The sequence below is a fragment of the Nymphaea colorata genome, chromosome 10, assembly GCF_008831285.2.
Source record: "Nymphaea colorata isolate Beijing-Zhang1983 chromosome 10, ASM883128v2, whole genome shotgun sequence".
NCBI lineage: Eukaryota > Viridiplantae > Streptophyta > Magnoliopsida > Nymphaeales > Nymphaeaceae > Nymphaea > Nymphaea colorata.
In genome coordinates this window covers 2240185-2312273 of record NC_045147.1, presented here as the reverse complement: position 1 = coordinate 2312273, position 72089 = coordinate 2240185, and the positions used below count along the sequence as shown (strand labels likewise).

The window sequence follows — 72089 nt, the reverse complement described above, 5'->3', positions numbered from 1 at the left end:
ACTGCGTTTTGATTTAGTTATATCCCGAATATCCATCCATAAAAGAGAACATGACATGACCTGCTGTACTGTCTACCAACAAATCAATGTTTGGAAGTGGATAATCATCTTTTGGCGTGGCTTTGTTAAAATCTCGAAAGTCGATGCATAATCTGACTTTACCATTTTTCTTGGGTATCACCACTATATTAGCCAACTACTTTAAGTGATCGATGACACAAATGAATTCTGCCTTAGTAGGTCTTCCAAACCTTCTTTTACAGACCCTTCTAGTCGATGATCAAGCTTGCGCAGTTTTTGTTTAACTGGCTTGCAACAGGGATTTAAGGGCAAACCATGTTCAACCAACTGGGGGTCAAAGCCTGGCATATCTTCGTAAGTCTAAGAAAAAGCTTCTTGGTTACTTATAAGAAAGTCCACCAATTTTTTTTTCTCGTCTACTGACAAATTGGTATTAATTTGAAGAATTTTCACTGTTTTCAATATTAATCTCTTCAATTGGATCATTGAGGCGAGAGATGTTTCTGTCTTTGAATCTAACTGAATTCCGGTAATTTCGATTTGAGTATTATCATAAGTTCAACTTCACCGACTGTTTGTTTGACAAATGCTTTTTAAGGGCACTTCCGAGGAAAAAGAAGAAACCGAGACATGTTGAATTCCGACATCCTGAAAAGAAAAGGATAAAGGGAAATTTGAACAAAATTAAAATTGATAACAAAAGCTTACTTGCATTGCATATCAAAAGTTCTTAGTTCATAGAGGGGGTCCTCTCATGAGACAAGACAAAAAAAAGTTTGAAGATTACAAAATTCATGGAAGGATTAAAAACAAAGGTGAATACTATCAGCCAACACGATTTTCTTCAAATTTCTTCATAATATCCTAGTCCTCTGGTATTCATCTGAAAATGGATGCTAATCGATTGTAAGATGTCATCTTTGTTCTTCCCGAGGCTAGTGAATGAACGATAGCCACCTTTTAGAAGCAACTAAAAATCCCTTGAGGTTTTTCATGAAATGAACATACCAGAGTTGTTTTTGATAACTCAGATGACCACTTGAAACAGTATAAGCATTCTCAGATGATTTGCCTATCTCCATGTTTTGCATCAATTCTTTCAAAAGTCTGTCATTCGCTGTTCTTATGCTAAATACATCTACCGAATCAATTGGCATGGGGAGCATTGGTTGCACCAACCTTTCGACTGGATCCTCAGAACGTACGGTGATGACTAATGGACTAAAATTCCTTTTGAGACATTGATGAAGAGTGGATGGGATCCCTTGTACTTGGTGGATCCAAGGTCATCCTAAAAGTAAGTTATATAATGGTGGTACATCCACCACATAAAATATAATGCAATGACTGGTGTTTTCGATGATCACATTCATGTCGATGTCGAGGGTACCCTTGTTGTTCATTCTTCGGCCATCATATCCGTAGATCTTAATATCATCAGAGCAATATTTGTCTTCACGAAATCCCAAAGCTTTGGGCGTGAGATCAGGACAAATATTTAAGTCACTTCCTCCATCGATCAATACATGTGGCACAATCATCCCATTGACCTGGACGACGATGTAAAGAGCCTCTTCATGGTAATATCCCCATTTTGAGAGGTCCCTTTCTGAAAAGGTAATTGACTGGTTTTTAGAGGGTCGAATCCAATCTCCCTCAACCATACACTCTTTCAAGGGGAGGACTTAACCCATGTAGCATGGATTTTCGTCTGATTATTCATCATTGCCACTTCATAGGATAAAGGTCTTTGGAATTATTGGAAGTTTTTTGGATGAACTTTCTGTCTTTCCGTTCACCATAGCAATAAAATTCAGAGGTTTCTTTCCAAGATTTGTCATCATAACCTTGTGTGAACAGCCTCCATCACAGGGTCGGATGCATTCCTATGGATGATATGGGAGTGGAGTGCCTATGGTGATCGTGGCTAGTACTGCTTTCTCATGGTCAAGGAATGAATTCCTTAATACCTCGGGGATGCTATCATAATCAATCTTGAGATCTTTATTGATGAAATCTTGGATAATGCCTTTGAGGACAAAACAATCATCAGTGTCATGACCAGGGGCACGATAAAGCTTGTACAATTTTTCTTTATTTCCTCCCATCATTTTCGAAGGCTTTGATACTTTTGGCAAGATGATAGCTCCTTTTACAAGGAGGTATTCAAAGTTCTTCGTACAGGACTGACTGAGAGGAGTGAATTTTCATTCATAACTCCAGCCTGGGTGTTTGTTTTTTCTTTCATCATTGCCTTTGGGAAACTGCGTGTTCTTCTTGTGACTGACTTCTTTATCATGCTCCTCATAACTATTGCCATTGTCCTTTCGAATGTCAGCATTAACTATGAAGTGTGGAGACAACTGTGTTCTCCCTCCTTTCTTTCCATCTTCTTTGTACTTAGGAGCAATGATTCCATCAAAATCGCCTTCCTCAATTACTTCATCTATTGAATTTGCTTGTTCAATCAACTCGACAAAGGTCTTAATTGGGGCGTTGTGGATAAGTCTTTTCAAGGGCTGCGCAAGATTTTTCCTGATGAGCGACAAAACTTGCATTTCAGAAATGAGCTCCTTCATCTTGTTACATTGAATTCTCTATTTTTGGATGAATTCTTCAGCCTTTTCTCATTGTTTCTGATGTAGGTTGTAAATGGTACTGAGGGTTGGAGCCATGGAAGGATTTTGCTCAAATCTTTCGACAAACATATTAATCAATTTGTCAAATTCCTTTAATTCAACCGGGTTGACATTTTCTTTGTATCATTGTGCGGCGATGCCTTTAAGACTTTTTGGAAAATAGCGAAACAAAGCTTTGTTATTTGTTTGGATTTTGTAGCAATTTTTGAAGAAGGTTGAAAGATGAACATGTGGGTAGGTGGTTCCATCATATCTGACAAACTCCTTGGGTAAACCTTTCACATCCTCGTCCCCTTCAATACTGAGGTAATAATCCTCGCATGAGTATGAGTGTTTTTTTTCCCCTTAAGTTTAAGATTGTTCATCCTTTTCTCCATTTCATAAAACCTGCGCTTAGTTGGACTTTCATCATAACTTGATTCGATTAATTCTGGTTTTGTTTTTTTTTAGCCCTTGATTTCCTTTACTTTCTCTGCAGAACTCTCACTGTCTGAGCTACTGCTGGGGATGTACTTCTTTGTCTTTTTGCCATTCTTGGTAGGCTTTTCTTTTTCTTTTAGATTTTTCTTCTGAACTTTCAGTGGTGATAGGGCTAGGCGAGCTGCTTTCTAGCATAATTTCTTTTTCGCTCTTGCTTCTCTTTGTTGTCTTTTTCTTCTTGAGAGGAAGTAGTTCAAGCTTTTCCTCCTTACTATTGTTGAATCTAAACTCAAATGATCTTCATCCCGATCTGTAAGGTCAGATTTGTTGTTTTTCTTCTTTCTCTTTTGCTTGGCAGCTTTTCCATTCTCTAGTTCTGGAGTAATCATCAGGGCTTTTTGTTCTTCTTGCTCCCTCATGAATCGCTCCATGAAGAATCAAAACATATGATAGCCTTATGGCTCAATTGCTCGAAAACTAAGTGTTTCAGGCCGAAGCTCAAAAGATGAAGTCTCGTTTTGAGCCTGTTTAGCTTGCGATCTGATTTCCACCATCTTATTGGCTTTCAAGTATTCACCTTGTGAGATAGGAAAATGAAGAGTTATTGGAAGGGAATGAGGACAAAATGAAGGTCCATATTGCATTAAGAGTTTTTTTTTTAAAAGGTGACATCCAAGGAAAAACACTAACAAAGATGACAAAGACTGAAGATGACATATCGAGTACAAAGTTGACAACATAAACTTTTAAGGAAGGATGGATGGTGGTCGGTTGGCATCCCACCACTCGGCATATTCATTCTTTACCACTGGGCCTATAAACCAAGTGTATGATATTTGTACCTTCCATTCTTGTCGAGCTACTGCAAACAATGCCACCCATTGAGAAGAGCTGAGGTCGAATTCAGGAATAACTCCAATTGGTGCATGCACAAAAACCATCTTCTGCCTATGAGAGAATTGTCTCGTGCTTCTATCAGCACAGTAATCAACTATGAAGTAGGGGCCCAAGAGTGTGGTACGCCCATGATGATGGTGAGTGTATCGAGACAGATTTTGATGACGATCATAATAGTCCCAAATGATATATTCTTCATTCAACTTTTCGATGAAGCGACAATATTGCTCCAAGACTGTCAATTCACCATCAGTGTTTTTGAATAGACTAGCTTAGGGTCCCGTGTGCTTGATGAACCACAATTGGGCAAAGCATATGTGAATCATTCTATGAAGTCAGTATCTCTAATGGTGAAGCGGGTGAGTCCTCAATAGAGAAAGGCCAAGACTGTCATTGCTATTGACTAGTGTCGGGTCCCACTATGCCCCTATATTCGAAAAAGTTGGGCAATACGCACATCTAGGATGTCACTTTCATCAGTAAAAAGGGTCACTCCTACTGTGCAAAGCATCATATAATGTTTGATTCTTCTTATGACTTTTCGAGATGAAGTGAAAGGTTCAACATAGGCTCCAAATTCTTCATACAAGTTTTTCAGGTTGATAATTTGGCTCTCGTGGTTTTCTACTAAGGGCCAAGTTTTTTGTCCAGTAAAGTAAGCTATAAGATCATTTTGACTTTAGTTGGGTTCACGAGGAATTGTTTCTCTAATGGTTCATTTGGGTCATAGATTGGGGTGAAAAGGTTTAGTATTTCAGCAAATTCATCTAATAACAGTATCATTTCTCCCCATAAAAACAAAAAAAAGGTGGTCCTTGGGTTCCATCACTCGGCAATTGCATGCACCAAATTTCCATCTACTGTTTACATTCCTCCGGCTTGCCACTGTCTCTAGACCACATTCTTCAAAGTACCAAGGAAACATTCGAGAGAACGTGAGATGCCAAGACCGATACCATTCGGAAGCCAAAGGTTTAGACTCAAGAGAGATGTAGATGGACCGTTCGGAACCTTCCCTAAAGAGGATGTGATCATAAGGGAATGTGATATCATGTTAGAAAGAATACATCTTGAATGATGACTCTCTAAAGGATAAAGATCGAATTATTGACAAAAAGATTGACTTGGTTGAAAAAGACAATATGAAGTAGATGTATATAATGAGGTCATAAATCATCACACAAGGTTTTATGCACATCTATATGTCATTTGAAATAATTTTGGAGAAAAAAAAATATAGGGACCTAATTGAGATAATTTTTTGTCATGATAATCCAATGTCAAGTTATGCTTATTTACTTTAGCCGAATGATTTAATACTAGCATATATTCTTCTTTAGACAACTAAGGGTAGGGTTTATCAACTTCTTTTTGATCACTCGTCGATATACCACAAATTATCACTCATGGTACTAACAAAGGGACTTTCTCGTCCAAGGTATGGTCTAGTTGTAAGGCTTAGTCTTGTGCTACCACCTAAGACCAAGCCCGATAATATGATGAATGAGACAAATAGGTATTGGAAAATTTTGAAATATGAGAAATCATGCAAAATCAGTTGTCTCTAATGTAACATTGCCTAAGATGATGATTAAAATAAATAAAAGAGCAAACATTGTTTTCAAACAACTTTAAATTAAGGGGAGTTGTATTTGATACTATGTCTAAGTGAACATGATTTATCCTCTTCAATTAGACTCACCAAGCAATGCAATGAAATGCTGATGGGCTGAAGGCCAAAGTAGGGAACATGCTTTATCATCGGCAATACATGAGATGTTCAAATTAAAGGAAATGCATCAATTATAATCATAACCAAGCAAAGACGAGTCCCATCACGGTCGCCATCTGTTCGCATCTCCAAAATTTTTGGTATTTGGAGTGCTCCAAAAAAATGAGATTTTTATTTGAAAAAGAGAGAGAAAGAGACTCGCTCATCGGTACGAGGATCAACCGTTCCTAGCGCCTTTACCGGGGATAATCAATCCAAGAGTTATGTTTATTATTAATGCATTTTATTTTAGCTTAAACATCTTTTCCACTCTATATGCGGTGTAGTGTTTGAGAAAATATTGAAGATTTTATGTTTCAAGATTTTGAGAAAGTTTTGAAGAATCTTTTGAGAGTGTAAAACATTTTGATTTTGAGAAATTCCCTATAAATATTTGGAAAACTTTGGAGATCGCTTTTTGAAGTCACTTTAATATTCTCTTAAGACTTTAAATAGGTTTGAGATTTCATCATAATTCAGTTACCATCTAGTTAGAATTGCATCTCATCTTGCTTAAGTTCTTTGGGGTGGTGCTTGTGATCATAAGTGATGTTAAGTGAGTAGAATGCATGAATGCATTGATCCTATATGATTAGAAAAGAATAAAACATTCATACCACAACATTCATCTAAAACAGTCATACCACAACATACATCTAATGTTTTTATTTTTATAGTTATCATAAATATTTTTATAAAAAAAGAAAAGTTTTTGAAATTGGATTGAGGTTGTATACCATGAATCCAATATTGGGTTATTACTTGAGTTTTGGTCTTCACGAGGTTGGTAAATAAAAGATCATGAGAAAAATGTTTAAAAGAATGGAAAAGATAAAATACTCTCATGAAAAGAGAGAGAGAGAGAGAGAGAGAGAGACTTCAAAGATCAAAAGATTTTATTTGAAAGATGAGGAGATACGTATCTTTATTTGTATTTTATATGTACATACATACATTAATATATGAATATGTGTACATAATATGTACACGTATGTATGTGAAAACTTTGAAAAATGAAGTCTTAACTTAAATAGGGAGGAAAGAGAAGTTCTTGAAAGAGAAAAAGATAGAGATAGATGCACATATACATTTACATATTATTACACATACACATATATGAAAGTTTATGAAAGAGGGTATTGATTAGAAGAGAAAGAGAAATTTTAGAGGAAAAGAATATATACAAAGTTTGTTGGAGAAGACATTTAACTTGAAGAGATAAATAAAAGATTATAGAGTTAGAAAATAGAACACATGTATATATGCATTCAAATAGATACGAAAATTTGTAAAAATAAAATGCGGAAGCATAAAGAGAGGTGAATAAAGGGAATCACCATGCATACATGTTTGTATATTACATGTATATACATATGTGTCTTCATGAGATTAGAAATCAAGAAATAAAAAATAAGCGACTTCAAGTTTGATGTAGACCGGATGTGAGCAGCTAAGTTTTCAAGGCCACATTAGAGAGGGTCCTTTCGAAAATGTTTTGGAAAGCATGATTTCAAATATTTTTTTTTATATATGAACATAAGACATAATCATTTTATTTGTTACAATGAAATATGTTTCTTTCACCATTGGATATGGAAGAAAACCAAACCACACGATAAGGCGTTCATTAGGATTCATAATTGGGTGATTAAAAGAAAACTAACGTGAAATGACATGAAAATGCATATTAACATATACACATTCGTGAAGGTTTCCTGGGGTTGGACAAACCTCAACTTAAAAAATTTACATAATAATAAAGAGTCCCAAACCACACTTTCATTTTCATCGTGCATTCACAGATATGAATATAAAAATCAAGCAACCATGCATGAACAATATCCAAAATAAAGCAACATTCAAGTAATAGAGAGAACTTGTTAAATCATAGAATGCAATATTATCTCATCTTCTCATGCTCCCGGTGCACTCAAGAATTGCTTATTGACTTTAAAATAGAGTTTTGAGAGCTATCTTATATGGCCATGAGGAGATGAAGAAGAGAGGAAACAACAATACTATATTCTAGAAAAGGGAGCATGATTTAATTATAAAATAAAATATCACTTCACCTTCCTATGCTCCCAATGTACTCAAGAACAACTTCTTAACTCTAAAATAGAGATTGTAAAACTATCTTATATGACCATGGGGAGATGAAGAAGAGAAGAAATAAGAGAATAACCACAAGTCTATATTCAAGAAAAGAAAAAAAATCATTCAATCATGAAATGAAAAATCATATCATCTTCTCATGTTTTCGGTGCATTCGACCATAGCTTCTCAACTCTAAAGTAGGGATTTGAAAGCTATATCATATGGCCATAGGAAGATCAAGAAGATAGAAACTAAGGAAACCAAAACAAGGCTACGTTTAAGAAAAGCAAGAATGATTCAATAAAAAAATGAAATATTACTTCACCTTCTCATGCTCCCGATGCACTCAAGAATAACTTATAGTTAAAATAGAGATTTTAAAATAATCTTATATGGCCATGAGGAGATGAATAAGGGAAGAAAGAAATGAGAGAGATGATGATTACATACTTCTAGTGAGAATGACTGTTGGAAAAATGAACAACCTTGCTTGGATGATCCTAGATCCCCTTGAGTGAAGCCCCAAGATGATGAAGATGATGCCACCAAGAGACTTGCAACTTGATAAAGCTTACTCCCAAGGTTGAAGAAGGAGAAGAAGTGAGAAAGAAAGACAAAAAAGGAAATGAAGAAAGAGAGCTAAAAACTATAAGTTCTCAAGTGAGAATTCACTAGAGTTTCTCCAAGGGTTGGCTCATGCCCAATATGAAGGACCGTGGGGGTATTTATAGAGAGTTTTGGAGCCAAAAATCAAATTTTAATTTTTTTTGAATTTCACAATATTTTCATGCGAATTTCAAATAATTTAAAATTATTTTCAAAATCTTTTCTAAAAAATAGGTTTTGACTAAGTGAGATTGGCCCTTAGCCTGCAAATACCTCTTTGGGGTGTGGGAAGGGCTAATGCCCACCCCAAAATGTCAAAACCACCTTCCAGGGGCAGCTTTTTTCACAAAATGGAGGAGGGAGGGTTCTAGGCGTTGTTGCACGCCTGGCACAACAACGCCAGACACTGCAGAGGCGCAACAACACCAGGGTGCGCTGCCGTGCGCAACGATCGCATAACGCGATCGCTCAAAAGCGATTGCGTTATGCATTCTCTCAGTGTGATCACTTTTAGCGATCGCGTTACCGCGATCGTCACTCGATCGCGCGATGCAAGGTCGCACGATACTCAATTTTTTAGAATAATACATAAAACCCTCCTTTTTTTGTTTTATTTAAAAAGTATACAAAATTGGTTTTTTGTTATAAAAGAGTGGTCGACTTTGTTTTAAGCTTCAAAAACATATTTTGGGGCAAGCAGGAAGCATAAAACAAGGGAGAGGTCTGTGCATGCACGCGTCTATTATAGCACCAGACTTTGTTGTTTTAAACTTGATTTTGGATTTTGAATTTCAAATGCTCGATTTGGATCTAAATTTGGATCTAAGTGTTGGAATTTGGATTTGAATCTTGTGTCTAAATTTAGGTTTTGTGCTTTGGTAAAATAACGTAGACTTTTGGAAAAATTTGGGGTGATTACAGTCATTTTGTTCTGTGACAAATTTATGGGGAGTATATTTATGCTTCTCTAGGGATACTTTTTAATTCGTAAGTTCTTTTGAGATGTCATTCCGTTTTGAGTAGTTGTTGATAGTAAAAGCAAACTTGAAGAGCAGCATTGGACCTCATTTTACAAAGAAATTTTAATAGTATGCATCAAGGCATAAACAAACTCACATAGAGTGGTGGTTCAAATTGATTCCACAAAGAATGGGATAAACAAAACAATTAACCTGAATTTGCTCAAATCAGAAGCTTAATTAACAATATTTAATATAATCTAGATTACCAATTTTACACAGGAGAATAAGAAGTCTAACCTAAATAATTCACAAAAAATGATTACAACGACAAAAACTAAAAATGAACTCAAACAAACTAGTTCATTGACACTTCAGTTGCTTTCACAAGAATATCATGTTCAGTTAGAATGCAATAAATTAGTTCTCCATCTTGAAGAAAGCAATTAGCACATCAACTAAGAAAGGGAAGAAAACACATATAAAGCTTGAGATCTATAACTAAACTACCTAAACTAAAACTCTAACTAACTAAAGGAGAAACAAGTTAATGTCTAAGCTAACCTAAAAAAGGAATTGGTGAACATTGATCAATAGGACATAGACAAAATAAAAAGATAATCTAAACAACAAGAAAAATCAAGAGATTCAAACTTAATTAGAAATTGGGGAATAAGAATTAACTTATAAAACTAAGAAAAACAAAAACAACGGTTCAAAACCCAAGATAAACTGAGTAAATATAAAACTACAAACAACGTAATTACTAAACTAAGGATTTTAACTTATATATAATCAAATTGACAAAATAAACTGCATAGAATATTTAAGATAAACTGACAGAACATGACATGCAATCTAAAAAAAAACAATGACTATGTACTACCAAGAACAATAATAGATGGCAATATTGAATTTCATTCTAAATAAGGGTGAATTGGCATAAGACAAATTGATTGGCCTGAAGTCAACTAGCTGCAGGGGCACTAGCATCCATCTGTTGATTGGCGTTCAGTGTCTACCTTTTTTTTCATCCATGGTGCTACTCAAAAGGCACCTTTTGTCCATCGGTAAATCAACCAACCTCTTTTGGTGCTAGTTGCGAGATCCAATATTTTCTTATTCATTTCTTAAAACTGGAGAACTTTTTTTTTTCAGATAAATGAATATGATGAGAAGGTTTTGTTATCAATTTCTTCAAAATTAAGTGTTATGAATAGCTACAAGGTAGGGAAACTAGTTGGTTTTAGAGTAGGTAATACTGAACACCTTGTGGATTTAGTTTGTCCTGAATCATATAGTGCTCAAGATGTTAATAAAGCTAGGTCTAAAGTTACAACATTTATCAATGTAAGAGATACACATGGCGAAACTACATACATATCTTAAACTAGTTGTGCTGATGATATTGTGAGGATCATTTATTAAGGCCGTTTGATACAAAACGATTTTATTCTGCATCGGGGGAAGTTGTCGTTTTTGTAGGCTTTTCATTTTCAATTCAAATGCATGGAAAATTCCCCTACGGAATCCGATGGATCAAGGTAGCTTTACCCTAGAAAAAAGTTGGACCTTGGGGTTCTGACTTTTTACCATTAATTTTTTTTTGCCCATTAGGGCTTTTCTCTTTCTGCTCATATTTTTTGTTTCATTCTCATAGAAGAGCGGGGGTGTGGCAGGTGTGCTTCTTCACAGGTAAGATGCCATTTCTCTCTATTGCCATCTCTCTCTTGCGCCATCTCTATTATGTCTCTCTCCCTCTCCCTCTGTATGTTGGCCGCATGCGCTATCTCTATTTTGTTTCTCTCCCTCTCCATCTGTATGTTGACCACACGCCATGGAGCATCCACCATCTATTCTATCGATTTTTCGTGCTTTATACCTCTGTAACTTCTCCTCGCATAATCATCTATTTCTTTGTCTGCAGGTACATCCAAGAAGGTTGTTGTTTGTCAGACCGGAGGATCGTAATATTGACCGGCACGCAATAAACCATCCGTGGCTGACCTTTCTTTGTGGGCCCTTTATCTTGGTCATCACATGAAATGTTCTTGCATGGCGGTTAGGATTCGTGGATTGCCGCTACATCAAAGGTGAAACGCTAGTGCACGGTAAAACCCTAACTAACTATCAGTTGTTTGTTGTCAATGTTGATGCCATTTGCTTCTATCGATGTTGTTTCTGTCTGTGTTCTCAAGTATTAATGGAAGCCATTGTTGGTTTTCATTATGCTAGGTTGAAGTTATTTCTTTCGGTGAAACCAGTGCACTATATTCTGTTTTTGTTTGGTATTTTATGCGTCCATGTGTCTGTAGCAAATGATATGTTAAAGACAAAGCAAGGGACTGGATGTGTTCTGTGATTTTGACAAAGAATGGTATGATTTTAGAATGAAAGAACCTGGGCCTAAGTGGAAAGTTGTGGGTAAAATACCTCATTTCTTTTACAGTTGCATTTGTGAAACTGGAAAGAGCAATTTTTTCCTTATGCTAAGAAGAACAAACCTCAAAGAGTAGTTTTATTTACTTAGACAACAAAGGGGTTGCTTAATCATTAATGTGCTTTCAATTTGCTATTTTGGTTTTTTGCCTGTTTGTACCAACACTTCTATTGACATATAAAATATGATAGGGGATGTATTGTTTGTAATGCTTCTTTTATGTATGCAAAGAAATTTTCATTCTCTAGTGATTATGGATGCAAATGAGTTGGACTAGAGTCAGAGTTTGCTTTGTGAAGCTTGACTTAATTGGCACATAATGGGCTTGTTGTGTTTCAATCAGTTGGCACAACCATTATTATAAATTAAGAAAAATGGTCTCTCAAGCCAAATCTGGGTGGTTCAAGCAACAAGACTGGTTCCAAAGTTCTATCAGGTGAAATGTGAATCTTGAAGCATGATGTGGTATCTTAGATACCCCATGGATATCATGATGGGATTCCTTGAGTTATCTCAACAGTGAAGCCTTTTATATTTATGCTTTCATTGGATGAGTTGGTCATAAAACTGGATTTCTTGGTATTCGAAATAATGTTCTCTCTCCAAATAGAGAAATTTATAGAAAACTAATTGATACTTGATGTCCTTAGGAAACAGCCACCTAATATTTAAGATTCTCTATGTGAGCTATTTCAGCAAGAGAGGGAGCTCTATGAATATTCATCCTCGAATGGAAAAATCATACATGCCAAAAGTGGAGAGCTTCTTAACACAAAAATTGGTCAGCCTCGTGCGAAAGGCAGCTTTGCCATGAACACCAATAAGAAGCTCTATGCAGGCATGGATCTTTGCATTTTTTTATTTATCTTGAAATTTAGCTGAGAAAATATGCTAGTATTGTAGTTCTTCTTGGCAAGCACTTGACTGTAAAACGTTGCAATTAGCCTTGTAATACTCAAGATGCTATTCATGTATCTTCCAGGAGTTCATGACAACTATTGCTGGCACCGCTGGTTGAAAATTTCTGTGGTAATCTTTTACTACTTCACTTTAGTTGATTATCCAAAGAAGCCTATTCACGTATAAGGAAGCAATTGTTCTTTTGGTTGGTACTGTCACATTGTACATCAAACTTAATCATCAATTGTTCATGAACAGAGAGTGCTATGTTATCAATCAGAGGCTTTTCTATTAATTGAGAAGAATTACCTTACGTTTCTTACATTTCTGAAGTGGCATTGCTGTTGTAAAGGCAAATGTCTTGTTGGTTTAAAAACCGTTGAAAAAACACAATGGTAACAAAAATTATTTGTTGTGTTCTTTTCCTGTGCACCAAACGAAGATAATTTTTCCTTCTATATATTTTTCCTGAAATTTTTTCCATGGTAAATTTACCGCTCAAAAATTTACCCTGCCATCAAACGGTGCCTAATGGAAAACATCAAGTGCTGATATCCTCCTTTAACCGTTATATAAGGTCTAAGTGAATAAAACATGTTAATCCATAACTTGATAGTTGTCATTCAAATTCTTTAAAATATTAAATAAGGAAGAATGATTCTCCTATCACACTCTTGGTCTATTTTCATTTTGCTACTACATTTCTTGTAGTGTTATCTTGTTGCTTTATGTCAGCTTGTCTTTGTACAACTTTCTTCAAGTATTTTGTATCCCTACATAAAAGCATCGAACATTTTTAACTTCATTTCTTTGAAGTTGAATCACAATAATTTTTTATCATGGTGCATTCAGTCCTTGCATTTTTAAAAGGGTAAAACATGCAAGTTCTCTTACTAGAAAAGGTAACACGCCCAATCATACTATTGAAGATGTCAACAAACAATAAGTCCAGTCTTGTGTATATTCGATAGAAGAAGTCGGACTATTCTCTAAAGTGAGATCATAACCATATTATCTTGATTTATTCTTTGTCTAGTTCTTAGCATCAAATCAACTAAAGAAATTTGACATGTGGTTGTTAAGTCCTTTTCTCAAGACTCTCATAACGAGAGTTTTGCCTTATCTGGCAATTGTCTACAATCAGGAAGGGAGCTTATCATCTTAGTGAGTATACAAGTCATTCACCTCCTCTTCTACAACACCATGAGAATCACGATTCACGCCATTTTAATGGGAGTCTCAACATCAAGTTGCATGTTATAGAAAATGTGGATATTTCAACAAAAAGAAAATCGTGTTCGATAGCAAAGGCATGGGTTCAATCAAGGAAAGAACTCTTCAAACTCCAATATCAATAATCCCAAGGAGATGCAAGAAGGTAATTAAGAAAGTCGTAGTCCAAGAAAAGCAAGTTCTATTTGAATGATTTGCCAAATATGTGGTAAATGGAACCACTCAACATTAAATTGTTGCCATAGATTCAATCATACATATCAAGTTGATGACGTTCCAACTCCTCTTGTTGCAATTTCAATAATAGGTTATTAAGCTTCTAAATGCTTTGCAAATATGAGGGCTCTATATCATGGTCTTGGATCTGGATCTGATATTTGAATCCAGTCTGGATTTGTTCTCGGTTTTGGATATGGAGCTACAATTTGGATCCTAAGGCTCAGTTTTATATATAAAGATAGGATTTGGATCAGGATATGGATCTGGGGATCAGTTTTGGATATAAAGTTGGGATTGGAATCCAGATCTAGATCTAAGACTCGATCTTGGATAAAGAGTTGGTATTTGTATCCGGATCCATATCTGAAGCTCATTTTGAATCTGGATCTGAGGCTCTAGGCAGGTCGAGATTGGTACTGTGCACTATGTTTCCAAAATTTGGCTCTGATTTTGGGTCCAGGGACCAGATTCAGAACTCTATGTGGATTTTGGGCCAGATGATAGTTCTGTATTTTAGGCTAAAATGGGTTTCAGGTCTAATGGACGTCCTGTGTTTGGGTCTAAAATCCAAAGTTGTATCCAAAAGAGTCTCAAGTCAGACTCATGATCAAATGGAAGGGGAAAATAGATCGAAATTAGAGGAAATGGAAGTATTTAAGGCCAAAAAACCTCTGAAATTTATCATAAATTCACAATAAAATGTTTGATATGAACAGACTTCGAAAAAATTGGAGTGATTAAGTGCATCTTTTGTAGACGATTTATGACAAATATCATCATCGGAAAAAGAAGGAACGTGATATGCTTTTTCTAATTGAAAACTTGACAGTATTTTTCTTTCCCATCAAAATATTGATGAACTTATTAATATGAAAAAAAAGGCGTTAAATTGCAGATGCCCAACCATGTGTGTCATTTCTTTTATCAAACTATTTTTAGTTTGTAGAATAGCATAAAGATTTTCTTTCTACTTGCTACTGCCACTGCATGAACAGTTTTCTTGTCTTAGTATGGCAATCAAACAAAATACATTAAAAAATATATGGCAAATCAAATGTAAGTTCATTAATTGAAGGTATGGTTTTCTTATTTTGAGATACACTAAGACATGTTTCAACGAATATTAGAAGGAAGTGAAGATAATTATGATTCACAATTGGGAGATAAGTGCAATTTCGGCTACAAATCAAGCGGAGCACCAGTTTTAGATCTGGATCCAAATCCCAACTCTAGATCCAAAACCAATTCCTAGCTCCAGATCTGAATTCATATCTCTGCTTTAGATCCAAAAAATGAGACCCACATCTGAGCCCGGATCCAAATCCAAATCAGGCACAAACCAGACTTTAGATCTGAATCCAAATTTCAGATCCAAACAACCAAAATCGAGTTCAAATTCAATGTCTAGCGTTGCATCTCCATTCAGGACCCTGGGCATGCACACGAATTTCATTCCACTATTCAGTCCAAACCCATAATCTGAATCGTTGGGGTAGATCTAGACCTCTTCTCGCCCAAGAAAATCCAATGTGGAGCCAAGCCTAAAAACACCAAAAGCCCGGAGCCAGACTCATTTTTGTAAAAGGACCAGACTCATCTTGTGAGAGGACCATTTTGCTATATAATAATAATAATAACAATAATAATAATAACAATAATAATAATAATAATAATAATAATAATAATAATAATAATTTTGGATTGTGACCCGAGTGAGGCCCACCTGAGGGGCCAAAGCGGGGCATTTAGCCCTATATAATTAAGTCTGTCACGTGTTGGTTTCCATCAAACTTAAAATTTCTTACGTGTATTCCTGAAATTCCAGTAACATAAAGCCCTTTGTATCTGAAAAAGTTTCATTCATTTAATTGATGGCAATCCGATCGTTTGCTCACCAATTCCATAACCAATTAATTAGCATCACGTACGAAATCAGCAGCCTGCATGGCTCATTCTATTCAGTTGTCGAGTTCTACAGCACTTAAAACTTACCGACAGACGCACGTTTGCATGCATGCATGTCTCCATACACGACACAAAAACTCCTGCAGCCATTCCCTTGTCAATAACTGAAGAATCGGCAATGAACTAAAATTGAGACAAATCGTCCATGCAGGGAAGAAGCATACGTAAGCTAGGGCTATAGGGCTGAGTTGAACTCAAGCTCGACCACTGTGACGTGACAGTGACCACTGTAAGGCTCGAACCTAAGTTCTTAGAAGAGCCAAGCACCTTCCCGCCTAGTACGTTACTACCCCTCAGGGTAAGATAACCTAGGTTAAACAAGTTTAATTGAGTTTAGAGGTCAACTTCATTTAAGCTTGTTTATAAGCTTGAGCTTGACTCATGTAACAAACAAGTCGAGCTTGAATTAAGTTTAACCGAGCGAATTCAAATAAAGTTTGAGTTGGTTTGACTTGTTGCATAGCCCTAGTGTGAGGCCCGTGTACTACCTCTCCTCAACTGAGCGCAGGGGCAACAAAAACAATAAATTAATTGACCATACTCCCTTCTGATCCTGAGGACAGACACAAACATTGAATAGGGATACGACGATCCCCCAGAATGAATGGCATTTATTGTAGAATGACAGGGAACAGAATTGGACTATCTGTTCCATGTGATGCAGTGGTTCATGGTCCTTGGCATACTCATGACTTGGACTCAGATTGACAGATGAATGGATCACTAGGTCAGTGACTTGACTCGTCGACTTGGTTGTGTATTCAAATAACCATAATGTATTTTTACTGCAGTTGAATCAAGCGATTCTGGCGAATCAGGGGCAAGTCAGCCTGACCTTCCAGATTGGTTGGTGACCCGAGCGGGTTTTCCAACTATGGTCCATGTAGAAACGCCAAGGCATGATGTTCCAGTCCTAACGTTCCAGATATAAGGAATCAAACAACATCAACGATCAGTACGTCTGTGAGAGTGAATGTACGCAGTACTCATCTTTCATATCAAATTTTTCGAGTGTAGTTGTAGCATCTAGGGGTACTCAACCTAGGCTTCCCAGCCTCAGCTTATTTAACTCTTCTAAAGTAAAGAAAAATTAAAGAGAAAGAAGATTTGTTTGAATCATTTTCAGAGACTAACTGACGAGAACTGATCTATTTGAACTTTTATCTGCAAATTAAAGATCAGAATACGTGCTTTTCTTTTGGGAGAGCGGAATCTATCATTGCTTTGTTAGATCTTTCACGAGTTTCATTGATAGAGCTGTCAATAATGATGAAAAGAACACATTGAGCTCGCTTTTAAATGTCATATCATCCACCAAAGGATTCTGTATGAAGCATACAAGTAGGTTCTAGAGGTTTGGCATATATAGTACGCAGGAGGAGGTTGCATGCAGCTGCCCTGTGATCAGAAATGAAAGAGTAATTACCACCTGTTTGTATGCAAGTGATTAATTATCGGTATACTGATGAGAATGCACTTTAGATGAATGGCTCTTGTCATGAGATCGAGTTGTATGCAACAGATATGCACCTAAAAAGAAGGTAATTAGTGCATTTTTTGGGATATATATATATATATATATATATATATATATATATATATATATATATATATATATATATATATATATATATATATTACCTTTTCACTACTTTTCTGTGTCATTTTGGAGATATTGCATACCTCCATGCATGCATAATTTTTGTGTGGACAAGGATGTGCATATAGCCCTAGCTTTGTTTTGTGACTCATATGAGCACCAAAAAAAGGTAAAAACGGGTGTCAGCCTGATTCTCAGCACTTACCACGTGAACGGTTTTGCAAAGATTTGGTCCACATTGAAGTCATTCTCTTTTGTGTCGGTTCACTCTAAGGTCTACTGCCTATTATCATATTTAGGTTTTTTATGCTCACAAACATAAGAGAGAGAGAGAGAGAGAGAGAGAGAGAGAGAGAAGATAATTATATATAAGAAAAACATATGCTTGAGGGGGATACCCTGTAGAGGTCGAAACCCCTCTTCTTTTCCCCTTGCACCTGGTGTCTAGAACTGCTTCAGGATCTTTGAGGGAGGGCAGTTTATCCGTCAATTAGAATGTCACACATTCATGGTTTGCAATTTAAAGGAATATGACTCACGGAAATTGAACTGATAATGGGACTTTCACTAGCCCACCAATTTGATCAGCTATACTTATGCCCCTTGAACTAATTATTGTGCCTAGTAAGGTGGGTATTTTGTAACACACTCAGTTCAAGTATCTGGATTAGTTAATCATCTAGATACTTGATCTTACATTATTCACCGATATGTATGTGTGTGCATGTCTATGCATATATTTGTCGCCATTATTATCTATAAGCACTATGTGTGTGCATGTCTATGCATATATTTGTCGCCATTATTATCTATAAGCACCTTTTTGTGATGTCAAAAACTGTGGGCGTTGGCCCTATACTAATGGGTACCTATAAGGGCTAAAATAAGATCACGTGGAGACCTAATTACTACCTCAATAAGGGCTACATCATACTTTATATGATCTAAAATGGGGAGAGAGGAACAAAGCGTCAAAAGGGTTTGCCATGATCTACTTTGGCAGTACCCATAGTCCAATGTAGATGTTGCCAAATAACAATGGGAAGAAGCACCATTAAGAAGAAAACACAAAACCCTAAAATTTATTATCAACTTGTCATGCTCAATAAAAGCAAGAAGGAGTCTAATTTAAAAATGGTTCCTCTTCCTCAAGCAATGGTGCAAATCAATCATGTTCTCATTTCTTACTTTTAACCAAAGTTTCAATGAATGAAATAAGGATCGGGAAGATATTGGGAAGAAAAAGTTAGAAAAATTTGGGAAGAAGAAGTTAAAACAATGAGGAGTCCGGCAAACCATGAAGCTTTTTCTTTTTTCCGGTGGAGAGACTCATTTAGTTTGTGTTCAGACAAGGCATCTAGCTCTGTTTTTTATGAAACTTTTTCCTGCTGTGACACCCTATCTCATTAACAAATATGAGCGAGTCTCTAAGGGGTGTTTGATGGTTTGGACTTTTGATTCAAAAATGAAAGCTCTGGAATCATAATTACCCCTCAAACTGGAATGAAATCAAAATTCCAGGTTTCAGTTTCCTAATTCCAGAAACAAAATACTCAATTTGTTTAATAATATTAATTTCTTAAAAAATGAGCATTTTGATTCTAAAATCCCATGATTCTAGATATATCAAACACCCCTAATGGATCTACCACAATTAAGTTCCACACGCGGCTCTAGCACCAAGTAAGCAGTCTCCTCCAGTACTCTAGATTAAGCACTTGGAGTAGTTATAGAAGAGGAGGCACGTTTGGCTACTTGGGTGCTGGACCTGAGTACTGAACACAGCTCAAGGTGAAATCAGGTGAGGATATATAACAGCTTTATAATGCATTTTGACATGAAAACTTTAACTCATCTCATCAAAATGATTAAGAACAATAACAAAAAATATGTTACACCTGATCTAGCTATAAGAATAAAGATGACAAATATGCAGCTTTATGAGCAGGACACATGTGGGCATGCAGCTTGTCCCCAACCATCATAGACAGGCAAACATACTGCAGGAATAAAGCGAGCATGTCTTATAACTTGTTAGTGATGCCTAGCAGCTAAGGAGCACAGAACCTTTGCATCTCTCTCACTCTCTCTCTCTCTTTCTCTCTCTCTCTCCCTCTCTCTCTCTGTCTCTCTCACACACACACACACACACATATGCATGGGGGTCTAGTAGTTGGACAGACCTAGCTAGGGTATCCTTCTAACTGTCCTAAGACTCCCCATGTCTCATCTTTTCAACTGTTTTTTTTTTCCTTTAAGAACTCCTTTCTTTTCATAAATGCATCCATACAAAAGAGAAAAGTTGCAATAATGCTTTCTTGCAATTTTTAACACAAAGGTGCAATGGTTGTCTGCCTAACTAAGAACATAATTTTCGGTCTGATGAATATATGATATAATCCCCAACTCCCTTTCTATATCATATGTTTTTTGTCTGTTTTGGAACTTGTCCGACTACAAGAAATCAATTCTTTAGCAATGCAGGAATAACATGTGTTGCTATTTATTAGGACTTTAATAACTAAATGCAATTTGTATCAATATAGATGCCCTGAACGTCACTTCATAAAGCCATAGCCATGCATCCGAGATGCCCTGAACTTCTGCTGTTTGATAAAGCCATGCCAATCAAGGAAAAGAATGTTACCCACCCTTAGTGACTACAATACACTCACTAGGCTCTTGATCAATTTCCTTCGCCTATATGGGTACCGAAACTATTGGGATCTAGACCTAATGCCATCCCTAGAGATTGCCCAGCCTCGAATCAAGGCTCAAACTAGATGCATGAAAGAGTCTGTGCTGGTCAAAATCATTGTAATAAATAGCTGATGGCTAGACCAAGCTGTATTCCAATAAAGAACCACATGACCATCGGCAATTCTGAATGTTATTGAACCTGCATTTTATTGGTTTAAAAGAAGTTTACTTTTTTTTTTCTATATGACAAGTTTTCCTGTTGCACAAGTGATGTATATGATGGTATTTAATGGAAAATAACTTTTAAATTATGTAATTGCTACTTGAGGCACCTTACAATCAGTGACTATTGATTTGGTATCAATCAAGTGTGCTGTCTTGTTAGTGCTTTACTTTAACAATGTCTCTAGGTAGACTTTTGAGGTTAGTAGCAGAGATGCCAATTAGACTTACCAACTAGATGCTAGCTAATATATGCAATCACTTCATCGAAATTGTGCAGCATAATTGACCACTGTCATGACATTACAAGTGCTTATTATCAAAATTAAGAATGATAAAAAGAAGAAGAAAATCAATTTATAGCGGTTAGGTGATAAATCACCTATATCCACTTTGTCACCCTCAGACGTTTTTTTCAATGTATTAGGGTGGTTTCACAATTTTATTCATTAAGTGTTATACAATGAGTAGGGCCAATACATGTTGCATCTTGAGGACACTTGTAACCATGTGATGTCACATCTAAAGAGTAGCACTTAGTAGTTCTTGTTTTACAACTGTCACCTTGAAGACATGTCTTGTTTCCCACATTACTATCTTTTATGCATTAATATGAGGCTGGACAATGCATTCTACTTTTTCTCTAATATTGTTAATATCCTCTTCACGAATCTGATATGATGCAAGAATGGGCACGAAGTGAACATCCAATTCAACATGTTTGCTGCACTTTTAAGATATAGGATGAGTTGAAATGTAGGGGGCACTAACATTGTCACACTAGATTCTTGGAATATATGAAATTTTGAGATCCAATTTACAATAAGTATTGGATCTAATTAAGTAATGCAGCTATGTTTGCAGGAGTTATATATTCATCTTTGGAGCTATGTTGAACAACTATATTTTATTTTATTTTTCAAGAGAGAAGATAAGGTCCAAGAAAGATAACGTAGCTGCCATTTGGTTTCCCATCATCTAGATACCCTACCCAGTCTTTATTAGTAAAAATGTTTAAACAGTGAAATATGAGGAAAGTTTAACAAGAAGACCGAACCATACATTTCCTTTACTGTAGTGCAAAATTCTTTTGACTGCTGCGAAGTGTTTCTGACTAATGTGCCACATAAATTGACATAATTTTTTTTGACAAAATATAATAGGTTATATTGTGTGAGCTTTAGATGTTGGAGTGCAGCACACGACATATCCTATAGGTTAGCCATATGGCTCCATCATACCTTGACCTAGCACTTTTGAAGTAGACAATGACATAAAAATAGATTTAGCACCTACCCTATTAGTGTTTTGTAGCTAGACAAATGCATTATTTGTCAATTTTTTTTTTTCAATTATAAGACTTTTGAATGGGAGTATGCAGCATAAATATATTTCAGAGTGTTCAAACATCATAAGAAGACATCAAGCTTACTATTTGGGCATGAATAGGTTTTGACAATTTTAGGTGAGTAGGAGGAGTATTCGATCCTACCATCTAGAAGAGAGCTGCTGCTCCCACTCAACCGCTCGTCACCATAGGGTACATGGTCTTCTTTTGATGCCTCGGGATGCCACTCCTGTAACACTTCAACTTGTGTATCAGTGCCCCCCTCCCCCTTATGCAGCACATAGAGTTGATGTCCTACAAGATTCAAAACATGAATTGGCCGCTTATTAGCCCCTGCCTCGACCATTGCAGTAACCTCCTCATGAACAACAAGTTTTGATAATGAGGTTGTAATCTAACTGAGAAGAAGTTGATCCAGCCTTATCTAGTTTACATCATCACGATTCACTATCTCAACTCCATTTTCTTTAATAATTTCAAATGGGCGTGGTTTAGACTGATCAATAAAAGCCATATAAGTTATATCAAATTGGTAACTATATAAATTGAGTCCCCATGACAAAAAATTATCTGAATTGAGTTTGACTGAAAGAAAATACCAAGAAGGAATTAAAGGAAACAAGACAAAATTATCTCATTTTCATTATATGTGTTTGTCTTGGAAGATGATGATGTTTCAGGAGAAGATGCCATATAGAACAGGCATTAGAAGACAGCTCTAAAACACACCGCAAGAGATCTAATGAAATCTCACTAGCAAGATCAAAATCCACAAATAATTCCATGAGGACATGGTTCTGATAGCATATCAGAATTAAGAATGATAATATGAAGAAAACAAAAATCTATTTGTATTGGTGACACATGATGAACTGCCATTCAAGTTCATCAAATCATGCAATTAATTTGAATAGTCCTCATAATTACTTGGTTTATATATCAATAAGAACTACAGATGTATAATATTGGTCATGCTACAGTAGCCTTAATTTGTTGTGAAGATTGTAAGTAAAGGTTGCATGTTAACCAGAGTCATCTAGCCATCTAACCAAGACCGTTCATGTGAAGGAGATGGATGGTTGAGAGGAAAACAAAGAGAAAAAAGTGTGAACTAATATTAGATGATGAAAATATCAATCACCTATTTGTAGCTAGAGGTTGTTGAAATACGCTAGCTGCTTCTAATTGATGGATAATTTTTTTATGTTTCATCGCTAAAACAACCAAAAACTTGTATTGCATTAAGACCCATTAATTAACTTGATAAAATTACATAGATCATAGGCACACGATCGAAACCTCGTTTGCAATGAAGAATATATGTATGAAAATTACATCTAAAGGGATTGATCAACAAATTAAGAGAAACTTCCAGAGAGTGGGAGGCGTACTACCATAATAACTTCTCATTAACCTTTGTGCATATTTAATTATTGAGATTTGGTTGGGACATTTTAGACTCATTTTACAGCTCTTTTTTAGGTCTAAATAAGGCAATTTTTTTATCCGTCAAGTTAGATAATTTGTCAACATTTTCAGCTTGTTAATGTTTTGATCTAGAAAATAAAAAGATTTTGATTTCGTAGATTTCTGTTTTCAAATCTTGACCAGGACATCGATATGAATGCACAAAAAAACTATTTGCAATGTAACAGCATTTTAATAATAACAAAAGTATGGCATGTTTCATTGGTTAACGAGATTCCATCAATTCTTCATGTTAAACCTGTTGGAATTTTAAATAACTTAATATGGCGACACAAAAAAATAAGATTGAGAAGATGGACAAATAAATATTTCTCAAACACAAGTGCACTTGAAGTATTACTTAATTAAGGAGAAGCAATGGAGATGCTTGGCTACGAAGACAAAGGGGACTTTATATAGAGAAAAACAAAAGTACAAAACCCCTATAACTGGGCGGTAGTGCATTTTCAAATTGGAACCTTACACCCCTTGGTAAATTCAAAAGAGTCATAAAACTGCAACCTGTCACCAAAGTAGATGACTCTTGAAACCACCTTCTCATTTATAGGCCCTTCATTTTCACAACTAGATTTTGGGTATCAAATTCAAAATTAATTACAAATTAATATACAAAGCCATTGTGCTCTCATAGAGATACAATATTCCTATGAGTTAGTCACAAGCTGCACTTTGCATAACAATCAAATGGATAACTTTCTATATCATAAAAAAGAAGGTACCAATATGCAAGTTGAAGCATAACAGAGCATTATGGTAAGACACCAAAAACAAGCCTGATATCTTAGGGAGATATGAGAATGAAATGCTATTCCTATTCACCCAACTGGTTCAGGCCAACAGGTTCAATATCAACAAAAGGTGGTTAATTTTCCAACTCATATCCAATAATCCCTCAAGAAACAACTGATCCATTGAACAATTTTTAATCATAATGATACATTGGTTCAAGCGCCAGTGAGGTGCTTAATTGGTGGCACAATATTGGTTATATGGGATTAGAGGTTACAAAGCCACCTTTGGGAGGCAGTATGAATGAAGGCACAGTTGACAAACTCGCGACTTAGACTCGGATCGGTAGATGATCGGCTCACTGGTTCAATTAGCTGACTTGTTGGCTCGGCCAATCATTCAAATAACCATAATGTATTTTTCTGCGCAGCTGAATCAAACGAGTTAGAGTGACTCAGGAGCGAGTGGAGTTGAGTTGGGGTGAGTCGAGGGCGAGTCAGATCAAACCTTAACTCGCAGGAGGATTTGTTGGTGATTCGAGATGACTTGGAGGATTTCCGAGTCCGCCCGGCGAATTTGCTGACTATGGATGAAAGGCACCACAGTGAACGCTATTAACAAATAATACTCAGCAAATGGACGGACGGTGCTTATGGAGAGCAAAGTAAACTTCTCCTTTTATAATGTCATCATTCAAGAGTGGACATTCTGTACGAAGTCTATGAAGCCATCGAAGGGAGGTGCCCTTTGAGAGTGACACTTGTCGAGAGTCTCACGACTCTCAACCATATTATCATGGGTTACAGAAGAACAAGCCCTTTAGATCTGATCTAGCTAGCTGTCGTCCAACATTCTATTGCAGTAGGAGGTTTCATTCTTTTCTTAGATATTTAGAGGTTCAAGCCATCGGATTGACGTAACAATCCAACATTGTTTCTCATGTTCTTTTCCTAATAGATTTATATTCCCCCATTTGACAACCTATTGATCATTGGGGGGCGCCGTTGCATATGCAATAATCGAGGCAGAACCGGAAATTTTTTGGCTATCTAAATGGCTTTAGTTAAATCTTTTAAAATTTTTAAGAGGCACCTGTATGTAGTATGTAAATGAGAAAAACTGCCACGAATTTTCTATATGAAAATAAAATTGAAAAAAATTATGATTTCATGTAGGCAATTGCCCACACCTGCCTCCACCATTGGCATTAATTTGTTTTCACATTGCTATACCAACAATTTCAGCACAGAGTACTGAAATACTAGCAAATCCAAAACTAGCACTATATTTCTGATCTTATGAAGAGTTCTTCTGCTTAGGAAGTATTGATCATGCAGCGTTGAATCGGTTCTCTTTCTCCACTGATATTCGAATGCATTTGATGCACACAAATTACTCAAATAATTCATCAATCAAAGAGGGAACATATTCACATGTTTGGTTGGCATTTTGCCAATGTTAGCTGCTTTATGTACATATTTCCTTGAGTCTCAACCTTGAGTACTCAAGGTTAATGCAAATGGGTGGCATCTGCATTAAGGGTTTGTCAATGCTTTCAGCTGTACAAGATCTGAATTTGACCTGATGACAAGTGCGTGTAACTGTTGCGAATATGACCAGCTTGTAACCTCTCTACGATAGGTATTCAAGAAGGCAAAGAAGAAAAAAGAAGATAAGGGAAAGAGACGCTTTAACTACCCTTCTCATTCTTGTCTTGTGGGATCGACACTCATTTGTTGTGAAAGGTGCATATTTGCCCCTATTTGGATGAAAAGAACAAAAAAGCATAACTTGAAACGATTCCAGTACATAAAGTTTGTGTCATTATTGAAATTTCATATAACGCTTCCTTTTTTCTTCCCCAAATGGGTTCATTATCATGCCTAGAGCTTTGTGCAGTCAATAGCTAACTAAAAAAGCATGCATATAAAACAAGCGGCCTGCCTGCCGGATGGCTAAATATTTGAAATATGTTGCTAAAAGCATCATGAAACTTTACTAAAACATCAAATCATTGCTACATCATAAACCTTTGCTGGATCATATTCCATGGCTAAAGATTTTATGGATGGATTTTTATAATTTAACTTTCTGACAGCATTCAACAACTTGCTGATTTCAATTCATATATATATATATATATATATATATATATATATATATATATATATATATATATATATATATATATATATATATATATATATATATCATAGGTTTATAGAATTTTATAATTTAACCATCTAACAACATCCAACACCTAGCTGATTTTAATTTGTATACATGTATATAAAGCCAGCCACCTTTGAGACCGAATGATTATTTTTTATTTTGTATCACTAAAATCTATCCCAACAATTGTATTGTATCACTAAAAACCATGGCCAAACAACTAACCATCACAAATGCACCTTTTATAAAGGTTTTAAGCAATACAAAAAAAAAAAAAAAGTAACAATCCAGTCATAAAGGTAGCTTACTGATTTTAATAAATTTTATTTATATATAAACCGTTTCATAGATTTGTACGGCCTTTATGATAGGGATTAGTCAGGTGCAATCTTCTGGTGTCTCAATCTATAACACAGATTCTCTTCATAGTCAAGTTTTTGCCTCCTTGGTCCCCCAATCGCGCTTCTGAATGCAATGCGATCGGACATTGTCAGTGACTTTGGGGTCGCACAACACGGTCTTCCATGACAAGAACTTAATGTCTTTCCCTCTAGAAAGCCAACATGATGAAGACATACATTTATTATGCATGAACGGCAAAGGTCCAACTTGTAAAGGCTGGTAGACCCTACAAACCAATTAGACCGACCAAAATACAAATCAGTCCTCAATCAATCATGTGTAACCGCATAACTACCGCTTGGCTCAAAATATGCTCAATTTGTATAAGTTTGATAATATACATGTTACATCTCAAAGTTAGAATGGTTGAAGCTTGAAGACTTTGAAAGTTTGTATCATACTATTAGATGCCTTAGTTCCTAAGCTTTTTTGGTCAATTCTAATCAGCCTTGGTTTGCGTTGTTGCGTCATGAAGCCAGTACGAACATGAATTGTTCAAATTTTATTGATTTAGAAATTGCAAATGAGCTTACAAATTTAAGTTTTTTTCTAGTGTTGGGACAAATTTAAATTTATGCTGCCAAGGTAGAAGCTGACAACTCGGTCCACTTGAAATCTCATTATTAGTTTGGTTGAGATTGGGAGGACAAGGGTGGCCTACCCAACTCACAGCCTGCTGGCTGGTGTGGGCACATGGAGAGGACCACTATTTTCTGAACCAGAGAAAAGAAGATGAATACTGAGGAAGAAAGATATGTCACCCTTGATTCTCTAGCTATAAATTCTGTAATAGTCCAAGGTTTGGATTGGACAAGTCGATGGACTTGAACCCATTTAATCGAGCTTAAGAACTGGTGGATCTTCTGTATTGACATCAAATTGGTTTCAGTTTTATACTCTGGCCCACTCACATATTATAGGTCAGGCAAGCAGGTACTATTTCTCTAGACGTTAAACAGTGGGTCTTCGATACTCCAGTTGACGGATATACGGTATCTCGCCCAGGTCCAAGGACAGAAAGAATAGGGGAGGCTTTTGAGCCTTTTTTTTGTAATGGATTATTAACCTCCTGCTCACCTAAAAGAGTCGCGAAATGGTGGGAAATACATGCAACAGATTATGTAGGATTCTACATCTCTCAGCAATGAAGTACTCTAGACTTATTTTATGGGGACTAAGTCCAACCCTTATACGCCCGGCCGCTGATGGAAAGAATCGTATTTAGTGCATTGTAGATTGTGATCTAGACAGGAATTGGAAAAGGTATTAAAACGGCCTGCATCTTGCAAAGGGGGCTTGGAAGACGCCAGCCTCGACTACTCCGTTTCCCTAAACGGGGAAACTATGTCCGGTGCACACAAGATTAATTACCTTAGCCCACATGTAGATTTTGCACCAAACGCTATCCGTATGCCAAATACATATAGGCAAGTATTTTCGTTATATGTATGTGAGTTCGTGCGTGCGTGTGCTAGGCCAGGGATAAAAATCATGCTCTTTAATTTTTTGCTAAAAATTTATTTTAAATAACAAATAACATCCTAGTATGTTTATAAAACCTATTTTGATATAACACATGCTTTGAATCAAGTTGTTTTTATGCAAAATGTTGATGCTACGAGAGGCATCCATTTGCTTATTCTAAAAACACTATTAAAACACAAAAAATGATCAACTTAATATACATTTTGCATCAACCTATCCTTAATATCATATTCGTAATGTTAGATTTCAAAAAACAAAAACAAAAACACTTTAAATATCATATTTAATGGGTTTGTTTTTTGTCCTGACCTATTTGTCAGGTTTCTACCAATTACTCTCTCTCTATCTCTCTCTATGGACTATGGACTAAATGAAGAAAATGGATCCCATTATGAGACTGTTCTTCAGGTCTCTTTTTCTTCTTAGAGTAATCCACTATTGAGATGGGGAGGACAGTTGTGGAAAGAGAGAGAGAGAGAGAGAGAGAAATTGTCAAAGGACATTTAAAAAAAGAATCAGAAAGCTAAAATAGGTGAGAGGCAAAGAGAGGAAAGGGTAAACCAGACCCAAAAGTGGAGCTGGATGAACACACAAACATTAATATATAAACTGGTAGGGATTTATGTATATGTAAGTTTTCAGTCTAATCAATTTAAAACAGTAATTGGTTGAGCTTTTTGGTTTGAAAACAATCAGCTCTTGTCCAGTACACATATTTCCAATAGTGGGTTTTGCTTCAGCATCTGTAATGTGATCGAAATTTGCCAGCGGCGGAGCCACATTGTGGCTGGAGTGGGCAATTGCCCACACCAGACCAATAAGCTTACATTATTTACGTATAAAAACCTCATTAGTTTTTCATTTTTTACATGTGAATGCCCCCTTCAAGTTTGAAATTTATACTTAAAGAGCCCCTTAACAAGAAATTTCTAGCTTCGCCACTGACATTTGCTAGTTCAAATTCAACTGAACACTTAACCCTACAACCGAATATGACTTAACTCGGGGCCAATGTAGCTATACGCATTTAACTTCAAATCCTTTGCACACCTATGTATCCCTTGAAGACGAAAAAAAAAGGAAAAGGAAAAGTTTTGATGATTGTTTAAACCGGCAAGTACTTTGAATTTCCTCATCCCAACTTCGAACAATCTAGAGCGCATGAAAAAGTGTGCTGCTTTTGCAGAGTTCACAACTGAGCCACACATGCATTCACAAAAAGTGAGGATGTATGGCTGGTGCTCATCAATGTCTAATCCTCCTCTAAAGCCATGGCACCTCTCATGCATCTTTCTATTGACCCTCTCTTTCTTTCTTTCTCTCTCTCTTTCTCTCTCTCTCTCTCTCTCTCTCTCTCTATATATATATATATATATATATATAAGTGAATGGTGAATGATAACTCTACTTATCTAGAGCCACCCAACAATCTAAGCCATAACTGTCTATATATATATATATATATAAGTGAATGGTGAATGATAACTCTACTTATCTAGAGCCACCCAACAATCTAAGCCATAACTGTCTATTTAAAGTATATGGGTGAATGAGAGAGAAACAAGAAAAAAAAATATCTAAACTATTAGTAAATAACAAAAATACCCGTTACTTTTTTATCCTTATTTTTCTCTTAACCTTCTAGTATGTTGGACCGAATGGCTCTAGGCTGGTTGACTTTAAAAACTCAGAGTCATCATTCAATTTTCCCACACACACACACACATATATATATATATGAAATTTGGTAATTTAATACCAGACCATTTAGGTAAGGAACAAAAACCTGACCTAACAAAAAATAATTATTAAATTAATCTTTTGGTAATCTAACTTTATAGATATGATTGTAAGAGTAATTTGGTGAGAAACATATACTAAATACGTCTTTTTTTTATACTTTAACAATGCTTTATGAATAATCGAAAAATGAACTGCTCTTATAACATTAAAGTTTTGATAGTAGAATGATCTTATTTTTTTACAAAAATAACTTGAACTAAAACATGATTTACATTAAATTAGCATTTATAAACACATTAAGAACTTCACATTTTGTTTGAAAACACTTTTAACACAAACTATATATATATATTATCCATGAGCATATTTGCATGAGGACAAAAATGAAGGAATGGGGATAGGCCCTATCCTAGGTATCCATGAGATAAAATATGGCTAGTTCCGAGAAGGCTGCTCTATACTCTTTATGTGATGCGAGGGAACAAAGAGTCAAAGGGGTTGCCCCCTTGGGGTTGCGGTTACCAACTTTTCACAGCGGACTGTCCCACAGTCCCATTCATATACTGCCAACAACAAGAGGATGAATCACATTTAACAATCACCAAACCCTAGAAAGTCTGTTGTCAACTTGTCCTGCCCCACTAAAAGCAAGTACTGCATCCATTTTGGTAAAAGAAAAAAAAATTTGTTTCCCCTTCCTCAAGCAATGTGATAAAGTGAAACCAATAACTCTCATTTCTACCATTAATCAAAGCGCAATGAGTGAATTAAGGAGGAAATCTCAGAGGGAAGGGGGGACTTTATTGGTAAGTGTGGAGCTTCATGACCTTTCTCCCAAGGTCTCTTGTTTGTAACTTATAATCAAAATCTCCCAAGAAAAAGAGAGAAGAACAGAAACTCATATGGGGAGCGCTCAAGAATTCTTCCTTATTTGATTTTTCTAAGAATGAAAGAATTGTACACCTTTAGAGAAGCATGCAGAATTGCAACACATGGCTTTGCCTCACAATCATTGTACAAGAAGCAACATGGAACAGGCATAAAGGCACCATATCTAACTGAGGAGAAGGTGGCCTAAGGCCTAAGATACACAGATCTCAGCACCTCTCCTTTCTCTCTCTCTCTCTCTCTTTCTCTTTCTTTGATGGATAGTGCAACCAGTTTGGTTGGGTTGCGTGCAGTAATCATGTTTTCAATTGGAGTATTGGAGAGTGCTGACTTGATGCTATGAAGGATTGTTGATCTTTCAAAGATGTCCCAGCAGGACCACGGGATAGGGGAATCGCCTTAATTAAGGGTTTTAGGTTCTCAGCAAGCGACAAAGTCTCTCAACCCATGGCAGATTCTAATTGTGAATTTTAACGGTGCACCTACCCAAATGAAATATATATATATATATACACCAATAGTTTTATGGAAAGCACTCAAGAATTCTTCATTATTTGATTTCTTGAGGTGAAAGTCTTGTACACCTTTCCAGAAGCATACAGAATTGTAACACATGGCTTTGTCTTACAGTCATTGTACAAGAAGCAAGATAAACTAGGAATGAAGGCACCATATCTAACTGGGCAGAGGGTGTCCTAGCGCCTAAGAAACATAGATCTCAGCATCTTCTCTCTCTCTCTCTCTTACCATCTTACCAAATGATGGGTAGTGCAACCGATAGACTTGAATGGCATGTCATAACCACGTTCTTGTTGGAGTACTAAAGGGAGCTACCCTGATAGTATTAAGGAGTGTTGATCTTGAAATTAAAGGTGTCATTGGGGAGGCTAAGTCAACCAGTTTTTGTCCCCTACCTCTTCCCCACTCTCCTCAGTGGTGTCCACTCTTTGATAGCAGATGCCAGCCAGGACCAGGGATAGAGGCATAGCCTTAATTAAAGGTTTTAGGCTCTCGGCAAGTGACAAAATCTCTCGACCCATGGCCGTTTCCCTCAACTAAAGATATATTTTTTTTTCGCTTTCAACTGTGAATTGTAACGGTGCACCCACCCAAAAATGAATATACCAATAGTTTCAAAGTTTAATCTGAGACAAGCCGGCAACTCTTGTCTGCCCATCTAACAGCAAGCTTGTGTTGAATTCCATCTGCTTTGCAAATCAAAAAGCTGCTGCGGTCCATGCTTGGCTTACGAGCAAAGTGATCCACCGTCTGGTCGATCTATAGTAATGGACATCAACGTGAAAACAGGTTGATTGGTCCATGCGCAGAAATCTGGTTGGATTTCACTTGTAATCTCTGTCTTCTTCCATACTTTTTTCATGCACACCTGAACATATGCATGGGATCGATCAGGAGGTGTTCTGGGTCCAACACAGCTAAATAGATTGGTGGCCCGTCGCGATCGGGTCTGGTGCACAGCAGAGAATGACAAAACCCTTATACCAGATGTGCTTCACTTATGTCTCCATTAGACACGAATAAGGATAAAATCCAGCCAATTGTATCCAACTTATAGACATAATCAACTTACATATGTCTAAGAAGAATAATAATTCAAAAAGTCCAGTTCATGTAAATTTCAGTCAACTTCGAAACTTCTCAGCCTAATGAACCCTTAATTGGTTGAATGAACTCATCTCTCACAATTCAATTTGATTGGGCAGGTGCCCATCCATGGAATCTACTCTCTCTGATATATATGTATGTGAATTGGGATAGTCATAGAGAAAACTTTGTGCTTCCATTGGTCTTTAGCTGCCTTGAGGGCATAGCATCGTTAGTTGGACTAGTGGCCCGATGAGAATTTATTCATCAGTTCAATTCATATGGACGCTATTCCTTTAAACTGTAAATAGTAGATGCATGACACTCTAGTTGATGGATTGGTGTACCCACTCTCCACCCAAGTCCTGAAATAACCCTGAACCCTAATGGTAGGTTGAAGAGGGGAAAGGGCTTCGGCCTCTTTGGGTCTCTTATCTGGCATCAAATTCCTTGGCATTTACTATTATGTGAAGGGATTCCACATGGGGTGGACCAAGTGGAGTCATTAACCAGTAGCCCCAGAGTGTTGAAACACACAATCAGGTTCCCTTGTCTCTAAACTGCTCTGCTTAGTCACTGTCAATGCTGGTAAAATGGGCAGCATCCCAGTCCTCATGTTCTGCCCAAATAAAAGGAAGTGCAGAAATATTGAGAAAGAATACCAATTAGAAAGCAGGGTGAGTAAAGGAGTCTAGAAATATAAAGAGAAGTCTAGAAGGGTGAAGATGGGTAATCCTGTGGGCAAAGGGTTAGACATTATTGAATGGAGCAGCACCAGGAGAGGCCATAGTAGCGACCGTAGTGGCGATCATAACTTGAACAACTGTACATTATAAAGGTGACTGTTGGGCAGAGTATGAAGTTGCATTCTTACTAGAAATAAATATACCAGGCAGCCTCTTTAATATGATAATATATAGGGCTTATAACTCAATGTGCATTAATTAAACCTAAACTAGTGCTGCCATGATGTTGCACCAAGGGGCATAGCTCAAACAGGTGGCCCTGGCGCGCATATGCGGCATATCTTTAGTTTGACTCATGCAAGGCTATGTTCCTATGGGTCATACATGCAATTTGAAGCATGTGGAAATCTCATTGTTTGACACCGACACGACTTTAAACACTAAGGGCAAGGAAAAGGAGGAGGGCTTTGGCTCTCACTTGAGCAGTGGAATGAATCCATCTGCTCACCTGAGTGCTGCCATGATGTTGTCTGCCAAATTAGGCTATTTCAAATTAAAATTTTTACATTGAAAAAAAGAAAACTATTATTATTATGAAGAGCCAAAATCATGCAGTAAGGAGAAATGTTGAGGCACCAACGGGGATGTACGTTTTCACATGTTCTGTTTGGTTGTTTCCCAAGGCAAAAGACCAATGTACAAGTCATGCAGCTTTGGTCGGTCCGGAAAAGAAGCTGGTGCTGTGTCAACGTTCACGTTGAATCTCGAAGGGTAGATCTATGTTCAGGGATGGAGCTAGAAATTTTTGCCCATGAAATACTAAACATATGGTTAACAAATTTTTAATTGACTCTCGAACAGTGATCTAGGTCTCATAGATCTGCCCATGTAACTGGACTTAGGTCCACTCATGTTTCAACACTGAATTAAGTTTTCAAAACGCGGACTCCGTAGGGCATATTGTAGACCGGGAGGACACCGTATGCCCATGGAGACTCGGACACATGTCCCACGGAGACCCCACGTATCTCCACCTCTGCATGTGGTTCTCAGTACGTGTACTTAGAGCCTCTACAGCAGTTCCCAAGCGTCCTTTATGGAAATCTAACATAGACGGTATCTGCTTGTTTAGAGACCTAAGTAGATAAACAGGCTGTAATCTTCTGTTGCATATATCAAACAGAGTTATATGGATTTTACCTCTTAAGAAGAATATACTTTATAAATATAAACATTAATAACCAATTCAACATGATTGTATTTCTTGGTGAATGGACATGATTAAAAACCTCCAGCAGCAACCTCGAATTGGAAATAAATGCATCATCTGCTATTCATGTTCTAACCAAGTGGAGTTAGTTTAGGAATTAGATTTCAAGTACCCTCTATTTTCTTTCTCACTCCCTCACCTTTTTGTTTTTCTTTTCTAAAAGTTATCGATCTTAAATGGAAGTGGGCCTGAAAACAATAATCTGAGCATTAATAGTTTTATAATAAAGCAATGGCTAATTATGTTGTTTTTGCACTGATTCATATTGTTTTTAACAATAATCTTTTTATTTTTAGTCATCTGTCGACATCTAATACATTGTATGATAGAATTCTTATATATATATATATATATATATATATCCACCCATCCATCTATCCAAGCGTCTCATACATGCAGCTTGATGTGTGTGTATGTGTATGTATATAAATAATTGTCTAGGATGTCAACTTGAAGGAGATTAGATGGTTGCTTCCTTTCGGAGGTATGTCCATTTCTTGAAAATACAGCTTTGTATTTATTTCTTGAATATATATATATATAGAGAGAGAGAGAGATAGAGAGAGAGAGAGAGAGAGAGGAAAGCTGGTGTGTGTGTGTGCGGGTGCATGTGTGTGAGAGAGAGAGGGAGAGATAGAGAGAGAAAGAGCATTGACAACTGTAGCATGGAGTGCAAACATATGGAATCCTTTTGATATTTATTTTGGCATCACCACAACTGCCATGAAAATATAGTAAAAAACAAGGATGCCTTCCAATTAGTATTGAACAATGTGAATGGGAACTGTTAAAAGATGTTGTGGTGCTTGTCGACTAGTCCAACAGTAACCATGTGAAGATGTTCACACTTTGTTTCTAACAACCAAATTAGCCAGCAAAATGATGCCCCCCAAATTTGTGATCAATTTTCTTGGTGAGTACATGAACTTGGGCGCGCTAAGCATACGACAAGTGTCGTGGATGACATGTACACCGGCTAGGTGGCAACATGTCACCATCTCCACAGCTTCCCTTGCCCCCTTAAACCAGCCGGACCCGCATTTCGCATCTAAGCGTCGGCGGCCCAGTACATACATGTGTGTGCACCATCACAACCCATATGCACCAAAGCGATTTTCGGGCATTTTTACTATTTTAAAAATAAAATAAATATTTTGAAGAATCTACTTTTTTCACATCACATGTTTTCGTCCTTATAAGAAGGTTTATCATTGGTAGATCAAGGGTATTCTGGTCATTTTACACATACATGTATATTTCGTACAATCAGAGATGCAAACAGTTCATATTCTAATAAAATGAATACCTTACATTAATTTTTATTGAACCTAATAAGTTGAAACGAGCGAAAATCTCGAAACCATAGCTTTAATAATTTGTCTTTCTGCAGAATTCGATCCAACTTTCAGTGTAGGGTGCCCTTAGGGCTGTTTGGAAGTTGAAACTCCATGTGAGTGTCTTACGAATCTTCTTCAAAAATTAAGGCAAATTTATGAAACACTAAAACTAAGTGTTCAAGAATCTACCCCAAATTTTGGGATAGGTTCATAAAACACCCACAAAGTGTTCCATTTGCCAAATGAAGTTCTTAGGGGTCGTTCTCATAAACCAACTTCAATTATTAGACTAGATTTATGGAACATTAGTTCTAGTGTTTTATGAATATATACTAATCTCACAAAACAATCAGAGTATCCTTACTACCAAATGACTCCTTAAGTGTCAAATTAATGTGTGTTTGGCTTATATAACACTTGCTTAAGTTCAAGAGGCGCGGATATCCGTGAATGCAAAATTGTAAGGATCCAGACATTTTTCAAAAGGTAGTTTGTAAAGTTTTTTGTTTTTTTATGAAGATGATCCCGCCCCTTAAGAACTAACTACCCAATGGGCCTACTCCGAAGTCGCCGTGTTTGATGGCTTTTCTTATGGATTCTCTCCCCCCATGAAGTCTCCAAACAAAGCCAAGGAAATAAGGCCAGAGGAAAGGATTTCTTAGAATCTTTTACAATCAAATTTGCGGCCAACGGGCCAGCGGTCTACATGTTGTGTACAAACTAGAGATCCACACACAGGGCTTGTGTTGGTGTGCTCACCTGGATAGGGCCCAGCCAGCAAAAATTTAAACTAGGGTGGGTGCCGTGGCCGGACAGGATTAGGTCCACAAGAGCATGGTCTGAAACTCCGGACTGTAATTGTATGATCAGCTTAAGTTGGGGGTCAAGATAGGTCTTGCCGGTGGGCTCGTTGCCGGTGCCGAGCCTTTTGTGGGTCAGGGTGGGCAAGTGTTTTTCACCTTTGACTCAACCACCTTTGGGTATGTCTGTCATGAGACCAGCCACCCCCATAGCGTTAACCATGATGTGAACTTGACCTAGCCAATCGAGCTTATTGAGATCAGATTCTAGACTCGGTCAGGGCCCCGCTCCAAGTCAACTCAACAACCCATGAGTTGACTGGGCTAGGTCCACAATCCATGCATGCCGCCATGGGCTGGCCCCCATCTTTTTTCTTTTTCCCTCGTCATGAATCTCATCACTAAACAGTAGTCAAAATGGCATTTTAGCCTTCACCCATATGTAACTCTGTCTCTCTTCTTTTCTTTAGATGGCCAAAGCGTGCTCCCGTTCTCCTTGTTTCTGAGGTCCATGGTTGCGTTCGGTATTTAGGATAGAGTTAGTGCACCTTCAGCTTGGTATTCCCTCTCTCTCTTGCTCTTACGAAGATCATATACAGGCACATGCACAAACATATTAATTTTTTACTCCTGTTATAATTATTATGTGGAAAATACTTTTACCGGCTTAAAATATATTTAAGGTAGTGTTTGACAATCTCAGATCTCATAACAAAGCATGTATTAAAAGGTATGCATTGTAAGACCCTCAGTTGCTTTAAACTGAGGATCTTAAATCCACGTTACATGTAAGACCCTCAGTTGCTTTAAACTGAGGATCTTAAATCCACGTTACATGTAAAAAACAGTAGATTTAAAGTCAATGGAAAGGTGGTTCGACCTTAAATCCACGGATCAAAAATCTTAAGTACATATAAAAGCCCGTAGATTTAAGGTCAGATAGGAGGGTGTCCGACTTTAAATCCATGGATCAAAGAACCTGATGATTTGGAAGCACTGCAGGTCTTAAAGATCAACACACCCTTAAGGATCTCAAACTGCACCAAAACAATGACTAAGTGAAAAAAAAAAAGAAAAACTTTTATGGCTAGAGAACTACCAAGCTACTTCAAAAAACAAATCATGCAAGTACATGTGAGGTAGAACGCTGTCCATCCAGCTTGTACCAATGGTGGAGCTACTTGTTGGCTGCGGTGGGCCACTGCCCACACCAGCCCATCAAAATTTCCATTATAATGTGTTAACATCACATTGCTATGACTCTAAAACTATATGCAATGCCTACACCAAATTTTGTGTCACCAACCCAAGTGTCCCATGGATGAAAAATCCTCGCTCAGCCATGGCTTGTACTACTCACTTTATTGGCTTTGAATTGGATTCGGCATCATGGGGTCATTTGGCAATAGTGATGGGATGCTACTGTTCTATCTTTCTATCTCAAGATTCATTATACACTTTTGAATTGTTCAATAAATCTACACAATTTTATGAAACAATAACATCTTGTTACTATTGCCAAACTTCTTCTTCTATAAGAAGAATAAGTAACCAGATCAAAGTGAACGCCAAATAAATAATAATCTACATGATCGACCTCTTTGTTTGAACGAGTAAAAAAGTTCTAAAATAAATAATAACATTTAGGAGAAATAAATAGTTTAAATTTGGACGATGTCTTTTATTTGAGAGAGATCCAACTTGAACAAGCCCGAAAAAAAAATCTTACAAAATGATGGACAACTTTTGGCAAAGTAAAAAAAAAAAAAAAAACTGGGAACCTTTAGACTCAAAATATTCATTTACGCGCTAGGTCGTTGACATATATATACTTTTCTCTCAAAAGCCAAATGTGAAATATTGAAAGATATGTTTAATTTTGTTTGTTCCTCAAAATTTCTGCACGTTGTTGCGGATCTTCCTTCGATAAAAAGTCTATGATTGCAGCATTACCATGCACTGTGCATACGTTGCAAGATTTGATGCCTTGGAGAAGAGCCAATCGAAAGGTTCTTGTCAAAGAGTTGTCCATATCGAATACTTGTACATTCATAATGGCAGCTGATTTATATGGTAACGGATACATACATTTCTTGGGGACGGATCTAATAAAGATAATGCTTACATATTGAAGAAACACTTCCATAGCATAATGGAATTGCAAATACTGATCAATTTCTTTAGCACATTGATAAACCGAGCTCTTTAACTATAAAATGCCGAATTTATATGTATATTTTTAAATCAAACTTTGATTGTAAAGAAGCGGATATCAATCAATAGAGTTTTATAAATATTTTTCATTTGTAGAAAGAACCTAGTCCCCTGCTTGTTTGCATCCAATAATTGGTATGCTGATATGACTCCACTTGTCTACCAAAAAAAACCTTTGGAGGAACACTGGGCAAAAGGCAATTCACCTTCAGCAAATCCTCTTTGCACATGCACCTATATATTTTTTAATTTAATTAAAAAAAAAATCATGCATTTTGGCAATCAAAACAACAATAAAAGCTTGGGAAATTATGAGAGACATTATTTTGCGTATACTTCTTTCTTTCCATCCCTTTCAATGCCCATCCTGCTTTTCTCTCTCTTTCATAATTTCTTGTAAACGTTACTAAGAAAACAGAAAAGAATGAGGTAAAAAAAAGGGACCTCACCGACACTTTGGAGAAAATAGTAAAAATGCATTAATTTAACAATATTTTTTAAATGGTGTAGATGCGACACTCTATATTTACGCCAAACAAATCTAAAAGCAACGAGGGAGAACGGAAAAAAAGATTAGTCAAGCGGATTTGATATGTACTTCTACAGCAGAACAAGGGATGGGTTAAAGAAATTAAACTTGTAGGCGAGTAATTTTGTGGAATATATAGGAAGCTAAATGTAATATGAGAAAATCTAAACAGCTTCTTGGCAAAATAAGTGAATATGGTTCTGGAAGAGGTTTAACCGATCCGATCCAATTTGGTACAGCACATACTGGAAATGACCCGTACTTGGGAGGTAACATCCTTTTCAATGTTGTCACTTGCCAGATACATATAAACATCTAAACGTCTACGTTGCAACTCAAATTCTGATCTTACTGGATTTGGATTTGAAGGCTCTACCTGCCGGTTCAAACAATTTATTCAATTGGGCCTAAAGTTAGGGATACCAATACATCTGATTTGGATCAAATATCTCAAAAGAAATGATATTAATATAGACATCCGATTGAATGAGGATTCACATTTTAGTTCGGATTTAGTTTTACATAAATATTTTATTCCCAATGCCGTTACATTTTGACAGTCAACTCGATTCAACTTGAAATTTGGAGTTGGATTCAGATATTACTTTCTCTTTATTCGTATTTGAATCCCAACTCAACTCTGGATTCGAACAAGCTGATATGATTAAAAGCATTCCCGGTTTGAATCCGGTCCTTCAACATTTTCTTCTCCAACGTCAAGCCTGAACTATAATATTTGATTATGGAAGTCAGTGGATTTGGATTCTGTCCAGTTCTAGGTTTAAACGGGTCTCCAGTTAGTTGGTGTAGTTAAGATTACTGAACCGGATTAGTGGACCTAAATTTGGACTAGGTTTTTTGAACAAAATCCCGTTTGGATCTAATCCCAATGAACCTCAATCTCACCCAACCACACAGATGGTATACTGCTCTGGCACTGGATCCAAATCTCATTAGTCACTATCTGATTAGCTAGACTTAGAACATAGAAGAAATGGTGTTGTGCTCTTAATCTCCTTAGTTCTGTAATGGGTCATTATGAATTTGCCCCAACAAATGGAGCAGGTTCATCAGAAAATAGTTCTAGTGTCTTATGAACTTACTTCAATTTTTCAGCCCTTGCTCATTATGTTGCAAAGTCTACTTCTAACGCGGACGAAGCAAAGACAAAAGTCAGGCTTAATGTAGACCTGACTTAGCACTCATATATGTGCGTGTGTGTGCGTGCACGCTTAAATTAACAAGCACCAAACTCTTAACTACTAGGCCTATCAAGAATCATCTTTGTCGTTGATTTTTCTAAAGTAGATGGTTCAAAAAAAAAAAACAATGAGAAAAAATTATCTTTTTGTTAAAAAATTTGTCGCTAACTAAAATATCGATGGCTAGATGTCGTTAGGTGGCTAAAAATGGATTATCTGTTTGCTAAAAAATTTTGCATACTTTCACCAATGTTATTGGTGATTTCAATGGCAGTATTTAATTTTAAGCCATCTCATACATCCAACATCCAGTATATTTGAATCCACACACACACATACATACATGCAAAAGAGAAAAAAACAAATAATGAAAACTTAAAAAAATGATATACCAAAAAATGAACAAGATGTGACAAATAACACCCTTAGGTGGTGTTTGAGAGGATAGACCACACCTGCAATGAGACAGTGAAATCTCTCCATATCTTCCTTTCCTTAGGTTCAAGGTTTGTGTTTGCATTGTATCCTCCTTTCCTTAGGTTCAAGGTTTAGGGTTGCATTAGGAGCACTTTGTTTTTTTATGTCGTGCTTCACCTCATATATGGCCCAAGAACATAGCCCCATGAAAATCAAATAACCTAAGTGGGTTGAGTTGCACATTTGATTATGATACTCTAAGTTGATGGGTACAGAGGCGAAGCTAAGATTTTTTTTTACGAGTGGGCCAAATGGGGCTGCGTTTTGTAGGTTGGATTTGGGTAGAGCCAAACTAAACTACAATTCAAAAAATACATGAAAACAAAAAAAAAACAATTTTTATATTGTATTTTTTTTTTCATTTGGTTGGGGTGGGGCCATGGCTTAGGCAGGCTCCCCTCCTTCCGCCCGCGGATATATCGTATTCCACTCAAATCATGATGCAGTTTAGGATCTCGAAGGCAAGGCAGTAGGAATTAGAGGACTTTGGAACCTCTTTTTTAGGCGATGAGTTGTTAACCTCATGCTCATGCTCACCTCTAACATTCATTCAATGAGTTGGATACACTTGGATCTGGATTTGGCTTAGGTGGCGTACCGACAGCAACCGCGTCCATAATGAGGTCAGGACCACCAAATCCCGGTCCGAACCATGTTGCAAAGTGGATCGAGCTGCTCTGAATTTCATAAAGTTAATTAAATATATTTTGATTCCTCATGTCTAAAACGACTTCATCGGTTCATGTTGTTTTTTCGTGTTAATCGTCCGGAACCGCTTCGGACAGTTAATAACCGTCCATCTCGTCGGAGACGCGATCGTCATTAGGAAGGAAGATGACGCCCCCGTGACTAACGGCGTCAGTTATCGTGGGGAGACGGACGTCATTTTCCGAAAAGGCCGGGCCGACCGCGGCATACCCTCGCGTCAGTCTGGATCGCGAGGGGCAAATTTGAAATAAACGTTTTCGCTCGAGGACTAGAGAGGGAAAAGCCCGTCGCGGGCGGAGGTAGTACTCCGGCAGCCAGCGGGCATGACTAAACTGCAAAAGAAATAACACGAAAAGGTCTTCTTTGGGATTTGCATGACATTCACTTTTGAAACTCATAATTATCGATTGAACGTGAAAAAAGAAAAGAAAAAGGAAAGAAAAATCCAAACGTGAATCGGCATTGCCTGCAACTTCGTGGGCATGGAATCTTCTGAAGAAATGCCACTTCATAATTGAGTCAGCAAAAAGAAAAATCAAATTTACTAAAACTAAAATTTTTTAAAAATATTTATTATAAAAACTAAAAAATTCTTTTTTTTTTCCATAAGAAGTTGTAGATGGGAGCAGAGCGGGAGGCAAGCAATTATTTGGAGGGGCGTTCCCGTAAAGGTGGGACTGTCGTGAGGGGCATTTTGGAGTTTGGGCGTGTCCGCGGACGGAACGGGGGTCGATGTCGTTGTGTGTCCATACGAGGTCCCGGACGGAACGCTTTTGTCCGGCGGTAAAAGGAAGAAAGCAGAGAGGAGAAAAAGGAAAAGCGGGGTTCTCGAGACGCGGACAGTGGCATGGAAAGCAAGAGCTTGGCGACATGTAGGGTCATTTTCGTCATAGTGTTGCAGCCCCTTCTCCCTCTCCCCTCTTTTAATTTTTTTTTTCCCTCCGAACGGCTTTCTTCTTTGCTCTTTTTGCAGTCCCTTCCTTCTACTTCTCTCTGCATCGCAGTTTCTCTCTCCTGTTTTATTTCTCTCTCCTGATTTACAGAGGACGCATGTTGTTTTCATATTTATAATTTTTCTTTTTGCATTAAAATCCCCATGTAGAGATTTTCATAGGGACATGATATTATTTTGAAATGGTTTTCTTTTTATCGTTTTGGAGTTTCTGAGGGTGCTGAGGACTGAGGCGAGAGAGTATGAGGGAGAATTTTTAGGGTGTTTTCTTCATTCTCTCCTCGCTCCTCTCTGTCTCACTCTCTCTCTCTCTCTCGCGGATAAAAGCCTTCCTGCTGGGTTCTTCTCTCTGTCTGTCTCTCTCTCTTCTCTCAAGGGAGAATCCTTCTTCTTTTGCTCATCTCTCTCTCTTTGTCTCTGATACGCCTGCGGCCTCTCTTTCTTTCTCTCTATCTCTCTCTCTCTGTGTAACGGAGAGGTGGGTTGCGGGCGACTCGATGAATGCGGAGAGGAAATGAAGCAGGGAGAGGAGGAGTTGGAGGAGGTCGTTGTGTCGAGCTCGGAGCCATCATCTCGCCGACCGCAGACGGCTAAGAGGGTCACGCCCACCACCTATCTCTTCCTCCCTACTACGACCACCTCTACCATCGCGCGCGAGCCTCGCATCGTCGAAAGGATCCTGCCGAACGGCGACATCTACTCGGGGGAGTTCGCCGGAAACGTGCCTCACGGCGTCGGCAAGTACCTCTGGTCCGACGGGTGCATGTACGAGGGGGAGTGGCGTGACGGAAAGACCTCCGGCAAGGGGAAGTTCTCGTGGCCCTCCGGTGCCACCTACGAGGGCGAGTTCAAGGCCGGGTTCATGGACGGGTCAGGTACCTTCACCGGCGCCGGTGGCGACACCTACAGGGGAATGTGGTCGGATAATCAGAAGAGCGGCTTCGGCCGGAAGACTTACGCGAATGGAGATATCTACGAGGGTTATTGGAAGAGGAATTTACAGGAGGGTAAGGGGCGGTACGTCTGGAAGGACGGAAACGAGTATGACGGAGAATGGCGCTGCGGCTTTATCTGCGGGAAGGGGGTCCTTGTCTGGAAGGACGGGAGCCGGTACGAGGGGCAGTGGGAGAATGGTATTCCGGCAGGCGAGGGGGTGTTTAAGTGGTCGGACGGAAGCTTCTATCCGGCAACATTGCGACGCCGGAGTTCGAAAACTGGACTCAAGGAATGTTGGAGCCTTGAAGGGGGAGGGCTTAGAGGAGGAGCTGGAGGAGGGGGGATGGTCACGAGGAAGAGGTCGTCGGCAGACGGGAGGTTTAGCCGAAACTTTGATCGGATTTGTATATGGGAGTCGGACGGCGAAGGGGGCGATATCACCTGCGATATCGTCGATGGGAGCTCGGTCTTTTGGAAAGAGGCTTTCTACGGAGGAGGTGGTCTTGGGTACCTTAGAAGGTGCACACCTGGTAGATTCTCCGGCGAGGCGAAGAAACAGGGTCATGCCATACTGAAGGGACATAAGAATTACGACTTGATGCTGAACCTACAACTAGGAATAAGGTAATCAGTTTCTTCTTCCGCTTTTCTCCTTTTACGCATTAGGCGTTGGTTTTGTTTGGGTTTTGCTGTTGGTTTTCTAGCGTTTTTACTTGTCCTCGGATGGGTTTCTCTTGATTTCCAAAAGAAAATTTTCAGCGTCTATTTTTGTTGTACGTGGTGATTGAGATTGCCCTCTCTTTTTCGTGGAAAAAATTTGATTAACAGTTGGCTTCTTATCTAAATTTTTCTACAGATTCTCCATTGATTAAGGGTCTTAGTATGCCTTCCTTTTTTGTGGAATTTGGTGCATACGTTCCGAAGATCGTCTTGGGCCATGTTCATGACTTTTTTCGCATAGACGATGACCTTCTTTTTACAAATTTAAATGGCGATTTTGGAGTTTTCTTGTATTTCTATCAATTGCCATAATTCCCTTCGGGTATTCTGAGGATAGTTTTGGGTTGTAATGATGTTTAAAATGCGTGTTCTTCGTGTGGATAATGTGGGTTCTTCTTTTTCTTTTAGATGGTGGTCTTACTTTTACCGGGATAAGGGTGAGTGGTGGTTTTGTTGATGAAGTAGCCGACCCTAGTTTCTGTAGACATTGGTTTCTGATTTTTTTTATTTTTTTTCGGTTCTCCTAATATAGGTATGCGGTTGGGAAGACCTCGGCGTCATCCATGCAGGAGCTAAAGCCGGCTGATTTTGATCCAAAGGAGAGAGTCTGGACCAGATTTCCACCAGAAGGGTCAAAGACTACTCCTCCGCATCAATCTGTAGACTTCAGATGGAAAGATTACTGCCCAGCTGTTTTTAGGTCTGCTATCTTGACCCAGACAGCAATTACAACTTTCATTCTTTACTAGTTTGCCAAATTTTGTTTGCTTCTCTGATACTGGCTTCCCTTGCTATTGATGTCTGGCTCTTTAATTGAGATTGATCATACTTTCTGACTATCTTCATAGACACTCACGGCCTTGAACAGTCCTTGGCCTACTTTACTCTGGCTTAGGCTTTCAGTTGCTTTTGGAATTCTGTTCTTACTGGGTCATGAAATTGATTCTCAGTTACTAAAGAGTAATTCTGTGACAGTTCAGTGGGACTTTTTATTTTAGATGAGTTCTTTTTCTGTTTCTTGCAGAATTCCTACTGTTGTTGATAATTGATACCTTTAGGTTACAATAGTGTCTTTAGTTGAACCTTCTACTGTTGTTATTTTGTGACTTTTTTTTTTCCTGTTAAAAGTTGCTGCGGCTGGATAATGTTAATTAATTGTGGTATTGTTCTATGTCATCAGACACCTGCGTCACCTATTCAAGATTGACCCTGGTGAATACATGATGTCTATTTGTGGGAGTGATGCTCTTAGGGAGCTGTCCTCTCCTGGTAAAAGTGGTAGTTTCTTCTACCTCACACATGACGACCGCTTCATGATAAAGACTGTGAAGAAATCAGAAGTGAAGGTATGCTTTGGAAGCAATTGCTTCCTCTAAATTTTGGTCTTGTTTTCAAAGATTTAATTTAGTACACAAGCATAGGTTGTTGATGGCCCTGTTGTTTTCTTGATTCTGTGTATTGACAGGTTCTGCTTCGGATGCTTCCCAGTTATTATTATCACATTCGTGAGTATGAGAACTCACTCGTTACAAGATTTTATGGTGTTCACTGTGTGAAGCCTGTTGGTGGTCCAAAAGTGAGGGTCCATGAAACTTACTGAGATGTGTTTGTGATCAGTTGAGGGAAATTTGCATAAACTGTTCTAATTAAATATTATGCCCGAAATCAGGTGCGGTTCATTATAATGGGCAATCTGTTCTGCTCTGAGCATCGAATACACCGGCGGTTTGATCTCAAGGGTTCTTCGTATGGTCGTTCTACGGACAAGCCCGAGGGAGAGATTGACGAGACGACCACCCTCAAGGACCTTGATCTTAATTTTGTATTCCGCCTTGAGAGATCTTGGTTCCAGGATCTGCTTAGGTTTGTGATATTTTGCTATTCCAAGTGTGAATTGGACTAATCAACTGTTTTCAAATATATGCCTTTTCTGTTTTCTAATGTTTCATTTTGTGCTACCATTTTCAGGCAAATTGACAGAGACTGCCAATTCTTGGAGGCAGAACGGATCATGGACTACAGTCTGTTGGTTGGTGTTCACTTTTGCGATCCATTCACGTCCAGGACTGCTTATAGCTCACCTTGTAAGTTGTTGGCATCTACATCTGAAATTTGGAATGGTACTTGATCAGTGTTCACCACAACCTTGATTAATCTAGAATTAATTCATAATTAGCATTTGCTTTCCAGGCAAAGGAGAAACATGCCCAGCTGGGTTTTACCAGGATAAAGGTCGCAATATGGCTTCTTGGTATGTCACATATTGTGCTTTCATAGTTACGATTCAGGTTTTCAGTCTGAAATTTGTTAACCTGATAATGCCATCTTTTGCTTGTTCTATTTGCAAGATGCACTTGCTCAATATCTTCACTTGTTTCTATTCTCTCAAAGCATATCCAGCCATCAGAAAAGCTGTTTTTTTTTTGGTGTGTCCATCCTGGGCTAAAAATCTTTGAAACATGGAATCTAGAAAACATTTGGTTTCTGTGTGACATGCTTTATGTCCATTTTCTTTCTACTATTTTCTCGAACCCACAAAGGCCTATTCTATTAATTTAGAAATTAAATATGCCTGCAGCCTAAAATGCCTGTGATTACTCTTGTCGTTTGAAAAAAAAAAAATCCTAGTGATGCGTAGATTTTTTTTTTTAAGTAGTTGTGCAATTTACATTTCGACCTTTGTTATTGAAGTGCATCTGTATTTTATATGTTTGAAATTATCCAACATTTTATCCATCTCAACCAGCCCACAACAGAAATAGAATTTATCAGTCTCAAATAATCTAATTGTGTTTATCTTGTCTGCAGCAAGCCATTGGTTCGTCTTGGTGCCAATATGCCTGCTAGAGTGGAGCAAGTGGTTAGGAGAAGTGATTTTGATTACATACAGTTAAATGGTGGTGGATCGCCAGCAGGCGAAGTCTATGATGTGATCCTCTATTTTGGGATAATTGACATACTTCAAGACTACGATATCACCAAGAAATTAGAACATGCCTACAAATCTTTCCAGGTTGATCCAATCTCGATATCTGCTGTGGACCCAAAACTATACTCTAAGAGATTCAGGGATTTCATTAACAGAATTTTCATGGAGGATTGCTGATCAGGATCATGGCATTGTTTTGGCAACAGTGGGCCACAAACTGGGAGGTGAAGGCCAGAGTGCACTTGTGGATTAGATGGCCCAGGGAAGGAGTCAGATTGGTCATGCTCTTCCTTTCAGCTGCAGGGCAGCAGGAAGCTGCTCCGTTAGCTTAAGTTGTGGAATGGCAATTTTTGTGAATGAGAAAGCAAATCCGACCTGGGCGCTCCTGGTAGCCGCTTAACGATGATACAGAGGCTGAATTTTGGACCCTCAGCCGTGGTGAAACGTTCGCAGAATTTGTACATGTAGATGGTGGGATTGGGGATTAATTTGTCCTCTTTTTTTCTTTTTTCCTTCTGTCTTGGTACCCAATTCGAGGTTTTGGGTGCAAATTCAAATAATTGTACAGAGAGAGAGAGAGAGAGAGAGAGAGAGAGAGAGAGAGAGAGTACAGTAAGATTGACAGGAATTCAAAGTTGGTAAAAAAAGAAAGAAAAGAAAAGATGCAGAGGTATCTCTCTGGTTTAATCTTGATTTATTTTGTGGCTTTTTCCTTGGTATGTGGGGACTATTTGTGTTGAATTCTGCTTTTACAGTGCCTTGCTGCAAAGTTGGTGAGGGTAAAGGGTTATAAGGGCCAAGGAAGCATCAAAAGCAGAGAAAAGCACCTTACTGACTCTGAGAGAGAGAGAGAGAGAGAGAGAGAGGTGTACTCTCTTCTGATGATGCTTCATTCCTTTATACGTGTAATTTTTTTTTATCCTCTATCATCCGTTCCCTTTTCGCTCTTTTTGCCCTTTTTCCCTGCTGAAAAAAAAAAAAATTCAAGCGGAAGATTTGTCGCTTGAGAATGGTCTGTCACTCTTTGACTGGTCAAGCTGGTCTCTGGAAATTTAAGATACAGGGGGCAGATGACATGGAGATCGAAAAAAAAAGTGCTGAACAATAATAACGGTAAATACCAACATGGCAGATACTTGAACTCCCTCTTTATATTCTTCTTTATTCTTTCTTTTCCTCAAAAGCATCTGTTCAGCCCTATTAGTTTAATCCTCAGTTACTCTAAAGCGGCGGTGGTGGATTAAGCTTCTGGTGTTTCTGCCTGTTGATTAATAAGGGAGTGAGGGGCCTTCTCTGTGAGCCGACAATTAATGTGGGGAGTGGTTGATAAAAGAGAAGAGGCCTTCTTCTTTTTCTGAGTCGCCGGAAAAACAGACTCAGAACTCGATAAAGGCTAACCGGAGAGGAGAGCGTGTACTTTCTCTGTTTTCGTTTAACGGCGTTTTAAATGCTGGTGAATTTGATTCCCGAGAGGCAGAGCAGGCTTGTACTGCCCCCGCAGACACAACCTCTCCTGTGATTTGTCCTTTTCCCTCTCTCTCTCTCGCGTCTCTGTGGAATGGGTAGGGACATCTCTCCGCCATGAACCTCTGACTTTAAGATTCAAAACCGCCCCTGTTATGAAGCAACCCTTCTTGAAAGGGTTACGTGCTGACTGATGCCTGGTTAGTTTGGTCTATATGTCGAATTTGTAGCTTGAAAGTAAATGTGGTTAAAGAAAAATCGTTTTTCACCTTTGAGGACGGGAATTTATTTGTGGTACCGCATCTCTATTTGACCACACTTAGCACTAAATTTACTGCTCTCATTGAATGCATTAATCTTCTTCTAAAATCGCGGGTTAAATCGAAAATGTATAACGCCAAGGTGAGAACTTCCCAGTGGTCATGTGCTTTTTTTATAGTAATGAAACAACTGAAACGGGTTATAGAACCATTCAAATAACTTTTTCTTTTTGGTAAACAATCATCCTTACATCAAGTTCTTGACAAAAACTCCAATATCAGTTCTGCTTCAATCAAAGTAAGGATCTTGGCATTGAGAAAACAAAAAAGGCAACAAATTCCCAACCAAATCGATTCTACTGAAAAAGCAACCTATCCTAGGCCCTCTTCTAGATCAGGTGCATAAATAGAAAGACTAGACCCTCTCCGTTTTTTCATTCATATCAAGTTAACAACAATACTTCCTTCTTCTTTTTATGTCTCACTCAGACTAAAACGAAGAACAAAAAATTGAAAAAAAATCCAAAAAGGTCCTCTCTTAGGGGCAAAAATGGATGCAGTCTCAACTGAGAAGACGGATGGGCCGACGGAGAAGAGTGGTCCGGGAGAGAGGGAAAGTCACCAACTGTGCCCAATTATGGGAAGATACTGTTTCGATGCTTACTTTTTCCAGAATCGGTTGCAGGAATTAATGGGCCAGGCAGCAAAAGTGGGAAGAAAAAAAAGGAAAAACGGCAGGTATGTAGCCAAAAAAAAATTATGAGCTGGGGGTACGTGATTGCGATTCCTAGAAAGAGTGGTGGTCGCAGACGTTAATATCATGGCCCAACGGATCCTCCTTTTGACTGACTTGGGAGAGAAGCAACTTGCGCGGCCATACAAGCCAAGTTGGCCGCCGGACCTCTGTGGCTTCTTCTTCGTTCGTATCTTTGAGATCACACACGTATGAAAATTGGGTTTTTGCCATTTAGATGTCAGTCTCTCCTATAATTAAAGTCCGGTCATCTCATCCACGAGTTAGTTTTTTGTAGGTGTTATTTTTCTAAACTACAAATGATACATGTGCAACACTTTAATTTCAGAAGTGAAGGCAGGCGGGGTCTTTGTAGCGGCCGTCTTACTCTTTGAAATGTTAATTCTCTGTAGGGGCCGTCTTACCCTTTGAAACGTTAATTCTCTGTAAGGGCCGTCTTACTCTTTGAAACGTTAATTCATTGTTGAAACTTGAGTGAACTTAGGTCCAGTTATATGAAGTCGTCCTACGAGCGGTAGCGGAGCTACTTGTTGGATGGGTTAGGCCACTGCCCATAGTCAATTAAAAATTTGTTAGCTATATATTTAGTGTCTTGCTGTCTCTACTCAAATTAGATTGTAATTGATGAGTACTCCCCACATAAATTTCATAGCAGCCTTCGATCCTTAATGTTATCTCCTCCAATTTTATTTTACCTGCAACAGAAGAAGACAGGGTTTTACGTTTTGCCTCCTCGTAGGCCATGCAAATTGCAATTTTGTTATGAGAAGAATAATATCAAAGCTTGACGTAGTGTCACGAGTATGGCGTTGTCGACAGCATAATTCGTTTTTGTTATTATTATTATTTGTGGCGATACCCTTTTATATTTATTATGCAGAACAAAGCTGGATGGTGTGAGGTGTCCTTTGAGTTTTATTGGGCCCTTTCCAAACCCCAACCTGCAGTGTAGTGTAGTGGTTTTATATAATTCAATAAGAGCTGGATTTGTCAACTGGTGTTTCTTGGTATCTGGGTCAAACTTATGGTTGTGGTTGACAATTACAAAATGTTAAGAAGGTTTATTTTTAAAAATTAATATAAGTTGCTGTGTTGTTGTTTAAATGTTTAAATTGAAGGTAAGTTTGGATCAGGAGGTCGAGAAATGACAGTATTAAGATCATAGTCACAAATAAGGTTTTGGAGTTTTAAATGGTGAGGTTTTTCTCGAGTATAATACGACAAACTTGAAAAAAGCAAGAAAAATATAGTAAAAATTTAAATTTTTTTTTTTAAAAAGTAAGAAACTAATAACACAAACATCAAAGGTAAATAGATTTGCAACAAATACAAATTAAAAAATAAAAAAGCTGTTTGGCATGACAAAAATGAAAAAAATAAAAAAACACAAAAGAGCGCTTTATAAACTCGTTTTTTTCGTTTTTAATGTTTTTTTTCAAAAAACGAGTTTTTTAAAGTTTTAAATGGTAATTTAATTTATCATTTTTTTTCGCATTTTTTTTCGAAAAAGTGCTTTTTGTGACTATACTTGAGACTTCTTAATTCATGGACTCTCTCTCAAGATGGCAAAATTTATCAATTTTTTGTCTTAGAGCTTACAATAAGAAATCACATTGAGCCACAAAAATATCAATGATAAATATACCAATAGATGAGGGGCACGAATGACATTTCACATTTCGTTGTGGGCAGTTTTCAACTGCCATTCTTGGGCCACCATCATTAAGGAAAATTGATTGGAACACAATAGCTTTTAAAAGAGCAAAATAACGCCAGACAAGTTGCCCAAAATGCCACTAAGCACCAAGAAGCCCACCCTTTTAATTTTTGAACCTAATTGATAGGTGGCTTTTAAATGGTACAGTCCAAATGAAGAACCCATATTTAATGTCTCCCTCCCTATTATTATGACCCAGTTTCATATAACGATTCTGAAAAGAGAAAGAAGACTATATGATGGGTGCCCTTCCCTTTTCCAGATACTTGATCTTAGAAAGAGAAAGCCCCAATCAATTTCAGCAATAACTACAACCGTGTAGAGCATGTGACTGGATACGTATCCTAATAGAAAAAAAAAAACAAGTTTGTAAATTGTTTATTTTCATTTTTTGAAACAATTTGAAATGTTTTGAATTATTCTTAAAGACTTAAAAATAAAAAAAAAATGTGGTGACGCAGTGTATGAGTCAATTTATTCATGGATTTGCCCTAAAAAATTAAGGTAGTTGCATACTCTTCAGTGTGCCAAATAGGCCCTATGGGAAGATATCCCGATACGCATTCTTTGGACACAAATTGGTTTTTTTTATAAGAATTGAAAACTAAAAATGATTTAAAAGTTCCGAAAATGCGAGGCCCTGTGTCATACAAAACATAATCTTCATTGTCTCTGTTTGATTCGGATACACATTGCCAAAAACAACAGAAGTGGACCACTCAGCTCTAGTGTTCTAATAAGTCGGTCATCATAATCATAAAGATGAAGAAAGCAGCCTATCAAGGTTAACATAGTTTGAAACTAAGAGGCTTTTGAAGATGTGGGGACACTGGCTTTTGCTTCTCTAGCAGTGTGTTTCTTGGTTCTTGTGGAAAATATAGAATCAAAAGTTAGAATTTGCTTAGTTCCAAGGGCGGAGGTAAGGTGGGCAAGGCAGGAGCGAGGGCCCTAAGGTTTGGGTGGGTTGAGTACCTGACGGGTACCTGGTACCCGGTTCAACTCGGGCTCGAGATTGAACCCAAAAAAAAGGCACCGGTTCGGCCTGATAACATATTGGGCCATCCCAGATGGGCCCGATTAAGTCTGGCTCGGCCCGATGCCTAGAGTTGCATGCTCTTTTCCCTCTTCTGTAAATTTTCGAAATTTAAAGTTTTTGTTCGCCTCTGTAAAATTTGAAAAAATTTAGGGTTGGCCCTCGGTAAAATTTTCAAAAAATTTTATTTACTGGTCACATGGCTCTATGGAGGTGAAATTCTAGCTTCCCCCGGCACTCAAAGGAAGAGAGAGAGAGGTAATAATGATGATGATGCAATAGGAAAGGATTCACTGCCAATGGTTGAGATGGAGCTGGCAAGAAAGTAGAATATTACTTGTTAAGTTGTAACATCATTTCCTCATGGAACAAGCAAGGGTGTGCCACAAACTGCTGTCCTAGAAGCACTTAGGTGGGGAACCCACTTTCATATAACCAATTAGGGATATGTTAAAGACACTGTGCGCTTCCTTGTTGGACCCAAAATGAGTTGATATTAGCTCAGCTTCAACCATGAGCATGACACCTTTCTCGGTGAACATGCTCTATCTTTTGCATTAAAGGAAATGCACAGCTTTTGGTGTGTGTCCTCTCTCTTGCACTAAAAAAGAAAAAAGCTTGAGATCTCTTAGCGATGATATAGTATAGTGCGTGTTTTGAGTAAACTCATATACATATATATATATATATATCAAAATCGTTTAGGCTATTGATTTTATTAAGATCATATCATGGATATGAAGTTAAGGAAAATTGAAATCAGGTTGCATTTTCTAGAGACTGAAGTATGTCGTCTCAAAGAAGAAAACAGATGAACTTCTGTTAATCAACATCACTCTCCTTATTTGAAGGATAACTAAGTCTTTTATTAATACAACTAAGTTACCATTTTTTAAACTTAATTTCCATCATTTGCTAATTGTTAAAATCAATGACCTATTCTCGTAACAGAGGGGGTGGGGGTCCTCTCACGAGAATCGAACCTGAGACGTCTTACACTGGCCCATGTCATGTGTGTGTGAGAGAGAGTGAGAGAGGGACTTTTTTTTTGTCCTTTTGTGGAGTACTCGCACTTGGATCAGACAAAGGCTCTCTCGCTCTAAAGAAATAAACAGTTAAAGTACATGAAATGAAAGAATTGAAAAAACCTTTTTGGTTTGTGTGCGGGTGTTCTTTTCCGGCAAGTGTTTAATCACCTTGGGGGGTTTGGAGAAGATGAAGGCTTTAACTGTTCAACATCTCGGGAGGTCCATCCGATGTGGTTATGAAAAAATATTGCTCACCAAAAGCTGCTGCCTGTGCATGTACCCCCTCTTCTCATTTTCTCCTCCTTGATCGATTGAAGTAAAATAAATTACACAAAAGAGGATTGTAGCGTAAGCCTGGATACCCCATAGATAGCGCGAGCGTGTAATAGCTACCCCTTCCATTCTCAATTAAATAACCATTTAAAACTTTAAAAAATGTATTTTTTAAAAAACGTTAAAAATGAAAAAACATGTTTTTAACGTGTTTTTTCACTTTCTATTTATTATTTATTGTAAATCTACTTATTTTTTGATGTTTGTGTTATTAGTTTCTTACTTATTTTATTTTTCTCTCATTTTTACTTTTTTTTTTTTCGTTTTTTTCAAGCTTTATACCTGAGAAAACCTAACCATTTAAAGCTCCAAAACATTATTTATAACTATGTTATTGAGTGTAATCATATTTAATGTAGTTTAATGGACTAGGTGTTGTGTCTCCCCCTCTTTATCCTCCCTCTCTCTCTTTCTATCTCTCTCTGGTGAACAGGGTTGCTAACAGGGTCGGTTGTGCGAGCTCAAATGCACAGGGATCTTCACTTGGACCTCAAATATGTTTAATTATCATGAACATACTGATGTCAACTGTTTGAATGCAGTTTTACATACAATTTGAACTTGAACAAAACTAGTTGAGTTAATTTAAAAAATCTGGAACTACAAATTTGAAATTCATTAGGGAATGAAACGGATATCTGATTTTGGCAAACATCGAGTATGATTATTAAGTTTCCGAGCTAAAAATTTGTGACTAAGGGGTATCAATGCTTTAAATTTTAGAAGTCTTGGATTTGGATTTCTTCAGATCTCACAGTGGTGCTCCAATATTTAGTTACCGATCAGATCGACCGAATTGGTTCCGCACACCAATCTTGTGAACTGAGAACCCAAGTGGGTTGAGGCGGTTGGCATGGGCCCAACCTTTTCTTCTTTTGGCCCATCCCTTGTGGGTATCGGTCCTCACATGGTGAATGAATATTGAAGGCATCGCCCCGACACTCGTGAGAGATTATGTAACATCATAGTATTATAGTGTTATAATGTTATATGGTATAATGTTATATAGTGTTATATTGTTATTTAGTGTTATAGTGTTAGTATCAGTTATTTAAATTTTAAGGGGCACTTATATATAACTAAATAAAAGTTAAAGAAGACCGTCATATATAAACAATGACGCACATCAGCAGCCTCCACCAGCCTCTGCAACTTTATTAGATGTACAACTTTTTGTTTTGATTTTGGCAGCTATCGATGATTTCTTGTTATTTATAGAATTAAACTAAACTGGTGACTTTGTTGCTTTGCTCACAAAGAAAAAAACTCCCAAGCAATCGTTCTTAGCTTATGGGATATTAGTATAATAATTATATTATATTGGACTTGCTGACATCCTTACTCAGATTTCACCCATTTGCTACACTAGAGACTGTGTGAGGGTAAGGGGCGTACATCAAAGAAAGAAAAAAACCAAATTCTCCAAAGTTCATTTATGTTGCCCTTCTAGCATGCGACAAGGATAACTTTTACTCAAGTAAAAACTAGGAAAAATGCAGAAAAAAAACTAAAAAAACTACCTAATGACAAATAACAAAATAATGTTCAACATTTATAAGTTAACATGTAATGTTACTCTCTTCGTCTGTAAAAAGTCATAAAGCATGTTCTCCAGGGATAAGGGACACAAGAGAGAAAGCTACAACATCTTTTGGGTGCGGTGGAGAAATAACCACTCACCTTATTAAAAGTTAGCGTGTAAATACTCAAGTTAAAGAATACAATTATTGTAGAGCCACCTACGTGAACTTTTGAATGGAGTTATCATATAGCCAACTATTGACAAAAAATGAAAATTTCTTTTGATTTAAAATGCAACATTCCAATGAAAAATTCGTGTTTTCTATTAATAGACAACTCTCACTAACTTTTTTTTTTAAAAAAAAGTGAGTGCCTATTTATTAACTTTTAAAAGTTGAATAGTGATTTGTTATTTGTTTCCTGCCTTCTTGTAAGTTCTTTCTAAAAATTAGGGTTCCATCAAATTTCAAAAGAAATGATGCCCATGGCATAAGAACCAAAAGTGTGTTGCTGTTGGAAGGACTTACCTAAAACAATAAGCGACAACATTTTCCTTGGAGTTCACAATTTTACTCATTTGAGTGGAGCATGAAGAACTTTGGAGTGACCACTTAATGGTTCACACTGCCTCTTTGGTGAAATTGCTTCGGGAAAAGGCAATGGCTAATGATATACACCTGTCCTCGAAGGAATGTGGAAAAAAGCTTTCCAAGATCAAATTTTGGTCCATGCTTGGCAACATGAACTTTTCCTTGAACTTCTTTAGTAGTTTGATTTTTGCTGGAATTCTCATGCCAATTTAGCATTATGAGGAGAAAGCTTTCTGAAACAAAATCTATCCTTAGAACAAAGTGAATGGTGAATCCAACTCACTCATGGAGAAAATTCGATCTATCATAATGGACAGTAGAAAGAAAAACAAGGAGAAAAATTTGTTGACTAAAATTATGTCAATTACCTTCTTTTGATTGTTGTTCTCTTAATCGTCTACCATGATAGATAATGAGAAGGGTGACTATAGATAGCCAAAGTCAAAATACAATTTTCACACACACACACACACACACACACACACACACACACACACACACACACACATATATATATATATATATATATATATATATATATATATATATATATATATATATATATATTGGCTATGTGGATGGTCTGATCTCTCACACTTGCAGCGTGATGCCATATGATTTTAACTTTCTCATATAAAAAAATTTTGGTAAGTACCTAGACTTAGGAGAGATTACCTTGGGCATTGACCCTTATTAGAAGAAAAAGAAAATGGTTATGGAAAAAGCATGAACTTACCTTAACAAAATAATACAAAAGGAGAAAAACACTGAATCCCTTTAAAATACTTCTTCCTTCCAAACACCAACCCTGGTGTGAACCAAAAATATGTAGCAAACATCCATAAAAGCGGTCTTCATGAGTGATATGTGATCGAGTTTTGAATGTTATAAATTCAACAGGGAGATTCAAAGAACTTGATAAAGCTTTGATAAGTATCCACTTTCATCTTTGGCAATTAGACCAAATGGAAATCTTTACTGTATAGTTCCCTTCTACCTCCAAGCATCTGTTTAGCATCTAGAACCCACCATTGGGCCAGCAGGTATCATTGCAGCACTTACAACTTTAACCATTGTTTTTTTTTTTCAGAAAAAAAAACTTACTTAAATGCTAAGATTGTTTCTTAGATCTCATACCCAAGTATCCGATCACACTCCAATATCCACCCAAATTCTCATTGCCTCACAGATGTCCTTTCATTCCAGTTTTAAGATGTGCTCACCATAATTTAGCCACACACCTAGAATCTCATGCCACAGTTAAGACCTCTGTGGTAGGCGAAACCATGGATTTTGATCTTAGCTGCTGAGCTCCAGTATAAAGATCTTCGTTGTCGACAAGCCTGTGTTTTGTTACCGTCGGATGCAATTTCCTAGGCAGAAGAGGAATTCTCCGCAGAGGAAGACGCGGAATCGAAAGCTTCCGCAAGCCAACTGTGAATGAATTTTGAACCATTCTAGCTAAGGACATTCTGGAAAGGAAAGGATTTGATGGATCTCTTGTCGTTCCTTAGTTTCCATAACCACCATATCAATGGGTGAAAGCACAATTTCTAAGTTTTTTTGTAAAGCTTTGTTCTTGAATTTTTGCTTCAGGTCTCCTAGGGAATGCTCTTCATTCCAAATCTATTAACGATGCAATGCCAAATGTTCATAGAAATCGGGCATCTATAAACAAAGGTTACTCATTTTCCTCTTGATTCCCACATAAGATACATTGTGAAAATAAGGCAAACCCCATCCACTTTATTCGATCATCTGTGAGTAGCCTATTTTCGCTGGATGTAGAAAAGGCTAGCATAGTTTTGGATAGCCAATTGCAACACAAATGAAACTTCTCCAAGATTCCACAGGCCTTTTCCATCTAATCTCTTCCCAAATTGATTGTCTGAAGAGAGAGGCTAATTGAAGTTGGTCTCATTTTAGACTGCCAGTCTTATTGTGATTTACAGTTGACATTAAGAAGTTAGACTTCATTTTTTGAAGGAATTTTTCCAACTCAATTTTTCTGTTGTTCACTAGCTCAGCAGCAAGTCTTTAGTTCGATTCTCGTGGGTGCTATGTTCATGTCTTTTGAGGTGGTAGGACGCGATACCCAAGTTGAAGGGTGCACCATTGCTATCACTGACACCGACGCGGCCCAGGACCCCAGAGGCAAATGGAATGAGGGGGCCTTCGGGTCTCGCTTCGGGCGGAGGGATGAACCTCTCACTCACCCTCGAATGGAACAGTTCCTAACTGGCCACATGCTAACAAAATCTACTCCACACACGTTTTGAATAAATGGATTGTTGATCCATCCATTAGTCTGAAGTCTGACAAACTTGCCATTGCTAACCTACCAACTTACTCTTTCTTAGATATCTTGAGCTATTGCTTTTTAGGTGGCAGAATAATTAGATGATGACTTAGCTTTTCACATGGTTTGGTTAAATAGGTACTTTTCATGAGCAATAATTTCCCATTGAGACTTAGATTCCATTCGTTTAATAAGCCAAAAATCTAGTGAGGAATGATTAATATCCTTTAATCTCCTTACTCTTAGACCACCTTTCTTAGGAAAACAAACTTTGGCTCAAACAAATATGGTGCCTATCTTCCAAATCGTTCCATAGGAAATTATTGCAGATCTTATCCACCAAGCATAGAATGTGCTGAGTCAACTTGATTACCAAACACCAATACATTGAGATACTGGAGAGAACATATTTTATTAAGCAAAGATGGCCAACATACTGAAGGATTCTTTCCTTATACATAGTCAACCACTGCTCAAGTTTCAAAATTCATGGCTGACATTGGTCATCTACCAAGTCACCAGTCTGGAATAGCATTTCCAAGTACTTATGAGTAAACTTCTTTAGAGACCAACCCATGGTCTTGACTGCATTTAGAATCTCTAAAAACTAGGTGGTCATATAATGCGTGGATGTCAAGACAGCATAAGGACCTTTTTTAGATTCCCTAGAACTTTCTCATATCATACAAAAAGGGTGCATCAGGAGTATTATTTTTTTTCTTAGAGATGATGAGGAATGAAATCATCATGGTCCAATTACTGAAATGCCCTCCTTCTTGCACATAGAAGGCTGCTAATGAAGTCTTTGATGCATTCACCTTCATCCCAACTGACTGTTCGAACTGGTGAATTATCTTTTTAAACTACTCTAAGGATCTTACTAGTAATTTAGAAATGGACAATTGGTCGTCTGCATTCGACGTTGAGTGAATGGGTTCACCTTGGTGACAAATTTAATAAGAGCTTAATAGCTTCATCCACAACTGTTTGCTAAGTAATTCTACTGAAAATTTTCAGCACTATAAAAAAGAGGTATGGAGAGAGCAAATTTCTATGCTAAAGACCTTGCTGGCATAGGAACCACTCTCCTTCCCTCCCATTTACCAATGAGGATGTCAACACAGTCTACACACAAACCATCACTTTATGTATGCATGACTCACTGAATCCCAATGAGTTTGCAACATATTCTCATTAAGTTCAACGAAACCCTTTCATAGGGCTTACCTAAGTCCATCTTCAAGGGAAAAAGCTTTTCTTTCCTAATGTGTTCATGGAGTGAACAATCTCGTGTCCCAACAACAAGCTCTCTTGTATGCAATGCTTTTGCCAGGCAATAAGACATCTTGGTTGGCTAAAACAATTCTACCAAAGATTGACCTCATTCGAAGAACCATAATATAAGTAAAACAACTTAGAGTTGGCATCTTTAGTTAGGAGCTATTTCTAAATTTTTGTCTCAAATAGTCCTCCTCTACTTTGAGAAGTTGCTCAAGCTCCAATTTACATCGCCTTTCCCTTCTTAGCATATCTACCTAACCATTTTAAGCTTCCTTTTGGAGTTTACGGAGCACCTCCTTATGCTTATCAATCTACTTCAAACATTTTCTAGATAATTTATTGGAACATCTCTTAAAACCTTCACGTTGGAGTAATGAGTAACTCTAAACCCAAAAAAACATGCTTACTTGGCAGCACATAAGTACAAGGCTTTGACGTACATGAAACTAGGCAGCAGTTGGATATGGTATGAGATAACAACCGAACTTCCACTTCGGTATAAAATTCCTTCATTCACTCTTGTTAATGAAAACTCTATCAAGAAGGCTCATAACATAGTCACAACCTATTTTATTATTAAACCAGGAATATTTAAGTGCATTATCCTTCATGTCCATCATTACATTATTGTTAATGAAATTAACAAAGCTCAGACTTTTGAGAAATTGTTATTCTTCTGGCATTTCCTGTCTCAACCATTCATCTTGAAAAGACCAATGACCAAGGCAATGTCTTGTGAGTTTAGCGTACGAGGACCTGCTATGTATATAGAAAAATTGGTAGATCTCAAATTGGTAAGTTGGGGATAAATAAAAACTAGACATTTTAAAATGCTAAAAACATATTCTATAGTAAACACATACATCCTAATGTGTTCATAAAACCGAATTTGATATAAAACATGTTTTGATTTAAGTTGTTTTTATGAAAAATGGTGATTTCCTCACCATAAAAAAAGTTGATGTTATAGGAATGGTTCAATTTTAATTATTATAAAATATGATTAAATTCAAAAAATGGTTAATTGAATATATGTTTCCTATCAACTTATTGCAATGACCCGAACCACTCTTATACTTGAGGCTCTGATCTGGTAGATCCCAGCCTACCCTCTAGTAGTTTTGGTTTCAACCCACCCTCTAGTAGTTTTGGTTCTAACAATTTTAATATATACCTTCGTGGCCAAATGATTTTTCTTTTGTTTTTAAATTTTGTGTAGTTAAAAACTATCACAAAAGATGCATTCAGTTACTAAACCATGGTCAAACAAATGTCATCACATGAATCTTTTGCTACGGTTTTTTAGCTCATAAACTGAAAAACAACCATCCGAACATAGAAGTAGCAGATTGTTTTCAATTTTCTTATAAGTGGTGGTTGCAAGAAAATTAAAGAGAAAAAAGTGTGAACTAATACTAAATGAAAAAAAAATGCTTTATTACTTTTTGCTATGGTTGCTTATTTCTCTAGCCATCTACCAGTTTCTTATCCGTATATATCATAAAAAATAACTACTTATCTTCCTATATATATATATATAGCAATCGATTCTAATTTCAAATTCTGAGTATCCTAATTTTTTTGCAAGTTAAGCACCTATTTTATTCAGTCTTTAGCGTCAAAAGTGTTAACAACTGAAAAGGAATCAGCAACGGATACCCATTAAAATTGTTTTCCTAGGTAATGATATTATCTGCTCAACATTGTTGCTAATGTACTCGCTCTAGTAACAGGAAGTCGTGAATATGTACAAATATTGCTTAGGAAATAAAGTAAAACGAACAAGGAAAATAAAGAAAGAAGCGCAAAATTAGCACATATATAATATATTTGGAGTAATCTATCCTTCATCATTTGTGCTTCTTTTGGATTTACTTATTACTTTTTCGCAAGTTGAGAAGATCAAAGCTTTACTGATTGAGCGTATCTGATGATCAGAAACAAACACGTTAAAGATCAACCAAATTCAACCTCGAGATTTCCTTCGCTTAAATTTAGTTGTCAGGCACGAATATCTTTAATGGAAGTCAAGGGTAGAACTTCAAAAAAAAAAAAAAAAAAGGTGGGAGGGGTCATTTATTATTTTATCAAATTTTCTGGAGCAGCCAAAAAGGCAGTTCTCTGAAAAAAGTCTTGCCACAAATTTGAAATTATCCAAAATACGGGGCCTTGTGCTCTTGGGGACAATCATTGTGACCCATACTTCTCTTTTCCAATTGAAAGGATGCATATAAAAATGTGTCTTACGTCGCGTAGCTTGGAACTTTTTGTCTCCTGATAGTTAACGCCATTCGCTAGGTATACACGGATACTTTGTGTCTTACTATTTCCTTTTTTTCTTTTTCTTTTTTTTTTTTGTAAAATTTGTTGTATGAATGTGATATTCGCGACAGAAAAACATTGTAAATCGATATAAAATTTATTTTTTAAAGTGTGCGACTACAATTTATGAAAGTACAATTATCAACTTTCATAACTTTTTAACTTGTGAAACTCTGTTTCATACATTTATAAAGTCTATTTTTGTGTTTGATGTTCGTAGTTTTAGCATATACAAAAATACACCTACACATAGTTACTGTTCTAAACTGGAGAAATATATAATGGGATGAGCCAATGTATATATATAGTGATTGGTAAACACCATACCACTTTGGTAAGGAACAAAAACCAGACCTCTTAAATTTATGTTAAAAATTAGTTTAAACAAAATGTTGGCTTCCTAATGTGTTTATAGACACTGATTTTAACTTACATCAAGTTTTAGTTCAAATTATTTTTATAAAAAAATTGGTGTTTTTACAATTAAAATTTTGATGTTAGAAGAGATGTTCATTTTTTGGTTGTTAAAAAAAAATATGAACGTAAAAAGATGACTAACTTTAATGTATCTTTTTCACCAAATTACTCTTAAAATCATATCTATAATGTTAGATGGTTAAACAAATTGTTTTAACAATTAATTTTATTGGGTCTGGTTTTTATCTCTTACCATAGCATACCGGTGTTTACCATCTTTCTCTCTCTCTCTCTCTCTCTCTCTCTCTATATATATATATATATATATATATATATATATATATATATATATATATATATATATATATATATATATATATATATATATATATATAGAGAGAGAGAGAGAGAGAGAGAGAGAGAGAGAGAGAGAGAGAGAGAGAGAGACAGAGACACACACTTTTTTATATTAAATGTTGATAATGAAAGGGAAGACAACAGTTGAATCTTGAGTGTACGTGAGAGAGTGACTTGTAACTTTCACTTGCCTATATAACATGCCCACCCTTTTCAAACTATTTCCAGTACTTTAATTCCACTCCCTTTAAACAATAAGGTAGGTACATAAAGTGAACGTAAGCTTTGCCAAACGCAGCACTTGTAGTTCATTAATCTTAATGCAATTACCACATACTTATTCAGCATTTCACAATTAAAATATAATACTATGATATGTAAGAAAATTAACCTTGTTATAATATAGTTGGATTAATCTTAATCTTCAAATCTATAATATTAGACAATTTACAAATTAATAGAAAAGTTTGAGGAAACTCCAAAAATTTAATACTTGTTACGTCTTTCAGTTTGATGACTCGACACATTTTATCACCATTAATTTGATCGAAACTGGAGATCAACTTATATAATGCTTGTGTTTGGGTTACTGAGGTAGATTCATGGAATACTGTGATTTACATAAATTTAGTGACTGTTTTTTAAATTTAAACCATTTGGCAACATCCAACACCCAACAACATTGAACTCTGGCTACACGCACATACATATACATACATACACACAAACTGTAGATTCTTCTGGATGGCTAAATAAAACTATATCTTTAGAAAACATTACCCTATGGTAACATTAATGATAGTTTTAGGTACAATAATTGTCATAATACTTTTAGCAATCGTTTGTGGTGATTTCAAAGACAACTTTTTTTTTTTTTAATTATTAGTCATATAGCAATTTCTGGCATCCGACAGATTATATATATATATATATATATATATATATATATATATATATATATATATATATATATATATATATATATATAGGAAAACAGATCTTTACTAAATCCTTAAATACTATATTTAATGAAAATCATCTGATCAGATTGTAGAAAGTAAATTGAAAAATATGAAAACCAAGTTGTATTTTTAAGAGACCAAAATACTACTCAAAAGCGGAGAGAGAGGAAAAAGGAAAAGAAACTAGTTTCGTTAAATTAAAATATTTGTCTTATTTGATGGGTATTTTCGGTTTCCTTGAAAAGACAACTTAGTTTTTATATTTTTCTACCTAATCTTCACCATCCGACATGCTTGGAATTAAAAGCTTAGACTATTTTTACTAGGACTGGTAGAGAAAGGTTTAGTGGCTACTCATTTTCCGATAATATAGATATATATTATATAAACTGTCCATCAATATATCAATTATAGTGCTATTCATAAAACTATTCTAATACAAAAATTAGAAACATGTCATATATCTGTCGGATTAGTGGTTGTTTTCTTGGTGTCCATTTGTAAATTTTATGATCATGTTCATTAAAAAGATGAGATTAGTATCTGAGAGTTTACATGTCGCAGTAATTATATATTTCAAGAGCTGTATAAAAAAAATGTTGCGAGTGTCGAACGTGAAAAGAGATGAACGCCTTGCCCAAGTTGTTTTTTTATCTTTAGCCGAAGACCTTATGCTTTGATTTTTCTTTTTCTGAACTTCTTTTAGAGTGAGTTCATAGAATATGCACTTGCTAGCTTTATTTAACGCCTCTATTCAAAGTGGAAAGCAGTTGAAGGAGCTTTTCCTTTTTTTTTTTTTTCTTTCCAAACCCACGACTTCTTTCCTTGGGTCACACCAGTCGTCGAGTTGTTGATCTTTTCTTCTCAAAAGTGGCCAAAGTTTTCTCGAAGCGATTTATTTATGGTAAATAATCAAAATTGGGGCAAGACATGATAAGTGGTAGAACGAATGATGACGACTTTAGCGATCCGTCCTGCCTCGCTTTTTTTGCTGAAAGAATGAATAGGCCGCTTTTTGTAATTTAAAATAAAATCAGAAGCCTGTCAGTCCGAAGAGTAAATTTCAATTGTTTTAGAGAACCAAAGCTTACCAAAAATATGCGGTAAAGGAAAGAAGGCAATTGCGTGGGCCCCATGCCTCGACCCATATTTTGACCGTCCGCATCTTAGTCGTCAGGACTGCGTTTTTAAAGTAAACAGGCAATATATATATATATATATATATATATATGTAATTCTGAGTTTGAGGAAAACCCAAGCCTTCACTTAAGCTCTCATCGCTCAATGTATAGAGCCTACTTTAATGTCTTACAACACATTACTTTGGCACCTTTGGCACTTTGGAGACTTGAAGCTGAAAAACTGATTACATATCAGCCTTTACTTGATCTCATTATACCAACTCTTTGAAGATGCCTTTACTTGATCTCATTATACCAACTCTTTGAAGATAACCAAGCGTTAATTTGACCACTAACTAGGGATGTCAACATATTAGATTTGGATCGTATATATCCTTAATTATATATGCTTTTTCGGATATTCAAATATTCGAATTCAAATTAGAATAAAGAAAAGTCATATCTGAATCTAAAATCTGATTTTACAATCCGAATCCGATTTTTATATTTATATTGAATCCAAATTTTGAACGGGATTTTGCCCATTTTCAAAATTTAATACCATTATACAGGGTATTTGTCTAAAAATGAATCCAATCCGATCGGATATTGATGTATATCCGAATCCGAGTCCAATCGGATGTCATTTATTAAATCCAAATCCGATCCGATTTTTTTATCAAATATTAAATTTTTTCCTGTATCTGATTTTTCCCGATCGAATCGGTCGGATATCTGATTCAAATCGGATATATTGACATCCTTACCATTAACCAACAAATTGATTGTATAAAGCATATGAGACGATAGTAGAGCTACAAGCTTTGAGTGATGGGCAGCAAGTGGCTCGGGTTGGGAATGGAGATATATTCCTAATTTTGTGAGATGTCATGTTTCTAAATGATTAATCTGATTTGATTTCTTAATCGCATATAAAATTCTTTTTTTTTTCATATTTAACTTTTTTTTGAAACATTTTAGTCAGGTAAGAATCGATTCTAATCCGATCCAGTGGTATCTTAGATAGACCTGGAGTGGCAACAAGATCTTGTTATTCATATTGTTGAACAAGAGCGGAGGATAGGAGTGGGCTAGGTGTGGGCAATTGCCCACACAAATAAAAAAAAGTTTTGATTTTCATATTGAACGTTTTAAGGTAAATTTTTTTCATTCACATATTGGTACCCATAAAAAGTTTAAACTAGCTGCGACCCAACCATATTGTCATTAAGGGACGTGACAAGTGACGTCAAGTTCAATTTCATCCATGTCTTACGAAGATGGCAGGTGATTTGGTGGGTCGATTATGTGGAGGTGAAACGCTCACCAGTGGGGCAACACGGGTTCAACGATCTTAGCTCAGTCACTTACATGTACAGATAAACGAGAAATATTTGCATTGAAATGAAGAATTTATCAAATCCCAAACGTACTTTGTCATCTATACTGACATGGAAAATGCTTATTAATTCACTGAAGGACTGGCGTTTGAACCAAAACTTTACTGGCGCTAAAAATGCCCCAGAGCTCTTGGAAATTCTTCGTGTAAATTAAAAGGGAAAGACATACGAGACATCAAAAGAAGGCTTGGTATTTGAGAAAGATGAGGGAAAGATGAAAAGCATGAAATACTCCTTTTACTTACCTGAAAAAAAAACTATTAATATATAATAATTAGATGAAAATGAATTTTGTGTGAAACGTATCTGAAGAAAACATTGGAAAACATACACAAGGTTTTGTTATGATAAAGAGTACAACAAGCTTTTCAATATTATTGAAGAAGACACTAACCTTGTTCACGGTTATTCGAAAGTCCTTTGAGTTTTTTCTTTATTAATCTTGTAGCCAAACGGAGGAAACATGGTGAAATACTGAAATTCATTCCCCTAAAAAATACAGCAACTCAATCAGTAATCTAAGCATAATTGCTGCAAAACAAAAAACAAAGTTTTTGATAGAAATTACACTTAAGAATGGAGATGCTAAAAAATATGATGAACTTTCGTGGTAATTGGAAAACTCATATTTAAGTTTGTAGTTGACAATAATTATGTTATGCTTGTAGCTAAGCGGAGGATGCATGGCTTCTGGGCGAGCGGGATTTTCCACCATTTAGAATAAGGCCGAAGCCCCCACCCAACCCTTATCTCCTCAACGTACAAGTCTTGCTTTCGGTGTCTCGGAGTGCTGCCCCCGCTGTGCTTCATCTTCCACATCAGTGGGCCGTGAGTGGGTTCGATACAGTTCAAACAAAAAATGCTGATTTTTTTTTTAAAAAAAAGGTCAGTTAGGTCATGTTGGAAAAATGACAATTTACGAAACATGAAAGTAGAGTAGAGCAAAATAGACTCCGCATGTTTCCCAGATACTGATGGTCGAGATTTGGTCGTTCTTGATGGGGGAAACGGTGGGAAAGGTCTTATCGGCCTTTGAGTTGAGTGTAAGAACGAAAAACAATAGAAAGAATAGTACCGTGTTTGAATTCTGCCTAAAAATTTGAATGGATGATTCTTGTTTAAGATGAGGATGAAATAAAGGACCATTTCATGTTCTCCATTTAGGCTCACGACCTTATCTCCTTTCAATATCGGTTTAGATAGTTGAGATATGATGATTCAAAAAGTTCAAAGAATATTGTAAAGCTTAAAAGCCTACAGATTCTCTTGCAGCAAAACAAAACAGCCTGCATTCTCTCTGATTTTGATCGTTTATGCATGTTGAGATTCGTTTCGACAACAATTCTTCAGTAATGTTGATGATCTATGTCCCGATCCTATCATTGCATGTGTTGAAACCACTATGAACAGCTTTTATGGATTGAGAAAATGACCAAAAATGTCTTTGATTGCTTCTTGGATGCAATTGTCTCTCTCCTTTATAGATAGATGAGTGAGCTTCGTAGGTTGTCTTACAACAATAAAGGTAATTTGACTTCCATCAAATCTACAGACCTCTTACAGATCGACGAGAGTGAAGTGATACATAAAGATCCTCTAGAAACTATATGGCTTTGTGCTGAGATTTTAATAGTTGCCTCTACACTGTTGAAGATAAAAAATTATGACAAGGTCTCTCATGATGTACTTAGCAAAATTGGTGATGTACATGACAAAAAAGAGCTAACGGTAGAAATACTCTTGCCAAATCCAAAACTAAAAAATGCTATAATGTAGGCAAGAAAAGCCATCCAAATGTAATCCCACATAATGTAAATAGTGGAACATGCAACTCTCTAACTTATAACTGCTTTTGCATGAGAGTTCTCTATTAGAGATCTTGGGTCGATCCACTATTTTCTTGGCGCCAAAGTTAGTATGACAAAGAAGGGTCTAGTTCTATCTTGGTGCAAATATGTCAAATTGTTTCACATGTTCAATATAGAACAAACCAACCCCATGATTAACCCGACTATAGTCAATTCCACACCTTTGAAATATAATGAACAATCTTTCAAGGAACCCTCTACCTGTAGAAGTATTGTTGGGGCTGTTATATGCCACTGTTACAAGGTTTAGCATTGAATTTGTATTAGATAAAGCTTGTCAATTTATGCCTGATCTGACTTAGGAGCAGTGGAGCTACATCAAACGGATCTTGCAATATCTTAAACACACTCTAGTTCTTGGTCTTCATATTATTATTATTAAGAGTGACTTTAAGTTGTCCGGATATACTCATGCTAATTTAGCAGGGTGCCCATAATACCATCAATCTAGTATGGGGTAGCTAATCGTAAACAATGAACTGTAGCCAAGTCTAGTACTGAGGCTCATTATAAAGTTATGATGGAGGTAGTTTTTGAAATTAGTTGGTTGCAACAAGTCCTTCAAAAGCTGCATGTGCCTATTTCTTCCACCCAAAAAATATGGTGTGATAAACTCAGTGGAACATATCTTGTTGTAAATTTGGTGTTTTACACCTAAACAAAACATATAGAAATAGACAGTCACTTCATCTGGGACAAAGTCACAGAGAAACAAGATGTATTTAGTTCATCCCTCCTAATGATAAACTTGTATACATCTTGACTAAAGCTCTATTGAGGCCTTGCTTCACATTGCTTCGAGATAAGTTGAATCTCCTTCCAACAAATATTCTTTTGGGGCATTTTAAGATAAGAGATCATGATAAGAATTCTCATGATGTATTTAGTAAAATTGGTGATGTACATGATAAATAGAGAGTTGATAGTAGATATACTTTTGTCAAATCTAAAACTAAAAATTGGCTAAAATGTATGCAATAAAATCCATCCAAATGTAATCCCACATAATATATATAGTGGAACATGCAATTTTCTAACTCGTTAAGAGAGATTGTGGATGCAAGCCAAAAGGTTGACCTATGTTAAAATTATTTTTCCATCATTCCTCCTTGAGTTATTACATACAAAACATGTGCAAGACAAGCCCTAATTTATCTTGCAAAAAATAAGGTTCCAACTAGTTTTTGTTAAAATTTCTTATAAAACTCCTGTTAAGGCATAGGCCCTAAACTAGTTTATTGAACAAAAACTAGTTTAGTCATAACAAAAAAAATCAAAATTCTAGGTGATGGAGTCTCAGTTTCTAGTATGAGGATTCCATTCTAAGCACCAAGAGGAATTTGGTTCCACTTAATGTAAAGCATGTTTCTCAATTCTTGAAGTCTCTCCTGCTTTTGAGACTTCACATAATTGGACTTGTATCACTTCAGGAATGCCTACAAACCATTTATCTCTTCTTGCCACTTTCTTGAGCCTGCTTTTGCATGTGCATTTGTTGGCTTGAACTACTATGCTCTTTGGTAACAACAAGGAGGCATTTCTTCAGTTTGTACATAAGTCTCCATCATGACAAACACATCTTGCATTCATAGGACAAGACTAAATATGTAATTAGTTTTTTTTACCAACACCACCAACACAATTTGGTCTCTTAGTTTTCAATTGGTACCTTTTATTGATTAAACCATTCTCATAAAAAAAACCACCATCTTCCTAGTTGGGTACCAATTTGACACCTCTAGGCCATGGTTTGTTTCATTTTATCATCTCATCGAGCTTCACATATTGTTCTTTACAATAGTTCCATGCCCATTTCAATGAATAATTTGTATTAGAAAATTTAGAGTTGTGACAACATTCATTTTGAAGTCTTCATTTGAGCCAAACAACAATGTGCCATGTCAATTTCCAGCATTTACTCAAAAATTGAGATTTGAACTTCCGATCCGAACTTGTTGTCAATCCCTCTTTATATTTTTTCATGTCTTATTTTGACTCGAAACCTATCTGTTATGAACTTGGACATTGATGACAAGCTAATGCCCAAGTTGCTACATTGGTCTTTGTAAATAAAGAATCTACCTTCACATCCAAAGCAGAACTTTCATTCACGCCTAAGGTAGACAGTCTAGTAGGCATATCAGTTCTCTTGGAAAGTCCATTGCTCTTTCAAATACGATCCATCCAGTTCCCTTTGTAGTTTTTCATTCTAATAGCCTCTCACACAATTTTCCTGTTTATATCTTCATTGGGAAGCTTAATCCATTGAGCTGATTTATGCTATCCTGAGACAAGACTAGGAGGCATAACTCAACTTGAGGGGATGACCCATAGCCAGTAAAAAATGTTTCTAATATTTGTTCAGTTCACATAATTATTAAATCATATATGCATATATAGTGGTAAATTAAGCCACTTGAATTAGTAGCACAGGATTCTACTAATTAGCATTGAATGAGTAGCACAGGATTCTACTAATTAGCAACATGTTGATCTGCTTTTCATGATAGATTGGCAAGCTTCATTACACACACACATACATACATACACACACATGTTGCCACCAACACCACAAAAAGGGTCATTAACCGTAATGTAAATTCTCTTATTTATTACTGAGCTTCACCATTCACCTCAAAGATGTAGCTTAGGCGTCAAGTTTAACTCCTCAATTTGAGAACATGGAGTGGGGAGACCCAGGAGCAGAGCAAGACAATTTTGACCAAGAGACACGGGTTATATGATTTTAAAATTTTAAGAGGCACTTGTATGTAAGTGAAAAACATTACCAAGAAGTTTTGACATGAAAATAAGCGCTTTTTTGTGGATATGTGCAGGCAACTGCCCACACCAGTCTCCACCTCTAGAGAAACAACTTCCTATTAAAAACATGGGGTCTTTTGGAGGCTGGTGGAGGATAGACACTTTTGAGAAGAATGGTTGTGTTCCACAAGAAAAGGAGACATTCAACCAAACTACTTGAATGTTTCGCATGCTCATGAACACAACTTAAATCCCCAACTAAACGTCAGATAAATAATTTGGGTTGAGAATGTAATTTGATGCATTTGCATGATTTCTTGTTCATTTGTGATGCCACTGGAGATAAATGAAAGGACAAGATTAGACCATCCATTCATGTAATAATATTCTTATGGACATGAATTGAAACTAAGTTGGGGTAAGCCTTGGTTATGCACGATCTGGAGTGTAACACAGCTCGCTTTGGTGGTGTTGGTAACAAAAGCAGAAGTCAATTTGAAGTCCAATCTCTTCAACGAAGAACAAATGCACTTTTTTGGGAGGGTAAGCTTGGACACATCCTAAGTTGAAAGAGGTTTAGAGTTCAATAAACAAGAAATTACTTTAATGCAAAATGAAAGGCAAGGATGTCGGGAAGCCAGGTCGGGCTGGATCCAACATCACTAACTGGATTCAGATTTGGCTACATATTCATTTTGAGTCTTAAAAACCGAAAAATCTTTTTTTTTTTTGGGAAAGGAGGGCAGAAGCTCCCACTCAACACCTTTTCTTCTTATGATATAGAGTCGGCTTGCAGTACCTTATGGTGCCGTCCCCATCATGCTTCAGCTGGAACATTGATGGCTCCTTGTTTACAACATAGGAAATTGATGCCTTAGAACTTCGAAATAAGAACCAGCCGCCTATTGACCCCTTCCCCAGCCCCCAACATACATTTTACTACTGTTTCGTTAATTATCTGCTACTATTTCATCTGGTTAATGAAGCAAATTGTCATAGTTCGTGTGATCATGATCATTTATTAAGTCTTGACCATGCCTTTCACAACATCTTGCCTCTAGTAGCATACCATACCTGGTTGGTTTCAATATTCTATTGATGTCTTCAGTTTGATTTCTATAGGTGCTTACTCCTCAAGAAAGGAAACAATGTCATATGTGACATTCGAATTGAATAATGTATTATAAGACCATCAAGATCTCAAAGCAGCCCTGAACCTTTGGGGCACGGGAAAGGAGGAGGTGGCTTTGCCTCCTGTGGCCACCATGGTAGTATCTTATTAGGTATGAC

At 36.9% G+C, this 72089-nt stretch overlaps 1 protein-coding gene across 1 annotated transcript; it reads left to right on the top strand.

The window, feature by feature from the left end:
* The first annotated feature begins 42762 nt into the window (after positions 1–42762).
* Positions 42763–48006, top strand: LOC116263107 (phosphatidylinositol 4-phosphate 5-kinase 1-like). The gene is made up of 8 exons (XM_031642699.2): positions 42763–44284; positions 44913–45080; positions 45561–45726; positions 45846–45956; positions 46050–46243; positions 46349–46464; positions 46571–46631; positions 47189–48006. Exons 1-8 carry the CDS (start codon positions 43239–43241, stop codon positions 47484–47486), a joined length of 2160 nt encoding a protein of 719 aa, XP_031498559.1. The 5' UTR covers positions 42763–43238; the 3' UTR covers positions 47487–48006.
* Positions 48007–72089: the final 24083 nt, after the last annotated feature.

Coding starts and splice junctions, on each gene's coding strand:
- LOC116263107 (XM_031642699.2), top strand. CDS start 43,239: ATGAAGCAGGGAGAGGAGGAGTTGGAGGAGGTCGTTGTGTCGAGCTCG. Junction 44,285..44,912: donor AACCTACAACTAGGAATAAG/GTAATCAGTTTC, acceptor CTCCTAATATAG/GTATGCGGTTGGGAAGACCT. Junction 45,957..46,049: donor AGCCTGTTGGTGGTCCAAAA/GTGAGGGTCCAT, acceptor GCCCGAAATCAG/GTGCGGTTCATTATAATGGG.